The sequence below is a fragment of the Helianthus annuus genome, chromosome 16 (genome assembly GCF_002127325.2).
Source record: "Helianthus annuus cultivar XRQ/B chromosome 16, HanXRQr2.0-SUNRISE, whole genome shotgun sequence".
Classification (NCBI taxonomy): Eukaryota; Viridiplantae; Streptophyta; class Magnoliopsida; order Asterales; family Asteraceae; genus Helianthus; species Helianthus annuus.
Window position 1 is genome coordinate 180015929 of NC_035448.2, and position 72089 is coordinate 180088017.

The 72089-nt window shown below is 37.6% G+C and overlaps 5 protein-coding genes across 5 annotated transcripts; 2 read left to right on the plus strand and 3 right to left on the minus strand.

Moving 5' to 3' along the window:
* The first annotated feature begins 6775 nt into the window (after window positions 1-6775).
* LOC110920091 (glutathione S-transferase T3-like) lies at window positions 6776-7932 on the plus strand. The gene is made up of 3 exons (XM_022164327.1): window positions 6776-7025; window positions 7101-7834; window positions 7924-7932. The coding sequence occupies exons 1-3, from the start codon at window positions 6776-6778 to the stop codon at window positions 7930-7932; spliced, it is 993 nt and encodes a 330-aa protein (XP_022020019.1).
* A 727-nt stretch (window positions 7933-8659) lies between these two features.
* LOC110918208 lies at window positions 8660-9845 on the minus strand. The gene has a single exon (XM_022162555.2). It carries the CDS (start codon window positions 9754-9756, stop codon window positions 8839-8841), a length of 918 nt encoding a protein of 305 aa, XP_022018247.1. The 5' UTR covers window positions 9757-9845; the 3' UTR covers window positions 8660-8838.
* An 8584-nt stretch (window positions 9846-18429) lies between these two features.
* LOC110918211 (notchless protein homolog) lies at window positions 18430-21505 on the plus strand. The gene is made up of 13 exons (XM_022162557.2): window positions 18430-18683; window positions 18967-19048; window positions 19123-19212; window positions 19309-19434; window positions 19576-19703; window positions 19784-19983; window positions 20109-20172; window positions 20257-20367; window positions 20448-20585; window positions 20665-20807; window positions 20887-20941; window positions 21056-21112; window positions 21230-21505. Exons 1-13 carry the CDS (start codon window positions 18525-18527, stop codon window positions 21311-21313), a joined length of 1437 nt encoding a protein of 478 aa, XP_022018249.1. The 5' UTR covers window positions 18430-18524; the 3' UTR covers window positions 21314-21505.
* LOC118487984 (tetraketide alpha-pyrone reductase 1-like) lies at window positions 21350-23884 on the minus strand. Its single transcript, XM_035984931.1, has 6 exons — window positions 23618-23884; window positions 23357-23526; window positions 23083-23274; window positions 22169-22334; window positions 21901-22087; window positions 21350-21715 (listed from the first exon to the last, which is right to left on the minus strand). Exons 1-6 carry the CDS (start codon window positions 23733-23735, stop codon window positions 21568-21570), a joined length of 981 nt encoding a protein of 326 aa, XP_035840824.1. The 5' UTR covers window positions 23736-23884; the 3' UTR covers window positions 21350-21567.
* A 7142-nt stretch (window positions 23885-31026) lies between these two features.
* LOC110920092 (cinnamoyl-CoA reductase 1) lies at window positions 31027-38183 on the minus strand. The gene is made up of 6 exons (XM_022164328.2): window positions 38018-38183; window positions 37770-37942; window positions 37485-37670; window positions 31656-31821; window positions 31393-31579; window positions 31027-31286 (listed from the first exon to the last, which is right to left on the minus strand). The coding sequence occupies exons 1-6, from the start codon at window positions 38133-38135 to the stop codon at window positions 31142-31144; spliced, it is 975 nt and encodes a 324-aa protein (XP_022020020.2). The 5' UTR covers window positions 38136-38183; the 3' UTR covers window positions 31027-31141.
* Between the last annotated feature and the right edge of the window lie 33906 nt (window positions 38184-72089).

The following is a 72089-nucleotide window of genomic DNA, read 5'->3' on the forward strand; positions in this document are numbered from 1 at the left end:
CAAGGAGCTTCAAAGGTGGAAGAATACTGAAGAAATCGCCTAAATTCGCCCTCTTATACGTCTGGAACGGCCGGGAAAAGATTGGTGACCTAATAACCTAATTTTGGCCGTTTCATAGGTTTTCCCGTAGTTGCTCATTCCTGCGTGTCATGGGGGAGTACCAGTTGACCGCCTTTGACTTAGCTCTCCACGCGTGTCGCGGAACCATGAGGGGAAGCCATTGCGTGTCGACTGAGTTGCCAAGGTTGACTTTTTCTGTTACACGTCCAACGTTGACCTGTCAGACCCATTTCTCAGCTCGTTTTCTTTGTTTTACTCTTTTTGATACCTTTTAAGCCTAAACACCAACATGAAATAAATATATAAGAAAATATGACTTAACATGTTTAACGCGCTAAAAACCAACACAAACTACTATAAAATACAAACTACGTCAAGTCCCTTTTTACCGCTTTATTTTTTTGGGAGGAAACACGCAATCATTCTAATCATTTTTAATACAATTCAAATTGTTACACAAGTATTTCATAATGATACAAATTATTTTGAGCAAGCATTCATGATAATCATTAACCTATGTATAATTATTAACTTATTTAAGTCAACGGCAGTACATATAGTGCTATAGGATTGAGAACCCATCCATCGTTATTGAGATGATTGAAACCGTAATCATTCATTATGTCATGAGGTTTGTTTGTTTGTGTGTGTCATGTGTTTGTTATATAATGTGTACTTGTGATGTATATACTTATTGAATTGTATAAACATATTTTAACATGCTTTACTATTATAAACCTATATTTCTCACTAACTTTTTTTAGTAACAGATTGTCTGCATGTTTCAAGTAATCATGCCTAGAGATCAAGATCAAGACTTGCTTATATAGGATTGCTGAGCTATCAAAATAAACGAGATTTAGTTATTTCTTTTATTTTTATAAACAAGTTGCTTACTTGTTTGGTTAGTTTGATTCAAAAATGATGTAATTCAAATTTCAATTAATAGTAATTTTTCTTTATGCCATGGTCTCTCCCCCAATATGAAGTCACCACTGTGGTTTCCGCACACGATGAGAGTGTGACACGATACAACGCTGAACCACAAAAGTGTGTGCTATGCCCAAGGGAATCGGTAGTGTACACACGATGTGTTAGAGCTGCGTTAATTGACACGTTCGAAGAACAAATTAAGAGGATTTGACATGCAAGATCTCAGCTTACTAACATATAACATGGGTTTGGAAGTTGGTCAATAGAAATGGTATATAATAGTGAACGAAGAGGTTTATGCAAATAGAGTGTTAAAGATTGTCAGCATGCATGATTGTAACCCGACTCGTTATGCGATGGAACCACAACTCAAAGTGACAAAAGATAAAGAGGGTCAACCTTTGAACCCAATTGAATATCAAAAACATTTTTGGTAGTTTGAAATATTTAACACACACCATACCCAATCTAAGCTACCCGACCGGGGCTGCTAGTAGGTTCATGCAAGAAACCAAGAATTCACATATGCGAATAGTCAAGCAAATTTTACGATATATAATATGAGCCATAAATTATGGATTGTGCTATATATCAACGAAGATGAAGCATTATTTGATTATTGTGATAACAATCATGAGATGGACCATGAAACATGAGAAGCACAACATGTATGACATTCTATCTTGGTAATTTTATCGATCTCATGGAACTCACAGAAAACAACAAAGAGTTGTGTTGTCACCACAAGGGTTGGAGTTTATGGTTGCAACAACCACAACTTGTTAAGCATTGTGGCTAAGAGGTTTGTTGAAATTGGTCAAGAAGAAGAGATGGTAAACTACGAGTTAATAATAAACCGACAATTGCGTTAATGAAGAATTAACCATGTATTTTATGAACGCAACAAACATATAAATACAAGGTATCATTTTATTTGGGAATGTATTGAATGAGGGGAAATACAAAGGTATCGTTTTATTTGGGAATGTATTGAATGAGGGGAAATACAAGTTGAACATATGTAAGTGGAGATGAGCAAAGAGTAGATATTTTGACAAAGGCACTGCCGAGAATAAAGTTTGTTGAAATGCGAGAGTTAATCAAGATGGTGGATAGGTGGCACACATCAAGATTAAGGTGGAGTGTAAACAAACTGTTTTTGACAAGAAGTTTGTTTATTTAATAAATGAATGGACATGAATACTTGTTTTGTTCGTTTATTTTCATATATACAAAAGTAGATATATTTATATATATAAACATAAAAGGGGCTTTATTACTATTTATATAAATATAACTAATTAGTAATTAGGTTATACAAAAGTAGATATATTTATATAAAATATAAAAATAAAAGAGGTTTTATAACTACTTATATAAATATAATTAATTAATATTAGGTTTTATAGTAATCAAAAAATGGGGTTTTCCAATAGAATATATTGTAAATGATCACTAACGCTAACTTATATAAAAAATACTTATTTAGATGCGTTTTTTGAATGAATTGTGATGTAATAGACTTGTCCATTTGTGTTTATTAACGTTAATTTATGTTCGTTATCAGAAAATGATATGCTAGTTCGGTGATGCGTTATAAGGATTAACATTTTTATTTAATAGTCTAGTGAAAGTTACGTTGTTCTATTTGTTTGAAGTTGAGCTATGCTTTGACAAATCATAAAACCTGTTATTTGATCCTTCACTTTCAACCTGAAATTACGTCAATGGCAGGCCTGCACATGTCAAATTAAATTACGCATTGATTAATATATACTAGAGAGCAAACAACAGGTTGGTGGAGATAATGAAGATTGATAGCGTTTATGCATGTGATTTGACGAATTAGTGACTATTGAGTTTTCATTTAAAATCACCTACTAAAATTAGATATTTAGTTTATCATAGCCAACATGTTTGGCTAGAAATTGCAAGACTTTAAATAATGAGATCATACATGTTTAAAAACAGCTTGTACCACATCACCACATGCACATGTAATGTACAAGTTTCTAAAATATAACACATGGAGTTTAATTGTGGTACACAGTCGCATAATGCAACGTAATTGTAGGAGTCTTTAAGAACAACAGCTGCAAGCTTAATGCATTTGTAATTGTAGACCATAAAAAATATGACTGCAAATTGAGGAAAATAATAGAAAATTAAAAGTATTTTAATAAGGTGTTGTTTGTTTTTTAAGAGGTAAAATGTCTGCAGTTTGCGGACCACATCTGCAGATAACTGTAAAAGAAGAGGTGTACCAAACCTCTGTAGTCTTAAAGAAAAAAGGTTGTTTGTTTTTTAACGTATGCAGACTTCTAAAATAAACTGGTGGTGGTGTACGGGTGGTGTTGGATGGTGATGGTGGTAGACGGTGGTGGTGGGTGGTGGACGGTGGTGGTGGTGATGCACGGTAGTGGGTGGTGGACGGTGGTGGTGATGGACAGTGGTGGGTGGTGGACGGTGGTGGTGGATGGTAGTGGGTGGTGGACGGAGGTGGTGAACTGTGGTGGTGGTGGTGGTGTTGGACGGTGGTGGTGGATGGTGGTGTTTAACCCTCTGCAGACCTTAGAAGATCTCAGAAGTGGTTGGGCCAAGTCTGCATCAAGAAGAGCTCGCGCAAATATTTTTTAATGAAACGTCTTCAGAAAAACAACCAATCTGCGCGTGGCAATATCTACGCGTGGTCTGCACGACGCAGACAGAAGAGTCTGCGCAGAACTTTTCAGAAAAAACAAACAGCACCTAAAAACAAATAAACAATCTTAAAGAAATTAATTCCTGGTTACATATCTTTTTCAATTTGTTAATCCATTTAATTTAAGAAATTATAAAGCAAGCTTATCTGGGAATCTTGGTAAGAGTGGACAACAAACATGAGAGGCCTTTATGCAAGAATTAGAGCATTCTCATCCAATTCATCAAATTATACATACATTTCATTAAAAAATAACTCCTATATCAATATATTTTCACTAAAAACAAATACTTTTTCTCTTTCCTTTTCAATTAAATAATATTATCATTACATTTTTCTCTCTCATTCACTCACAACCACTTTCAATATATAATAAAAAAATTATACTGGGTGAACAGTGTCCCACCAAATATACAGATGAACAGTAACATTTTCTCTCTACTCCACTCAGAACCATTTTTTATACCCTTTATAATATAAAAACTACCCCTCACATATTTTGATGGTTTGGATGAGAATGCTCTTAGAGCATTTACATTAATATCAGGTTTTCTATTTAGTCTTTTTCTTAAAATCATAGAAAAAAATATATAAGATTTTATTTCATTTCATTTCATTTGTACTCTCTATCAACGTCTCTAAAATCAAGATAATATTAGAGCATTCACATCCAATTCATCATATTATATATACATTCCACTAAAAAACAACTCCTATATTAATATATTTTCACTAAAAACAAATACTTTTTTTCTCTCCTTTTCAATTAAATAATATTATCATTACATTTTTCTCTCTCCTTCACTCACAACCACTTTCAATATATATTAAAAAAATTATAGTGGGTGAACAGTGTCCCCTCAAATATACAGATGAATAGTAACATTTTCTCTCTCCTCCACTCACAACCACTTTTTATACTCTTTAAAATATAAAAACCCCCCTCACATATTTTGATGGATAGAATGTGAATGCTCTTAGAGAACCTATACTTCTTTAAGTATTGAGATTCATTATTTATCTCTAAATATAATTTTCTGAGTGTATAAAATCAAGAAAATTCGGTAAACTAAACATTTGTGAGTAAGATATAGATAGAGAATCTAATGTGAGAAGTTTAAAAAAATAAACAAAGTTAAAAGAAAAACTGTGTAATTTTGTTTAATTATAGTAATAGAGATACAAAACATACTATAAAATATGAATGCTCTTTCCCCTTTTAAGTAAATTTACCTTATATGTATTATAAAAGGGGCTATTTGGCAACTTCTAATTGGTTAAGTGCTGAATCAATAAGTGCTTAATCAGTAAGAGGTCTGAACCATTAAGAGCCAATACAATGTTTAACCATTTAGAGGCAAATGTCTGACCAATTCAACTTAGATGTCTTAAACATTCAGACTCGGTATAATCCTTAACCATCCAGAGACAAATGTCTGAACCATTCAGATATCTGCTCACGAAACAAATAATCTGAACCATTAAGGGGCTGTTTGGCAACATATGAATGGTTAAGTGTTGAACCAGTAAGAGGTCTGAACCATCAAGTGCTGAACCACTAAGCGGTCTGAACCATTAAGAGCCTGTATAATGTTTAACCGTTCATAGGTAAATGTCTGACCAATTCAGATTAGAGGTCTTAACCATTCGGACTTTGTATAAATCTTAACTATTCAGAGGCAAATGTCTAAACCATTCAGACATTTGCTCGCGAAACAAATAGCCTGAACCATTAAGTGCTGAACCAGTAAAGGTTAAAAGGTCTGAACCATTAAGAGCCTCATTAAGAGGTAAACAAACAGCTTCTAAGTGTTGAACCAGTAAGAGGTGGAGGTCTGAACAATTAAAGAGCCTTGTTAAGAGCTAAATAAACAACACCTAAAGCATGTGTGAATGTTTTTTTAACGGCAAATTTCTTTACTTCTGTCGTCTATGGGAGTTGAACCCAAGACCTATCCCCTCAAGGTGTTTAAAGGCATTGCCTTTGCCAATATACCACCACCGGGGATGGTTCAAATGAAAACCTCTTTTAACGCGAAAACTCGAAAACTAACTAAAAGAGCCTAAAAACACACCATTTTTTTACAATTTTTTTTATTAAAAGTCGCTAGTTTTTGTATATTAAAACAAAATTTCAAAAAAAAAGAATTTTTTTTAGTGCACATATGTAATAATACACATGTGTAGTAAGTACACATACACATGTGTACATATACACATGTGCACTACAAATTTTTTTTAATAGCGAAAATTGGTAAAAAAAATTAGTATGGTCTTCAGACTTTTTAGTTATTTTTCACGTTAAATAGTGGTTTTTATTTGAAAATTGCCCTACCACCACCCCATTAGCAGCATGTGTGAGTGTTTAGTTGACTAATTTTATATCAATTATAAAATATGAATGCTCGCACCCCTTTTAAGTACATTTACCTTACATATACTATTAAAGCATCTGTGACTGTTTAGTTTAATTGGCTAATTTTACATGAATAAGAAAAAAGATAAAGCATGTGTGACTGTTTAATTGGCTAAGGGTGAAGGGGCACCCCTAATTAGGCTAGAGGGTATGGGGGCCGGCTGAGGTCCGACTAGGACCGGCGCCGGTCCCCCACACCGCCCCCCGAGGCTCGGCTCGTCACACCTGGCACCTCACAGCCGGGATCGCCGCTCCTCTTTTGAATTTTATAGCCGTTGTTTAACGGCATATTTAATAAAAAAAAATTATTTTCATTTTAAATAAATACCACAATCTCATCCTTTTTTATACCATTCTCTCCCATTCTACTCCCATTCTTCTCCAATTCTCTTCCTTTTTTATAAAAACACTCCATATTTTTTATACAATTTGCTCTAATCATGAATCCATTCAACCCAAACAACCTCAACCCAAACAACCTAAACCCGAATAATCCCAATCCGAACCAACCTAATTTTTTTTCGAGTCCCGCTTACACTCCGACTATGGATCCTTCGTGGGGGGCTTCGCAATTTCCGTTTTCGGGTTTCCAACAAACACCCAACGCCTTCTCACAAATGTCTCAACTTCAACACATTCAACAATAACAAGCGCTCCAACAAATCATGCAACGCAACACGTTTGAACAACTCCAATCGCAATCGCAACCCCCGGTTCAACTTGACGATGATGATGAAGAAGTCGTCCCCGAATCACCACCGCAAGAGCTCACGTGCAAAAAAAACAAGGGGAAGGGAAAGAAGGTTGAACCCGAAACCGCAACAAAATCGAGAGCAAATGGGAGACCTTGGACGAAAGTAGAAGAGGAGGCACTAGCAATGGCGTTTGTTAAGTCCTCTACTTGCCCGATAGTCGGTATGAACCAAACTTTTAATTTAAATTTTAAAACATTTATTTTTTTTTACTAATGCAATATTTTTTAAAATTTAGGAAACAACCAAACGGGTAGTAGTTTTTGGAAGAAGACAACGGATAGATTTAACACGATTATGGAGCATGGTCCGGCTCGTGACATCGAATCCGTCTCGGGCAAGTGGCGTAAAATGATCAAGGTCGTCAACGCCTTTAACCAGATTTATAACCAAATTTACCTTTCTCCTCCTAGCGGGAGTAACGACGAGGACATCCTTAACCTTGCTATCGCCAAGTGGGACTCTCAAAATTCAACGCCTTTCCCGCACTTCCGAGCATGGAACGTTGTAAGGAAAGAACAAAAATGGAAGTCGGTTCCAAATGAGGTTGCAACGGCCAAACGCACTAAAACTTCCGAGTCCGGAAGTTATAGTGCGGGAGGCTCCACCGCTCGTTGTCAAATCGACATAAACGACAACCCGGAAGATGACGAGGATGCGTTGCCCGTTCACGAGTCGGAACGTCCCACTGGGAGGGACAAACCAAAAAAAGAAGCGGCCGGAAAGCGAAAAGGGGCCGGCTCGAGTGGAGGTGGCGGCTCGAGTGGAGGTGGGGGCGAGAAGGCATCGTTAAAAATGGACGACTTGATAAACGAATCCCGTACGTTCAAAGAGTTCGAGGCAGAAAAATATACTCACAAGAAAACCGTGTCGGCCGACTATGCTCGAGCGGAAGATTTTAGGATTATGAGGTTGGATCTCGACTCGGTTCCGGAGGATGAACGCGAGGTTTATCGGAGGATGAAGGAAGAGGTGAAAAAAAATGGACGTCGTAGGTTGTTTAGTTTTTTTATCGTATCGTATCGTAATTTTTTTTCGTTTTTTATGTTTTTCGTTTTTAGGATTACTAATTTTTATTTTTAGGAAATGTAATTTTTTTAATGTTATGAAATGAATTTATTTAGGTTGTTTTATGTTGTAATTTTTAATGTTTTTATTAAATTAACAAAAAAAAACATAGGAAATAATAAAATATTAAGGTGGGGCCTCATCCTCCACCCCCCTCAAAAGTGAAGGAGACCCATCCCCCACGAGCCGGTGATGTGGCGCCTAGGTGGCGGCCCATCCTCGTGGGGATGGACCTCACCATACCCTTTAGTCTTAGGTGTGTGAAAACTTTTTTTAACCCAATCATACGTTGTCATGTCATTTCCCCTCTATAACTTCCCTCTTGTCCAAAAACGTACGGGGTGCACCCCTCTTAGGGGAATTGTTTTTTTATTAAAAAAAAAAGAAAAGAAAAATTTTCATTGGTCCATCAGTTCCCTCTCTCCTTCCTTTCTTCGGTGACTCCCCACCGATTTGGCCCCCCAAAATCTGTCACCGCCTGGATGGCGGCACCACCACCGAGCGGCAACAACGGTCCTCGCAAGGGGTTACCGATTGTGCCCCGCTCCCCCTAATTTTATATGAATAAAAAAAGAAACAACAAACCTTAACCTGGTAGTCAAAAAGTAAGTCCAATAACCTATAACTTCCACATTTTATTTTGTTTAACAACGTGTTTAGAACGATGAAAATGTGCCAAATTAAAAAAATAATACACATATACACCTCAGCATTCAATAATACCATGTCGTTAATAATAGAAAGCAGTAGATTCGTCTAACAATACAAATTATAGTTACCAGTTTAAAGTTTTATATAATTTAACGTGTTTAGTTTTATATACGTTTCAATATAAAATTGTATTCGGAATAAATACGGGATTACAATCTCCATCACAAATGCGTGACTTATTTCCACTAGTTCAGGACTTAGATCGAGTTAAGTACCCAATGTTGGCCATCGGCCTTGACCCGAAACCCATTAACCCGGGCAAACATATTGACCGCTCTTCTAACACCTCTATTATCCGCGACAGTAAAATAATCATGCCCGAAAAGAATCCCACCTGGCCTCAGTAACTTATAAGCCCGATTGATATCCGACCAAGCCGAATGAAAATCATGACCTGCGTCAATTTCAATCAAGTCCCCAAACACGCCCCACTCGCACAACTTCTCAAGAGCCCACCCAGTCGAAAAAGGTAAAAATACAACACTCTCACTTGCATTCACAGAAACCACATTTTGCATAAACTGGTACAACAACATTGTGTCACCATTTATCATTTTAATGTCTTGAAACCGGTTTGGTAAGCCCGGCCAGCCTCGAAAGTCATCTATGCAAAGAATCTGAGTCTGGAGGCCGAGTTGGTGAGTCAACTCGGCCATGTGGATAGCCGAGGCACCAAGGAAGGTGCCGATTTCGATTATGGTTTTGGGTTGGACTTTGTTGATCAAGTTCTTGAACACGAGCCCGGTTGAGCCCCAACCTTTGATCCATTTGTGGCGCAAGAGTGGTTTGATGTGGGCTTGTGGGAAATCTTGATAAGGAGATGACCCGTTGAAGATTCGGTTTAGGATTGTTTGGCGAATGAGTTCGGGTGGAACCGGGTCAGCACAGTGAGTTTGGAAGTTGTAGTGGTCGATATCAGTGGTTATGTTTGTGGTGGTGTAGTGGTGGTGTGGGTTATATGATGGGTTCTTTGAGAGAGCTGATAAGTAGCCGAGGTAATATGATAAGAGGATGATGAGGAAGTAAGCTGCCGGTTTGGTGAAACCATGGTGGTAGAAAGTGGTAGTGATTCTATTTCTACCGGCGGTGGTGATGGCGGATGAGGTGGTGATCATGTTATTGTTTCATGTGGTTGTTGTATGACAAGGATATAAGTTTGGTGGTGGCTGTGAATATGGGATGATTGGGTGATGAACTGATGATTAAGCATCAGTCGCTATTTGTACACCTAGGAATCTTTGTACGGATTAGTGCTTTTATTCTTTATATATATATGTGTATATAAAAATAATTTTATGATTGATTTATATGTTTTGGTACTGAACCACTGAAGTATTAACCACAAGTCAATCACTTCATACGGCTGTATGATCGTATGCTCAGTAACACCATCCGCAACAACGAACTTAAAAAACTAGTCACTACCACAAAGTAAAAACACCCATCTTTTAAAAAACACCAAAATCCAACCGATAAATAAATATAGAACATCTTAAACGATTGTCACATACTCACATTATCACCACGGTTTAAAATTTTAACCACTCGTCTCGTTCACACCACTTATTTTCTCTATCTATATTATATAATAAAAGTGCACAGGTCCCACGCTAAAATGTTTTTTTTGGTGTTTTTGTATAAAAACAGCCCCAAGATACAACTGCTAAAAACCATCACCACAATAGTAAAAACGGATGACGTGACAAAAACTTGAAAAATATCCTCGAAAATGACTTAATGGGGATGCTCTAAGGGATTATACGGTGTCATACGAGTGTTAAAGTGGCTAAAAGTACAAACAATAATGTCTTATATGCGGCGTGCAAGTAGGTGTGCTTATAAATCATACAGGTTGTATGATGTGTTATCATATTAACAAAATGACATACGACCCTCATCCCTCTAATTTAGTTAAAAAAACATCTTTATACCTAATTTTCTTTTATCTTTTATTCACCATATACATCTCTATTTAATTAAATAATACTTATTTATTTATTTTTATAAAATTTTGTATTTCTTTCACCCACAAAAAATGTATAGAACATATACAAGGAGTAAATTAGGCATGACATCAGCGTAAGATTCCCGTAATCTTATGCCAAATGTAATTTACCCACAAAAAAATGTATAGAACATATACAAAGAATAAATTAGGTATGACGTTAGCGCAAGATTCCCGTAATCTTATGCCAAATGTGTGACAACCAAGGGCGGTTCTTAGAAGAGCCATGGCAGGGCCATGGCCCGGGCAAGTTTTTCAGGCGTAGTGCTAATTTTTCGCATTTCGATCGAAATTTTTTTATATATACTATGTTTGGTCCGGGCTTGTCTGGACTTTTTTTAGTGCCCGTGTCTTTCGGCCCTGTCATGTTCAACGGGCAAGATCCGCCACTGGTGACAACTGTCAATTTTCCGTATCCGTACAATAATTAAACAGTAACTTGTATCTTAATGACTGTGCCTAATTCGGATCAATGACATGAATGATTTTCTGCTTACTGTTATATACATACAAGTGCATTTCATGTTGCATGATTTCTTGTCATATTTACATTTACATGCAACACAATATGATTCAATTAGTGCACGAAAACGAAGTTAGCACAGTTATCAGACAAACTAGAAGTACGGACGGGAGTTCAGTACTGAGACAGACATGATGTTAAGACACAGAATGAGCCCGAAACCAAGAGTTGCACTAGTATAGTGTGTAGGAAAGTAAGGATCATAAAACTGTCTTCCTAGTGATAGTTTAAGTGCCGGAAAGTGCCTAAAACTCACAAAAACTGCAGAATTCTGCATATTTCAGCAAAAATCAGCTTTTTAACAACAAAATATAATGCAGAATTATGGTTTAATGGTCCAGAATGCTTTCCTAAGTGTCGGGAATCAAAACTGTCATAAAAGGGAACATAAAGCACACTAAACTGCGTAGTTTAGCACTTTAACGAACCGGTAACCAACCGAACAACCGGACACTACCCGAAACACCAAATTTTCACTAGAAGCATTGTTTTAACATTTCCGAGGTAGTTATGGTCGCCGAACATCATAACATATCCTACAAACACTAAACACATATAATACTAACCGATATACTTAGAATCTAACTAATATGCTTAACTTATCATCACATCCCAACCATATACCCCCCCCCCCCCCATTCAATGGTCATCAAGGTGGTCCCACCACCTTGATTTTCTTGCATTATTTATTTGATTTGGTGGACGCTTTGTGAACATAAGACCCATTAGACATTTTCTTGTTGGAAGTTCTTTTTAAATAACCACAAGTCTACATTACAAACTCATTTCACCATTTCAACAACACCCTCACTTCCCTTCTTCTCTTCTTGTTCTCGGCCTAACCTCACACGCACAACACATCCATTTTCATCCAACATTCAAGCATTCTAAGGAGATCCTAAGGTGCAAGGAACATAGTTAAGAAGCTAGGAGGCATTGGAACTTGAAGGACCATCACCAAGAGCTTTTATCAACCTTGTTCACTATCATCTTCATCTTGATTTCTTCCATAGCCATAGAGCTAGTAGTAAGCTCCTTACAACTTGATTTTGCTTCTCATTTTAGTGGTTAAAAGATTATGTAATGTGCTAATCTAATGAATCTCAAAGAAACATGAAGATGATCATTCACATAAAGCTTAATAACATAAGAATCTAAGATGTTTTAGTGTATGTATGATACTTGATTGTTGATTTTTTTGTGATTATGATGTTGATCATCATAAGAAGCTTGCTAGATTGTGATTAAACACATGATCTAGCAAGTATGAGGATGAATCTCTTGAAATTAGTAAAGATCATCCTTTATGTGGAACATGAACTTGAATATAAGCTTGTTTTTGTGTATGATGATTATAGATACATGTTATAAGTCTTGAAAATGGATGATTTCAAAAATAATCTTTTCAAGGGAACAAAGTTTATTACAATATTTACATGATCATGGTTTTTAAAGAAGTTAAACATGTTTTTAGTGCTAAATCAAGGCTAGAAAAATGTTTGTAGCAAGAAGAATACAAAAAGAATCATTTTTAGAAAATCTTTATAAAAGTTGTAAAGAACTAAAAATCACAAGAATGAGTTTTATAAAATATAAACCATGTTTTTAAGGGTAACTAAACCTACTAAACAACATATGAAGTTACTAAAATTTTTTACAAACTTTCAAGTTCATGTCATAGTGTAGTTTGCATATTTTTGGCTCATGGTAAGTCTTGATTGAATTGATGATGATTGGCGGTGAATTTTTAAAAGAAAATGATATGCTTTTAAAGCATGGAAACCTCCATTTTTAAGGGGAAACTATGACAAAATTTTTGTAGAAATTAAACACTTAGAAAAATATTTTTAAACAAGTGTTTACAAATAAATTTTTACCATGGTTTTCATATAAAAACTTGCCATAATTTTTATTACAAAATTACAAATATTGGAGGTTGATTTTTTATTAATTAAAGTGACTAAGTATATATTTAGGAAAATATATTTAGATGTCACCATTTGTGTGTTACTTGTGTATTATGTGTATTAGTTATATTATTTTAGAAACTTGAAAATAATATAACACACCAAAATACCAAAATTGTAATACAAAATATTACCAAAATTCCAAGAAAGTGAATATATAATTTATACCCGAATATTGGACAAACTGGACAAAGGACTATGGACTGTATATATATATATATATATATATATATATATATATATATATATATATATATATATATATATATATATATATATATATATATATATATATATATATTCCGGAATTAAATTCATATATTTCGACAAATGAGTTGAATTGTATTTTGGAAACCAAAGAATCGGAAAATATGATTTTTACAAGTATTACAAAAATATATCATTTTTGTCAAATAGAAAATATATTATTTTTGAGTGAAGAAAAATATATATTTTCTTAAACAAATCAAGAGCGTGTTATTTTGGGTGGAAATTTGAAATATAAATATTCTCTATGTTAATCTTGAAAATATATTATTTTTGAGGGTTATATGAAAGTATATTATTTTTGCCAAGTAAAGTTATAGTTATTTTTCTATAAAAATTCTCTTAAAATATATATATTTTTAGAATATAAGTTTGGTGATTTAGTTGTCTAAAAGTAATATTCCGGAAAATTTAATACAAAATTAAGTATGAAATACTTAATAAATACAATAAAATAAGTATAGTCATACGTACAAATACGCACCGGAATACGCCACCAATACTTGGCAAAATACACAAGTATAAAAGTATACAAGTATAAAATACACAAGTATATATTACCCATACTTGAGTAATATTCATCAAGGATTACAAAATGATATAAGTCAAAAATATATTATTTTAACAAATATTCCAAATAATTAATAAATATAATTTAAGTTAAAATATTATTATTTTAACCAATAATCATATACTTTGGAATAATATAATATACATCCAACATGTAACTCAAAGGGTACTAAGTCTTAACAAAACAACTAAGTCGTTACACGACCTAGCCGTCTAATAGAGCATAGCACGTGTGTAGGTAATTGAACGACCCGTGGAAAAGAGCTTGAGTTACTAGATCGAAGAACGCAAAACAGTGAGTTCTTGTCCCCCTTTTCTTTTAACTGTTTTCAGTTTTATAACTTCGGGGGTGAAATACATGTTACAAATATTTCGATGATTACAAATGGTATGGTTAGCTAAGGAATGAACTGTTAGATCATGTGAATGGGTAGGCGTTAACTTAAGACCATTAATCCTTGTATAAGGACCGATGGGCATGAGTGATGGATCTATTTGGGTGTTGCGAGCCCCACATATCGGTCCGCGAGTTGGCCGCATGTAGTGACTATGTCGTTCCAGCCGGGTGGCCCGGTACGAAATACGCAAAGGTTTGAGCCTTCCTGCACCATTGCACACATATTAATGACCTTGCAAATCATTAATTAATCTGTTTATATACGCTTTCATACCGGTTTGCAAAGACATACATACAAATGTTTACAAGGTTATTCGTGCACACATACAAAACACATGAACTTGCTCAACTTTTGTTGATGTTTTCGAACTACATATATTTCAGGAAACTAATGTGGATCTGGCAGGCGTTTCAAAGTTTCAAGATGTATTTACAAGATATGATGTCATCCTTTTTGGAAGGGTTTGAATCGTGTATCTTATCCTTGATAAGATACATGAATCAAAGCCTTAATTTATCTATGTCTTTTGTTTAAAGTCCTTTATGGAACTTGTTTCTATTTCAATGGGTTGTAAGTTAAACTTGGAGTCGTTGGTTGGAATTAAACAATGTGGTTTGTATTATTTTGAATCGTATTAATGGAGGAACATCATGGTCTTAATCATATAGTTATTTGTTATAATTGAATGCAATGATATTAAGCAAGTCACACATAATACGCTTTCGCAAAAGTTAGAGTGTGACAAAATGTGATTCACCCACAAAAAAATATATAGAACATAAACAAGGAGTAAATTAGGAATGACTTCAGCGCAAGATTCCCGTGATCTTATGCCAAATGTGAGACTAAAAATATTTTGTTTTAATTCTTATCAATTATGCCAAATGTGATATTAAAAATGTTTTTGTTCTAATTATTATCAATACTTCAAAAAAGCCAAAAATATAAAAAAACTTATTTAGTAAAAAAAACTAAAAAATAAAAATTATTAAAAGATTATTTCGAAAAAGGTTTTTTTTTTAAATTAAAAGTTAGTAAACTAATTTTATAAATATATTTAAAAATTTAAAATCATTAAAGTGTAACTTTTAAAAAAGAGTAAACTGCCATTTTGGTCTCTGAGGTTTGGTTACTTTTGCCACTTTAGTCCAAAACTCAAACCTTTTGCATCTAGGTCCTTGTGGTTTTAGTTTTATTGCCATTTTGGTCCAAAAAATGAAATAAGCTCATATTTCTCAAATTAAATCCTGCTATTTGTCCTTTTCCTCATGGGCAAAATGGGCATTATTATTAATTAAAAGTGGATCTGTTTCACCCTGCAGCCCCGCCACACCACCGTTGGGTACTAAACCCACCACCACCACAAAGTCGCTGCCACGAATAACCTGTCAGCTGCCATTCTTTCAGATTTGTTCAACCACCGCCACCACGACCTCTAATCTCCGGTTAATTTTTTAAATCTTTCCGATCTATTCAACCACCATCACCACCACAAACAACCGATCAACATACCTATTCGGAGTTGAAAAAAGGGAAAAAGATGGGAGTTGAAGGAAGGTCATAGCTAATCTCAGATCTGAACAACTGGCCAGAAAAAATGTGGGTCACCGTCAACCCTCCACTACACTACCCTCCACTGTACTACAACACATTTTCACCATCGCCAAAACTTTGAAGTGAGAAGGGGCATAGCTAATCTCGTCGGAGCTTCTGATCTTCGTCACCGTCAACCCTCCACTGCACTGTTTCCCAAGTTTAATATGTCCAACCATTACCAGCGAATCAGCATCCCCAGTCCCCGAAACCGGAAACAAACAGGAAGAGACGAAGATGAAGAAACATAAACAGAAGCAAACAATTTGTCTGCAAATCAACCTACGGACATTAGAATCTAAATGAGGGGAAAGATGAACGGGATAAGATAAAGAATTCAAGAAACATAAACATGGACAAACCTTGAGGTGAGAAGAGGCATAGCTAATCTCAGATCCAAATTTCACACAAAAAACAGATCCAAGTTCCACATCAATGTCGCCCCTTTTATTATCCACCACCGCTTCTACCATTATCATCCACCACCGTCTCCACCATTAACATCCACCACCGACATCGTCTTTACCATTAACATCCACCGTCGTCTCCACCATTGAGCTTGTGATAGAGAGAGAGGAGCGAGAGACAGAGGGGTGTTCTTGTGATAGAGAGAGAGAGAAGAGAGAGAGAGAGAGAGAGAGACGGATGGGTGTTTAGAGAGAGAGAGTGCAGAGTTTATATATTATATAAATTTTCTATATAATGGCCATTTTGCCACTGAGGAAACTAACAAAATAGCAGAATTTAATTTGAGAAATATGAGCTGATTTATTTTTGGACCAAAATGACAATAAACTGAATCCACTGGAATCCAGATGCAAAAAGTTTGAATTTTAGACTAAATTGCCAAAAATGATCAAACCTCAGGGACTAAAATAACAGTTTACTCAATGTTAGCTAAGAAGTGTGACGGGACGTTCCACTTTTGGTAAAGTCGGCTAAACCACTTTTACACATCCATATATCCAAAACCAATCTCTTTTTATGTTTTTCTTATCCCTTTAACGCTATCTTCTTTTTTCCTGAATTCTGAATCTAACATAATTCAAGAACTTGAACTCTAGTTTCGAGTATTTGAATGAAGTCGTTATCCAAACTGAATTCTGAATTTCACTCTCAGCTTGAATTCACAAGCTTGAGAGTTTTGAACCGCACCAAACTGATCCGGTCCAATTCGAATTATATCAATTTTATACACATATAACACGTGTGACTAGTGGTGCACAAATCGGGTTTTTTTTTAAACCGGTTCCGGTATGGAACCGGGTTCGGGTAGGATCGGGTTTTAAAAATCGGGTTTTTTTTAAAAACCGAGTCGGGTCCGGGTCCGGGTCCGGGTTTTCTACAAAAAAATGTATACCCTATATACCCGGGTCCGGGTAGGGTCCGGGTCGGGTTTTATAAACCCGGGTATTATAATACCCTATTTCCAGGTTCGGGTAGGGTTCGGGTATGCATCGGGTAGGGTTCGAGTATGCATCGGGTTGGCAAAAAACCCACACCGGGTATTAAAAAACCCGACTGGGTATTAAATGTTTCTTTATATGTTTTAGTGGATAGTTTAGCTTATTCAAATTTAATGACCTTTTTAAACAAGATTACATCAAATTGTATACATAATTCTTAGAAACCCAATAATTAAAGAAGATTACATTAAGTTGCATACATAATTTTCTTAAATCATAAGAACTAGAAGTCTTAATTCTTGAAAACATAGATAAAATAACAAAGACTAAAAAAACATAGATAAGACTAGATTCTAATCCATGTTTTTTTTTTGAAAATACATCCAATCCATATAACCGGGTATTTATAAAACCGGGTAAAAACCAAGTACAAAAAAACCCGGTTCCGCGTTTGGGTTTTTGATCAGATATGAATACCCGGTCTCTACCCTATGGGTATGGTCGGGTTCGGGTATAAAAAACCAGGGTTTTGTAATACCCAATTCCAGGTTTTTTTTTCCGAATCCGGTTCCAAGTTCGGGTTTCCTGTGCACCACTATATGTGACTATGTCTTGTTGAGCGTTTGTTTCATGGAATGGAATGAAATGGAATTAGAAAGTTTTTCTTTGTAAAATTGATCTTGGTTGGGGGAGGGAGGAATTTGAAATCCCATGAATTTCTCTAATCAATGAAATTTGTGACTATTTCAACTTTTCATTCCATTCCTTCATTAGAGTGAAAGATTTCTAAGGAATGTTGAAATAGTCACAAATTTCATTGATTAGAGAAATTCATGGGATTTCAAATTCCTCCCTCCCCCAACCAAGATCAATTTTACAAAGAAAAACTTCCTAATTCCATTCCATTCCATTCCATGAAACAAACGCTACCTTAGTATATTTCATTAGTAAACGCTACCTTAGTATATTTCATTAGTTTGGGCTTGAGTGGGCTGTTTGATCTTTTTTCTAACAAACATTTAACAAAATTCCAGTTTAAAAAAAAAAAATTTCCACTTCAACTATCGGAGTCAACTATTTCAGAAACAACTAAACCCTGCCCAAAACCCTAAAACCAAACACACCCTTCTTCTCTATCAAATTCAGCTCGAAAAATGGAGGTTGAACCAGGGGAAGCATCAAAGGAGCTAACTAACAACGTCATGTGTCAATTATCCGATCCTGAAGGAACCCCACTGGGTGCATCCATGTATCTTCCTCAAAGTGTTGGCCCTAAGGAGCTTCAACAGATGGTTAACAAGCTCCTCAATAATGTAAGAATTCTCTCAATTAACTCATTGTGAATTAGTTTTGAAGATATTTATGTTTAAATTTTGGTAGCTATTAATCTATTATATTGATTTGATGTACTTGAGTTAATGTCAAGCTGTGAATACTTTGTGTTTGTGTTTTTTAGGAATGTATTTGTCACTGAAATTGGCAGCAATCACTTTATTGTAGTAGTGAAATTTATTTTTTAATTATGGTTTCTTATAGATTATATGTTTTCAATTTCCATAAATATCAATCAAGACTGTGAATTTATGGTTCTTTCAGGAGGAAAAGCTACCGTATGCGTTTTATATATCGGACCATGAGCTTGTTTTACAACTCGGAGAATATTTACAGAAGAATAAAGGTAAACAGAACATTATGGGAATGTAAGTATGATACGGTTGCTAAATCGTTAAATGTTGTTTCGACTTTTTTCAGTTTCGGTGGAGAAGGTAGTTACAATAGTGTATCAGCCGCAGGCAGTGTTCCGGATCCGTCCTGTTAGTCGTTGTTCTTCTACAATTGCTGGTATATTTATTATATTTTGTGGATTTTTTTTAGTTTTTTTTTTTGTTTTTATGTGATGAAAAATACATATTTTTTTTGGAAAATTTGTTCTCGTAGGTCACACAGAGGCTGTACTTTCGGTTGCTTTTAGTCCCGATGGACAACACTTGGCTAGTGGTTCAGGTGACACAACTGTCCGGCTATGGGACTTGAATACCCAAACACCCATGTTCACTTGTACAGGTTAGATTTTGATTTATGTATCAAAAAATTCAATTTTTAACTTGGTCTGTAATTGCTGTTAACATAATCTGGAAACTTATTGCAACTCCGTACTAATAATTCAAGATGTTTAATTCTCATATTTTATATATACCTATTTAGGGCACAAGAATTGGGTTCTTTGTATCGCATGGTCACCGGACGGTAAGCATCTTGTTAGTGGAAGCAAGTCTGGAGAACTTCAATGCTGGAACCCATTGACCGGGAAACCGTCTGGCAATCTGCTCACTGTAAGATCTTTGTAACTATCTTTAACTAATTCAAAAAGAATTCTGATTAGTTATTTAATATATATTTTTACAAATTTTAGGGTCACAAAAAATGGATAACCGGTATATCATGGGAACCGGTACACCTCAGCTCGCCTTGTCGTCGCTTTGTCACCTCTAGCAAAGACGGCGATGCACGGATATGGGATGTTACATTAAGGAGAAGTGTTATATGTCTTAGTGGTCACACTCTTGCAGTAACTTGCGTAAAATGGGGTGGAGATGGATTCATATATACAGGGTATATATTATTTCAAACTGTAATTGTTTGGTCCCATAATTAAAATAATACCAACACTTTTATATAAACAATAAACCGAAACGACAACCAAGAATATTTAGTTATAATATATCTTCATGGCACAGATCTCAAGACTGTACGATTAAAGTATGGGAGACTACTCAAGGAAAGTTGATTCGTGAATTAAAGGTATAATTTTTATGAGTAATGATGTATAATAATGAATACAATAATCATATTATTTCAATAATGCTATCGTATTTTGAAATACAGGGTCATGGGCATTGGGTGAATTCTCTAGCATTAAGCACGGAGTACGTTCTTCGGACCGGTGCTTTTGATCACACACGTAAACAGTATTCATCTCCAGAAGAAATGAAGACGGTAATTTTTCATTTTGTAAATATCAATTCTCTTTAAAAAGCAAAACGTAGATATAAAGTTTTATTTCGTTATCGCATCAGGCGGCTTTAGAAAGATACAACAAAATGAAGGGTAATGCTCCCGAAAGGTTAGTTTCCGGTAGTGATGATTTCACCATGTTTCTGTGGGAACCGTCTGTCAGCAAGCACCCAAAAACCCGAATGACAGGTCATCAACAGGTAAACTTCAATAGTTCAATTCACGTTAAAATCTATTTTGAAGTTTACATGGCCTTTTGAATCTTTCTGCTTTTTGCAGCTTGTAAATCATGTTTACTTTTCGCCTGATGGGCAATGGATTGCAAGTGCTTCGTTTGACAAATCTGTCAAGTTATGGAATGGAATTACCGGGAAGTTTGTTGCTGCCTTTCGTGGTCACGTGGGGCCTGTTTATCAGATATGGTATGATTTTTCGTGGCGTTTATATAGAAATAATATTAATATTGCTTTCGTTTTTCAAGTGTTGTATGGTTTTGTGCAGTTGGTCTGCTGACAGCAGGCTTCTCTTGAGTGGTAGCAAGGACTCTACCTTGAAGGTAACATTAATTTTGTTCATAATTGATTATAAATAATGAATAATCCAGATCAATTCTATAAATTTACGAGCACCGTTTTAATTTGTTACGATCTTAAACATGTTATTTATTTAGGTTTGGGATGTGAGGACACAGAAATTGAAGCAAGACCTTCCTGGTCATGAAGATGAGGTCATTATTATTATTTTTTTTTGTTTTTTTTAAAAAAGAAGGTTAACAAGAATAAAGGTCATTTCAACAAGATGATAATAATTATCATTTGTTTTTTTTTTCTTTCGATTTTTAAAGGTTTTTGCTGTGGATTGGAGTCCAGATGGTGAGAAAGTAGCATCGGGTGGTCGGGATAGAGTTCTGAAGCTATGGATGGGTTAAAAAGTAAAGAAAGCTTTTTGTATGTATATCAAGGTGTACATGAACCGTCTATTGCTCTCCTATGGGTTGTTTTTCATTATTAAGCATCAAACACTTTACGTTCTTAGTTACATGTTTCCATTGTTTTCAAACAAACTCATGAACATTATATAGTGTTTTGAAGTAGCTCACAAAGAACTTTATTTATTTGCCCATCCTCGAATCGAACCTATTACAGTCTTTTAACAACCCATGTATGCATTTCATCTGGTGTTCTAGAAGCTTAGTAAGTTCTTCTCCTTGAGGCTTTCGACAGTATCCTTTATGCTTACCTCCTCTGGAGTAAATTTAACGCCTAGAGTTTCCGCCTTTGCCCTTGATACAGTGTAAGGTACGGGTTCCACACACTCGCCATCTTTATACCTATCAACATTAAAGTAATCTGGATTTTGAGTTGCATATTGCCACCTGGAACAAGTCTGGTCAACCTAGCGCGGGCCCGGTTAAGACAACGTAAGTCTTGGCAGACTTGGCTAGGGCCGCCGATTAGGCGGTCTGACATTGGGTCACTCAAAAAGAAAGTCACCGTTCAAAAAAAATGTGTTTACCTTTCAGAATGGACAAGGCCCGGGTATAGTTTATCTACAATCTTCATGATCTCTAAAGATCGGACCACTTTACCAACCATGCAGTATCTACCATTAGCTTCCGGGTTCTCAAAAGCTAAAATATGTGCCGTCGCAACATCTCTCACATCAACAAGTCTATAAATTCCGTCTGAAAACACTTCTTTTCCTGGATATATATAAATCAAACCACTTACACAACATAAACTATAATTAATACATATGAATACCACTTGTAAGCAACGATTACTGCTCTTTATCAACTCCATAATGCCCTCAGAGGTAAGGTTGAGAGTTGGCTGTAAGATGGGACCGATCACAAATCCAGGATTAATAGCCACCAAATCAAAACCATTATCTTTTGCAAACTTAACCGCAGCATCCTCAGCCAGGGTCTTCGAAAGATGATACCACAACTGAAATTACAAAAACGTTGATTAGTTACTACCTTGTTTTAAAAAAGCGTGCCTAGGCGCAAGGCGACCTAAGGCGCAAACCAAATCGCTTTGTGTGACATAAGGCGCAAGGTGTACAAAAGGCAGAGGCACACTTTTTAGCCTAAAATTTGACCTGAGGCGCAGGTGAGGCGCGCGCCTTTTGTACATGGGGTGTTTATGTGCAGCTGAGTGTTGTACAATAGGCTTTTTATGCGGTACATTTCAGTTTTTTTCATTTTAAAACATATTTAAAGCTTAATTTTAGCTAAATCAAAGGTAGGGGATGCTAAAAACCTATGGATATATAAAATAATTTATATAACCACTTTGCGCCTTGCGTACGAAAAGCTCACCGCTTTTGCGCTTTGCGCCTCAGTTTTAGACATCGTCGTATTTGTGCGCTTCCCGCTTTTCTAAACCAAGGTTACTACATATTTAAGCCAATGAGCTTTAGTTCAACTGGCATTTGGGGGAGAAGTGAAGATTTGGGCTGAAGACCACATGTCTCAAGTTCAAATCCGATCCCAACCGGGTTTTACCGCAGTGGCCCTTCGGGCGACAGGTTTTCCCCGTAATGGATATGGTGGGCTACCCAGCTGTCAGCTATATCGCGGGCGTATGGGGTTCCTTTTGCCATTGGGTTACCTGGGTAGCCGGGCTTTTATTCGTTTTGTCCGTTAAAAAAAAAAAGTTTACATATTTATGCCAAGTTGAGATGAAAGTTTACCTCTTTTTGCTCACAAAGTGATGGATCTGAAAACCAGGTTTCATCCATCACAAAACCATGCTCCGGATGTCCGGAGCGAACCATTACCGCAGCCATTGAAGAAGTCAACACCACTCTCTTGAGAGATGGAACCTTTGCAGCTGATTTAAGAACATTAAGTGTCCCCTTAACTGCAGGATCTATAAGTTGTGCCTGATGGAAAATGATTTTTTTTTGAGGAATATTTATACCAATCTCTTTATAATTAATACAAAAAGAATGATGAAAGGTTGACCTGTGGGTCGTCAACTGAAAGTAGAACCGGAGATGCTGTGTGAAAGACACAAACACAGCCATCAACTGCAGAGTCAAAAGATCCTTCTGCAGTCAAGTTAGCTTCAAACAAAGATAGTCTTTCTTTAGCTCCATCAAGAGCAAGCAGATGTTGTGTCTTTTTCGGATCATCTGCAACGTATTTTACTAGAATTATTAGGATTGATCCAAACTGATACTAAAACAGATTGAAATCCAAAATAAGATGGTGGAAGAGAGTGACCGAGAGATCGGACAGTAGCATGAACGGTGTAGCCACGATCAAGCAAGAGCTTAACGAGCCACGAAGCGATGTAGCCAGATGCCCCTGTAACACAAACCACCTTCCCTTCTCCATCCATCTGTCTCAAACTTTGGAGTTAGTGGATAAGTTGGTGGTGGTGGACTCTCCAGTAGCAGTAGCACGGGAATCAATACATTTGTTCTAAAATACAAAACAATACAATAAGTTATATTATAAATTTATAATATTATGTTATTTTGACTCTTAGTGTATTTTTCATGGTCTTTATAATAACATGTGATTTATAACCCAGAAATGATATAACATAATGTTTATATTTTATTTAACAATAGTAAATTAAGTTTAAAGTATAATTATTACATAATTAGAAAAGAAAAACTGCTTTTTACTAAACCTTATTTAGAGCTTATAGCGAGTAGAAACGAAAAACTGCCTTTTACTTTTTTTTGAACGGCAATTTTCTTTTATTCCCTACTGTCTGTGAGAGTTCAACCCAAGACCTCCCCTCCCAAAGTGTTTTAAAGGCTTTGCCTTTGGCAATTGACCACCACCCCATTGGTAAAAAAAAACTGCCTTTTACTAAACCTTATTTTTAGAGCTTAAAGCGAGTTTTGAAAGAAATCATTTATCGCAAAGAAAATTAATAATTATTATTTTAATTTCGATCTTAATTTAGGTCAAAAGTTCTGAAAACTAGTTACAATATGTCTTCAATAATTAAAAGTCTGTCTCTTTTAGAGATAGAGATGTAATATGAATTGATAAATAATTTGATTAAAATAGCTAAATTTAGCAAAAGTAGTATTTATATTTCTAACCGAATAAGGAGGGATATTCTCAAAATAGCATTAGAATATGATGAGAGTATGAGAGAGTATAAAGTAGCCAAATTTAGCAAAAACAAATTGGTAAATAAACGGTTTAAAATAGCCAAATTTAGCAAAAATAGTACTGCTAACAGAATTAACAACTTTTTCATACATTCCCACCAAAAACTATCAATAAAAAAATATATAAAAGAAAGCTAAAAGCACTAATTTTTTTAACAACTTATAAATGTCAATCAACATAATTGAAATAAAGGGAACTATGTAAGAATGACGTGTAAATGGAAAACAAGCCGCGCACAATCCCCTTTTATATATAGCAAATTTAATTCTACCGAAAACAAAACACTGGTTCCTCGACATTGATAAATGCTGTGCGCGACCAACACTCCGTGCACGACTTTCCCCTTAGAAACCAATCTCCTCAGAAAAACGACCACGACAACAGGCCTAATACCATTGTCCGGCTAGAGCAGCGGCGTAAGGGGGCATATGCAACAAACTCCGCCAAGGCCCTGGGACATTGCCCCCCAACCACCCATTGAACACCTTGGTAATAGATCTAAGTAAGCCAGAAGCGATCACAGACCTCTCTCCACAAAGGATGCCAAGAATGTGTTGGGCCCTCAGCCCGTCCCTCCCATAAGAAGTCCCTTTGGGGAAGGATTTAAGGCACCCCAGGACACAATCGACTTCCACAAATAAGGGGGGATCTGTAAGTATTAAGACAGGTAAATCTGGCGAGGGCAGGATAGGGTGCTTATCCACTAACGGCCTTATAGTAGCAGTACCGAGAGGTGCCCCTGAAGAGCATAAAACTTTAACCGCAACAGTGTAGTGCCCATCAACAACTTTTCGTAAACATTTATTGACGTTGACACTTCCTTCAGAATTACCCAGCTCCGAGAGCTCTCACCAGGTCTGACCACCTCATACATGGTTTGGTTCAAAAGCGATATAATGAGTTCAGCGAACCTGGTTCCATCTCCCAAAGCTACCAATGTCCGTTGAATACTATAATAATTAACTTGGTTAGTTATTTTTAGTCAATAGACCTAATGCCAAAATTTTAAATGGACGTAAAAGTTAAAATATGAACTTCGGGGCGTTACACAAACGAACTGGGGGGGGGGGGGGGGGGTTAGCAAACTTAGGGAAATGTAAACAAACTTCTGTTGGGGCGAACTTAGGGGTGGTGAGGTGTAAGCAGGAAAATGAATTTTGAAATTCGCGGGGGGATAAGGAATTCTAGGTAGAGTGCTGGGGGGATCAGGAGTTGCCGCCGGAGTGGAGGTGAAAGGCAGAGGTGGTGGAGTGAAGGTGAAGGGCGGTGTTGGTGGAGTGAAGGTGAATGATAGAAATCTGCCAAGGCAACCCATCATTTTCTTGAATTTTTCTTCTTTTAACAACTGGTAAATCATGTTTCGCATGACGGGCAATGGATTGCAAGTGCTTCGTTTGACAAATCTGTCAAGTTATGGAATGGAATTACTGGGAAATTTGTTGCCGCTTTTCGCAGTCACGTGGGGTCTGTTTATTTGATAACGTTTGATATTTTTGGGCATTTATACAGAAATAATATTGATATTGCTCCCATTTCTCAAGTGTTTTCAAACTAACTCATCAACATCATTTAGGGGGTGTTTGGGATTGCTTTTTCAACCTGATTTTTTGGTTATTGTGTTTTGAAATCGCAAAAAATCTACTTTGAGTGTTTGGTAAAAAATAAAAAAAAACTGTGTTTTTACGTTTTGTAGAGATCAAAACGTGATAATCCAAAAGTAGGTCACCCCTTACTGCAGAAAAACGTGATAATCCAAAAACTGATTTTTACGTTTTGTAGAGATCAATATATATATATATATATATATATATATATAGGATGGGGTTATTGTAAAAAAGACCAAAAGTGTGAGAAAGGTAAGAAAGAATCTCAACCATTAGATCTAAATTAATTGAAAAGGGTATAATTGTTAATGCATTAACAAATTCAAATATGGTAATCCTTGATTTAAGGATTTGGAGAGAGAAAATCTTTGATTTAAGGACTTATAACCGTCCATAACATCATTCATTTTAATTTTTTTTTGCATCATTTACAGAATCAGAGCATGTTCATGACATGGTGTTTTAAATAAATTCATAATTCAATTCATGGTGTTTTTACAAAAAAATATAACACCATTCAGTAAAAAAAAATATAACACCATTCAGTACACAAAATAACACCATTCAGTACAAGATATAACACCATTCGGTAAACAAAAAATAACACCATTCAGAAACAAAATAACACCATTCAGAAACAAAATAACACCATTCAGAAATAAAATAACACCATTCAGAAACAAAAAACACCATCCAGTAAACAAAAAATAACATCATTTAGTAAACAAAATAACACCATTCAGTAAATAATAGAACACCATTCAGTACAAGAATATAACACCATTCAGTATATAAATATAACACCATTCAGAAAAATAAAATAACACCATTCAGAAACAAAATAACACCATTCAGTAAATAATATAACATCATTCAGTACAAGAATATAACACCATTCAGTAAATAAATATAACACAATTCAGAAAAAGAAAATAACACCATTCAGATCAGACCGGCAAAGAGATTTCCGCCAGTCCGTCACTGTCTCCGGCGACTAACCGGCGAACAATCAGAAACACAGAGGCAAAGGCGATAGCTTTAACAGGAGCGACAATCGTGACTCCGGTGTAGCAATACGAACAGGAACGGTGGTGGTGAGGGTTCGTGTTCCGCACCAGATCGATAATGGCAGAAGACTACGATTTCAGCGGTGTTTCTGATGCCGGCAACCAGATCGATGGTTTTTTTATTGAGGATTGAATATGGAAGAAGAGAGAGAGAGAGAGAGAGAGAGAGAGAAAAATTGGGAATGTATGAGAGATTCTCACGAAATTGCAGGAATTTTGATTTACAAAATGAAGATAAAAAGACACAATTGCCCCTAGATATTTCAATTCAGTCCAAATTAACAAAAATATTTTAAAATTTGGTCCATATTGATCTCAACCATTAGATTAAAAGATCTAATGGCTGAGATTCTTTCTTACCCTTCTCACACTTTAGGCCTTTTTTACAAGATCGTAACTCTCTCTCTCTATATATATATATATATATATTTGCCAAACACTCAAATAGTTGATTATCTGATTATTGTGATATCAAACAACATAATCAAATCCAAACACTATCTTTCTGCAGCACGTTTTGTTACAGCTAATTATCTGATTCTGATTATTCAAAACGCATAATCTATTTTCAAAACTCAACCCCAAACACCCTCTTAAAGTTTTAGAATCTCATAAAGAACTTGGGAAATTCACAAATAGTACAACAAACCTTATCTATGTTACCATAACTGAATCAAACCCATCATTGTCTTCCAACCAACCTATGCATGCATTTACATCTGGTTTTCTAGAAGCTTAGTAAGTTCTTCTCCTTGAGGCTTTCTGTAGTATCCTTGATGGTTACCTCCATCGGAGTAAAGTGAATGCCTAGGCTTTCCGCCTTTGCCCTTGATACATAGTAAGGTAGGGGATCCGCAGACTTGCTATCTTTATACCTATCAACATTAAAGTAATTCAGTTTTTGAGTTGCATATTTACACCTAGAATGATAATATTTAATTTCCAAAGAAGGTGAAGTGGATAAAATAGTCAAAACAGCCTGAATATCAATATAATATATTTATATTTCTTTAATCATATTGTCTATGTAGATTATGTTGTTTATGTGGATCTTGTCATCATGTTGTCTTTGTGGATCATGCTGCCCATGTGTTTACCTTTCAGAATGGCCAAGACCCGGGCATAGTTTATCTACAATCTTCATTATCTCCAAAGATCGAACCACTTTACCAACAATGCAGTATCTGCCATTAGCTTTCGGGTTCTCAAAAGCTAAAATATTGCAGTAGCAACATCCCTCACATCAACAAGTCTATAAATTCCGTTTGAAATTACTTCTTTTTCTGGATATAATAAAATCCAGTCACTTACTACATAAACCATATGTGATTCGTACGTATGAACAAGTCAGTTATAATCGACAATTACCGTTCTTTATCAAGCTCATAATGCCCTCAGAAGTAATGTTGAGAGTTGGCTGGAAGAAAGGACCGATCACATATCCAGGATTTATAAACACCAACTCCAAACCATTCTATTTGGCAACACAGTACATGTCGAATGGAAGATGTTATGCTTTAGCCAATCATCATCATTGGCCTTTGGTGCATAGCATGAGCGCCTAACCACCAGACTCAACCCCACATCTCCAGCCACCTCCTCATCTTCATACTCAGGCTCCTCATCATAAACCGGGCCATCTTCATAAGTCTCACCAACCTCATCATCGTCTTCCCATCCATCAGGTTCGTTAAACAAGTGTCTCTTCCCATCCCTCTTGCACTCTGCCTGGCGATGACCCGTCTCTCCACAATTAAAACATTTCATGTTACTAGTACCGGTCCTTTTAGAACTAGATCCAGAAGCGCCACCACCCGGTTTTGCTTGGTTGGGCACAAAACGAGACGCCACATTGCTTGAACCCGAACTACCTCCTGCCAAGGCAGATGAGGCTGAACCACCACTACGTTGGTTTTGTTTTTCAAAAACCAGGGCACGCTGATGTGCATCAGAAATAGTCATCGGATCAAACAAATTCACTGACTCCATAATCGAAAGCCTTAGACCACCAAGGTAACGAGAGACAAGTTGATCTTCAGTCTCTTGAATATCGTTTCGAGCCACCAATTGATAGAACTCTGTTGTGTAATCTTCAACAGTTTTGGATCCCTGCATTAACCTTTGTAACCGTTGGTACATTAAACGCTGATAATTATGAGGAATAAAGTTGGCCCTCATGCACTTCTTCATTTTCCTCCAGGTTGTGACCTTTGACTTTCCCATCCTTTCACGAGACAGTTTCAGTTGTTGCCACCAAGCAGATGCCCTACCACGTAACCTGGTAGCGATCAAAGGAACCCTTTTGTCTTCGGGAACCTCTTTGAACTCGAACACCTCTTCAACCACAACAAGCCAATCAATGAAATTTTCTGGATTCAAAGTGTCACCATCAAATTCTGGAAGGCTAGTTCGCATTCCCGACTCCCAACGCCGATTACCCTCTCCACGTTCTCTCCTTGGTCCCCCTTCCTGTTCGTCATCGAAATCCAAACCATCACCAAATGGGTTACTAAGATCAGTACCATGCCCATCATTGGGTCCTTGCCTCCTACGATTGATCAAGTCAGCCATTCGATCAGTCAACTGATTGACCACTTGATCCAAACGTTGATCCATTCTTGCCATAAGTCGCTGTTCTAATTCCCGTTCATACACTTCATCGAGAGGCCTGGTGTTGTTTCTCCTCGGAGGCATTTTGAGCCAGGAATTCGGCTCTGATACCAACTGATGTAGACCAGGAAATGGGATACGTAATCGGACCTGTTGATTCACACATAATAACAAGAACGACTCTTCCAAAATTCGTTGATTCTCGTAGAATACCGAAAATTGGGGTTTCACACTCAAAACACACACAAGTGAATTGGGAGAGAAAAATGACTTTTCATAAACTTCAAAACTGATTATCTTCCTCCCTTTACATCCATATAAATAATAACGTAAATTGAAAATGGGCCTCAAAACACATTTAGGCCAAAAGCTAGAATGAAATAAAAGTCCACGAAAAGCACTAAAAACATAAAAATATAAATAACTCGTAGAAATAAGTGTTTTTGGGCCCGAACGATGACCCAAACCACCTACGGTGTTTGTAGAAAGATGGGCTTCGTTCCCACGGTCGTTTCGCCTGGTCGCACGCCCAAAACGGACACTTGTAGCCCAAGTTAGAGCCATTTTAGTGAAGCCCCTTTTGTCACGCGATCTTGGGCCTCCAAATACAAGATGACCCGCTCCTCCACACTTGGGCCCGCATCAAGCTGAGAGACAAAACACTTTGAAAACTACGTTTTTGTAACTATGTCTCACCTTTATTGATTGTTAATGAGTGCCTATATATGCATTACAAAGTAAAAAAGAAAACCAAATAAAACAGAAAAAATACAACTAACATAAAGTAAATAAGACTCCTCTAAACTCGGTCTATAACACCCGGCCTTTTGTACCACCAATATTGTCCACTTTGCCCCTGACAGTTTGCCCATCTAAGAACTCAGATTTGTTTTTGGTTGCCCTCTTGGAGAGGGACACCATTTATACACCATGATACCATTCTTACCGTGAAACTCGAGACCTCATGGAGAGGGACACCATTTTATACACTATGATACCTTTAGGACAAAGATTTCCATTACTCACTAGGTTAATTAGAAACCCGTGTATTACAGTGTATTACAGGGGTTGTACAAAGAAGTACTAAATAGTTAAGATTAAGATATTGTAAAACGATAATTTAAGATAAGATATGATTGAAATTAGGTAAAAAGAGAAGACGAATGGGTGAAATAAAAGAAGCGGGGAAAAGAGTATTGGGCTTATAGAATTGTTATAAGTGACAACCAATTACTTATTTATTAGGTATAGATTATTGCTTGTTGAACACTACACAATTCAGGATCTAAGATTCCATTCTCCGATTGTATACAAGCAAACATATGAAGAACTTATAGGTTCATAAATTTCTTCTCTTTCAGGCTTTCAACGGTATCCTTGAGGCTTACCTCTAATGGAGTAAACTCAACACCTAGACTTTTTGCCTTTGCCTTCGATACACAATATAGTTTCGTCTCCACACATTTGTCTTTATACCTATCCAAATTTGAACATAAAAAGTAATTAACCCCAACTTCCTCTTAGATAATACTATGAACAAGAAAAATGAGTATATAAGTAGGCCAACTGTATTAGTAATTACCCTGGACAATAGCCAAGATCAGGATAGAGTTTGTCTAAGATCATCTTGATTTCAGATGACCGAACCACATCCCCGACGATACAATATCTACCATTAGCTTCTGCTTTCTCAAATGCTAATATATGCGCAGTAGCGGCATCTCTCACATCAACAAGCATGTAGATTCCATCCGCAAATACTTCCTTTCCTGCATATTTAAATTCAAGAACTTCAATGCAGGATCTCATTGTTTGAAATGAACTTTAGCTATAATGGACTATTACCAGTTTCTATAAACCTCATAAATGCCTCTGAAGTGAAGTTGAGAGTAGGTTGTAAGAGAGGACCAATCACATAAGCAGGATTTATGACCACCAAATCCAAATCATTATCCTTTGAAAAATTTACAGCGGCCTTCTCAGCCAGAGTCTTTGAGAGTTGATACCACAACTAAAATGAATACAAATTCATTCATTAGTTACAAGGAAAATCATCAATCAATCATTTGACCAATGCATTTTATGAAAATAGCAGTGACCTTTAAATTTATTAAGACTTACCCTCACTAAAACGATGACATGTGTGCGGTTTGCGTCAAATGAACACAAGAATATGGGTATCTCGCATCACGCCAGCACAAAAATATGCCTATCTTGCGCCCAAAAATTTCAAGTAAAAAACTGTAAGGATTTCTAGGGTTTTTCTTGGATGAATAAATTGTTCATACAGAATATGAATTGATAATTGAAGTTCGTACATGATGATGAATACATATACAAGCGGCCGATAGTTAACTGTAAGGATTTCTAGGGTTTTTCTTGGATGGATAAATTGTTCATACAAAATATGAATTGATAATTGAAGTTCGTACATGATGATGAATACATATACAAGCGGCCGATAGTTTAACCGCTACAAACTTTAGGTTATAAATAAAATAAATATAATACATGTCACACTATCTAGATTATAATATAAATGTTATTATCTAATACTCTCCCGTAAGCTAGATAGTCTCCATATTTAGACGAATCTTTAGTCTTGAGAAGTCCTTATTTTGTAGTGCCTTGGTCATGATATCTGCTATTTGATCCTTAGTTGCACAGAACAATACTTCTACTTCTCCCTTCTTGATTAGGTCTCGGATAAAATGATACTTTACACGAATGTGTTTGCTCTTGCCATGATAGACGGGATCTTTTGCTAGGCAGATGGTTGACTTGTTATCACAATAAATTGGTATTGGATATTCTATCTTACCTTGAAGTTCGTCTAGTATGCCTTTGATCCAAATCGCTTGACATCCGGCTAAAGATAAGACCATATACTCTGCTTCTGTAGATGATAATGCCACAACCTTCTGTTTCTTGGATTGCCAGGAAATAGGACTTAACCCTAGAAGAAATACATGACCTGATGTGCTTTTGCTGTCATCTATATTTCCTGCATAATCACTATCACTGAACCCCATCAGTTTTCCTTGTCCACCTTTCGAGAATATGACACCTTGATTTATTGTTCCTTTAATGTATCTGAGTATTCGCTTGCCCGCTTCCCAGTGATTTTTCTTTGGATGTTCCATATACATGCTGATCTTAGTTACTGCATATGTGATATCTGGCCTGGTGTTAGTAAGATACATGAGACTTCCAACTAGACTTCGATATATTCCTTCATCAGCAAATGTATCCGAATCCTCTTTTGACATTTTTACTCCATATTCCATAGGAGTAGAGACTGAGTTACACTGCGTCATCCTATATTTTTCTAATAGACTTTGCATGTATTTTCTTTGAGAAAGAGTTATGTTTCCATTTTCATATGAGACTTCCATTCCAAGAAAATAGTGCAGTTTCCCCATGTCAGTCATCTCAAATTCTTCCTTCATCATGCTTTTAAAAGCATTAATCAAATTCCTAGAGTTGCTTGCTATGATTAAATCATCAACATATAAACATATCACCAACTTTCCTTCGTTGGTGTCCTTGATAAATAACGTGTGTTCATATGTGCACTTCTTAAACCCGTGAGACTTGAAATAGTTGTCTATTCGACTGTACCAGGCTCTAGGAGCTTGTTTTAATCCATATAGAGCACGTTTAAGAAGACATACCTTTTCTTCATGTCCTTCCTTGATGTATCCTTCAGGTTGCTCCACATATACTTGTTCATTTAAGTTTCCATTTAGAAAGGTCGTCTTTATATCCATTTGATGTAGATACTAGTCGTTCCTTGCTGCTAGTGCTAGAACTAGCCTAACCGTTTCAAATCGAATTACAGGAGCAAAAACTTCTTGATAATCTATCCCATACTTTTGTTTATATCCTTTTACTACTAACCTTGCTTTATACTTGTCTACATTCCCATGTTCATCGAACTTAGTCTTGTAAATCCATTTTATTCCAATCGGTTTCTGATTCATTGGAGGATTTACAAACTCTCATGTTTGATTTCTGTATATGGACTCTATTTCTTTGTCCATAGCCTCTCGCCATTTCATATCTTTGCATGCTTCTTCATAGGATGAAGGATCTGTGTTGGCATAGAAAGCAAAGTTAACGGATTGACTGTCACCATATTTTTGAGATATCTCTTCTTCAGTGAGTTCCCGTGTGTTCCTGTAAACGCTTCCTATACTTCGAGTTTTGATGACCTCATTTTCTGAATCAGTAGATGAATTATCACTGTGTTGAACTGTGGAGTTTGAATTTTCTGTAGGCACATGATGATTGGTTGAATCTGTGTTTTCGGTAGTTCCTGTTACTTCAACTCTGTCCGAACTGCTTCTGTTACTGATATCTGAACTTTCGGCAGTATCTCTAAATTCATTAGAGACATCATGTGCTGGTTCTTGATTCAACTGAGATCTTGTGACTGAACTACCTCCATCATCCATCATAAACGGTATCGATGTGGAGTTGGATTCAGGTATCCATGTCTTACTTTCATCGAATATGACATCTCTACTGATTATGATTTTATTTGTGAGAGGACTGTATAACTTATACCCTTTTGTAGTTGTATTGTACCCTACAAACACCGCTTTCTCCATTTTGACATCAAGCTTACTACGAAGCTGTTTTGGAACGTGTACATATGCCAAACATCCGAATACTCTGAAATGCTCTACACTTGGTTTTCGTCCATTCCAAGCTTCATATGGCGTCATACCGGGCCTCGTCTTTGTAACTGTTCGGTTCAATATGTAAGTAGTGCAGGCCACTGCTTTGGCCCAATAACTGTATTGTAAATTCTTCATATTCATCATGCTTCGACTGAGTTCCATCAAAGTTCTATTTTTTCGTTCTGCCACCCCATTTTGTTGTGGGGTGTGGCTATTCGTTAATTGGTGGTGTATTCCATTTAGCATTAAATAGTCTTGAAACGCTTTGCTACAGTATTCTCCTCCACGATCAGATCTTAGTGTCTTTATTTTGTGATCTGACTGTTTTTCTACAAGTGCTCTAAACTGTTTAAAATAATTTAGAGCTTCTGATTTGAGTTTGAGAAAATATACCCATGTTTTTCGTGTGAAATCGTCAATAAATGTGATAAAGTATCTGCATCCACAATAGACTCTGTCTTCAATGGGCCACAAATATCCGAATGAACTATCTGTAAAGGTTTATTAGTTTGCCACATCGACTTCTTCGGAAATGGCTTTCTAGCATGCTTACCCGAGATGCATCCTTCACAAATATTTGATTTTTTCGTGATTCTTGGCATTCCTCGGACTAAATCTTTATTTCCCATTTCAAGCAAAGTGTCATAATTCACATGCCCAAATCGTTCATGCCAAAGAGTGGAGATATCAGTTGTTGTCATGGATAATGCAAGTGATATGTCATTCCCGGGGTTAAAAGGAAACATCTTGTTATTTGTCATTTTAATGGTCCCTACGATCTTGTCGTTTGTATCTTTGATAATACACCGTTCCTTAATAAATTCTACTTTGTAACCCTTTTGTAGCAGTTGACCTACACTTAATAAGTTGTGCTTTAAACCTTTCACATAAAACACATTTTGAACCTTCTTTTTTTGACCTTTTATTGAGATCATTACTTCCCCGATCCCTTGAACTTCTAATCGTTTATCATCACCCGTTCTTACTTCCTTTTGAAGTGATTCATCTAACTTGACAAACAAACCCTTATTGCCTGTCATATGATTGCTGCACCCGCTATCCAAGTACCAGCAATCTTCCTTAATCATTTCTTCCATGTTAAAAATCAAAAACATGGTATCATCTTGGTGCTCATCTAATTCATCTTCCTTATGAATTAAAACATTGTCAGACTTATCATCTACGTCTTTCTTCGGACAAAACTTTGCCGTATGTCCGAGTTTCTGACAATTAAAACATCTAATAGAGCCCCAAGGTCTGCCTTTGTTCCTACCCCGTCCCCTTGCTTGTCCGGATTTATCCGTATTCGAATTCTGCATTTGAAATGCATGTTCCATAGGAACATCATCATATAATTTCATTCGCAGTTCATGAGATTGAAGTATACCCATGAGTTCTTCGGTGGACAGATTCTCCAAGTCTTTCGTTTCTTCTACAGTAATAACTACTGACTCGAAATTACGAGTCAAACTTCGTAGAATTTTTTCTACCACTCGTTGTTCACTGATTTTTTCTTCATTCATCCTTAATTGATTCACAATTAGGGTTGTTCTGTTGAAATAATCTTCAACAGTTTCCCCCTCTTTCATCTTTAAAGAATCAAAACTACATCTAAGAGTTTGTAACTTTACCATTTTTACGCGATTTTCTCCTCTGTAGGATTTGTGTAGTGTGACCCATGCATCCTTAGACGTTTTCGCCATTGCAATACGTTCGAAGACTGTTTCGTTTACTGACTGGAAGATAATATGCAGCGCTCTTCTGTCCTTTTTTGTTGATTCCCGGTTTGTGGCAGTGGCATCTTCCGAAGGATTTGTTCCTAGTTCTTGGAATCCGTCTTCTACTATGTTCCATAATTCCTGAGATTCCAATAAAACCCTCATCTGAATATTCCAGTGATAATAATTTTGCCCTGTTAGTTTTGGAATCTGTGTTTGATATCCGGTCGCTGGAATCCTTTTGAACGGAGAGTAATTTGGAAGAAAGAAACGAGATCTGGAGTTCGTTTTTGATAGTATTTGATCGATGCGTGTGGCTCTGATACCACTTTGTAAGGATTTCTAGGGTTTTTCTTGGATGAATAAATTGTTCATATAGAATATGAATTGATAATTGAAGTTCGTACATGATGATGAATACATATACAAGCGGCCGATAGTTTAACCGCTACAAACTTTAGGTTATAAATAAAATAAATATAATACATGTCACACTATCTAGATTATAATACAAATGTTATTATCTAATAAAAACTAGAAACCAAAAATAGGCACTTGCTTGTCCAGGGTTTCCGTTTATTTAAGTTTGTCTTGCAAACTTTTTTTGGCTCTCCGATATGCATGATTTCAAAACATAAACAACATCACGTGTCATCACGCATGAGGCATGTTTGTAAAGTTTTTGCACCGCATTGGCGCAATGGAAACTGGTGAAAGGCCATTTCTTATAAAAAGTTATCAAAGACTATTATTGTAAATGTGTTGATCAAAGGGCTAATCTGATGATTTCCCCTTAAGTATAACATCGAGCCAATTGACTATAATCATTAATATAAAGAAAACAAATTGAAGAAACATAACTATTATAAATCCGAGAATTTGTCGGTGAAGATTTGTGGGGAAACCGGGTGTGGGTAAATACTTCACCTGAAGGGTCACCAACATTTACTACCAACAGATTGCATACACATTCATCATCAACTGATGTATTACTAGACGATTAGTGACACCAACTTCACTGACAGATTGCTGAAAAATTCCCTATGTTTTTCTTTTGTCATATATTTCACTTATAGATTATTAAAACTTTCCTAGTTTTCTTTTTTGAATGGCAAAGAAAATTGTAGGGGATTTTTCAGCAATCTGTTACTCTATTTCTATTCCTAAATTACACCAAATTAATCCTAATCTACCCCATACCCGGAATTAAAACTCTGGTCTTCTCCCCAAAAGACAAAAACCTCTGCCACTCGACCAAAGCTAACGTATACCTTTCTCTGCTCACAAATGGCTGGATCTGAAAACCAGGTTTCATCCACTACACCACATCGAAGTTTGTCGCAAAACAAAACCGCAGCCAATGAAGACGTCAAGACCACCCTTTTCAAAGATTGAACTTTCGCAGCTGATTTAAGAACATTCAGTGTCCCCTTAACTGCAGGATCCAACAATTCCATCTGACACACCCAAAATATATCAAACTTGAATGCACCAACAGTTTATAACATACTGATTACAATTATAAAAACTTGAGAGCAAAAGAACTAATAACCTACCTGTGGGTCATCAACTGAAGCAAAAGTTACAGGAGATGCTGTGTGAAAGACACAAATGCAGCCACTAACTGCAGAATCAAATGATCCTTCTGTAGTCAAGTTAGCTTCAAACAAAGATAGTCTTTCTTTAGCTCCATCAAGAGCAAGTAGATGCTGTGTCTCTTTTGGGTCATCTGCAACATGTTTTACTATGTTTAGTAGGATTGATCCAAACTGAAAGATAAAATAACAAAGAGGGAGAGAGTGACCAAGGGACCGGACAGTAGCATGAACGGTGTAACCACGGTCAAGCAAGAGCTTAACGAGCCATGAAGCTATGTACCCAGAAGCTCCTGTAACGCAAACCACCTTTCCTTCTGCACTCATGTGTCTCAAACTTGTGAGTTTGTGGATAAGTTGTTGGCGGTGGACTTCAGTAGCAGGGAATATCAAACCATTTGATAGTAAAAATACAAGAAAATTTTGTAATGTTATGATATTTTGACTTTTAGTATAATTTTTATGGGTTTTTTCTAAAAGGATATGATTACAAAATTATACTAAAAGTCAAAATATCATAACATTACAAAATTTCTGGTGTATAAATCATATCCTTTTAGAATATAATAAAAATCTAAAATCATTGTTCTAAACCGATGTGTAGTGGGACATTATTCTAATACCTCTTATTTTGGCATAAAACGACATGTGGCATATGAGGCATTATAGGAGGTGAAGTTCAAAAATGGTGTAGTGGTATAATGCAAATATTATTTTTTTTTAGAAAAGTAAACAAAAATAATATTATGAGAGTTGAAATTTTCTTATTGGCCATTTAATTTTCATTCGTACCTGTTTGAAGAAACCCCAACAACAAATTTTGGACGAAAACACCCCGGGGACGATGTGTGGTACGTTATGGGGCCAAAACACACCCAAATCACTCACCAATACAGAGCTTTATATGGAATTTCATGACAAGGGTACCATATTAGATTATACATGATTTGATTACCCGAAATATACATGTTCATTACCTGAACCATACCATAAACATTTCCGTTTTTATTTTATTTTGTCTTTTGTAATAGAATAATCTGCTAGTTTTTATATGTTTAACTAAAGTAGAATCTAGTGTATTACACATGTTGGTTAGACGTAATGTTATATACTTGCTAATAAAATAGTTTTTTTTTTAAACTCGTGTATTGCACGGGTTGAATAAACCCTTGTATTACACGGATTGAATAAAATATAATATAATATGCTATCACACAAAGTCGTCAAGATATCTCTTTAAAAATGAACTTTGACGTGAAAGTTATAAATTATGTTAACTTATTTTTTATAGAACATTTTTCCCAATTGGGTAATAAATTATCTTAATTTAGTTAATGTGTACATAGTCATTTAAATATCTTTTTAACACTTTTAAGTTAATTTAAATTGCAATTACAAAAAGATAAATACATGTAAAAAACTAAGAACTAAATCTTGGATTTTTTATACCACTATCTTTTTTATTATTTGACATATTGTATAATTACCATTCATACCATCTAACCACGTTAAGTATTTTAAAAAATATATAAATCACTAATAAAAACAACTATTGTCGTTATCCTTCGGTTTTCAATACATTGACGAACACAATTTTGAACTTGGTGATATTTGAAACCTTTAATGGCAACTTTTCAGTTAAAAAGGTTTATTTAGTTATTTGGAAACTTAATATTTTTTAAAAGATAATTTTCTATATTCGTGTTGTTTATATGTATATGATAAATGTTAATTCAATTAAAGTGTACATAGTCATTTAAATATATTGTTAGCACAGTTAAGTTAATTTCAATTGCAATTACAAATAGGTATCATTTTCATACCCAGTAAATCCCATCAATACCAAAGCTAGGGTAGGGTCTGAGAAGGGTAAGATGTAGACAACCTTTGTGACACCTTCAAATTTCACCTGCGGAGTTTTACCGCAAGGCGCGTGACAAACCAGGATCCCAGACACTAATCATATAGAACGACCTCTATATGAGTAAAAATGAGTAATTCAAACCAAAGTAAGTTGCACAATGTGAACACCGATTAAGATTTTTTTGATCCATTGAATCAGCCCAATAGGTCCTTTTACTCCAGTGAACTTGCTTGGTTTCCCGTCCGGGAATACTTTGTAGGGATTTAATCCCATGCCTAGAGAATTGAATTCGAAAGGAGTTTTTAGGGAAATGTGTATACGATAGGATCGATTTCAGACCCGAACGAGTCGATCAGAAGAGTTTTGCTCAATTTAAACGGCGGAAACAGACAAACTGAGGTCAATTCAGCAATGAAATCACTTTAAACTGTCGATATTATTAATTAGAAGACGTTTTACAACGAGTCGACACTTCGGCAGCACTTCGTGGCTCAAACCGGAAATTGATACCTGATTCCACTCCAAATAACCTATTTATAGCTAGTGTGATTTCGCTTGAATATATCTCAAGCGGAATCACCACCATTGTTTCGAGCGAAATCAGACAAATTAACTCAAGCGGAATCACAAACTATTTAGTTTCGCTTGAAATTGACCTAAAGTCATTTCAAGCGGAATCACCACTAATTCTCACTTTCTTGATTTTCGTGCCCTGATCTAACTAGTTCTATACAAGACGAAGTTGACAAACGGATGTACCAATAAACTCCCCCTCGGATGTTGACGGAGTCTCCAGTGTCGAGTCCTCGCATCTTCAGTCTTTATCAGTCTTTGGGCTTCTCTTTGAAGTATCTGACGCTGTAAGTATCCTTAAATCTTCTCTCTTCTCTTTCTGTTATCACCAACAAACTCCTCTCTAACAAATACTCTCCCACTCTAATATTGAATCTTTAAATTCATCAGCATCAGCAATCTCAGGATCAGAACCTGACTCTTTGTCATACAGACTCCCTCTCTCAATCAGCTGGGATCGCAGTCTGGCTTTCACAGGTTCAAGATCGTTGCCTGGCTTATACTTTGCTCTGAATCAAATCCTGGCTCTCTTTGATCACAAACTTTTCATGATCGATTAACCCAGCTCTTTCTCAAATCTTTTATCCCAAGATCACCTAGCTCTTATCCTGCACAAATCTCTACCCCAAACATAAGTTTTCACTTTAATGAATTTCCACTCTGCTTACCACTTGTAGAGCAAATCTTAGAATGATTTAATCATTTAGAATCTCTGATGAATCACTTGTAAGATAGACTTTTAAAACCTTATACACACAAACTTCCCAAACCTGTTCGTCATGTTTAGCACTTGAGATTTTGAAAATCAGCTCTTCAACACCAGTTGTCGAAAATCCTTTTGAATTTTTCAAAATTTATGCTAAAACACACTAAAATCTTTTTGGATTTTTGATAAAGAAATGCAGTAAAGAAATATTACAGACAATATTTTTGTGAGTTTGTATAAGAGGATCATATCAGTTTCTGGGACAAATCACCAACACTGTTAAGCTTCATTTCATTTTAAGTTCAAAACAATTCACCTAGATTGTCAGTATACTGGTCAACTTAAATTTTCACACAAAGTTCAACTGTTTCGAGATACGAGATTAATATTTTAAGGACTTAAACTTATTCGCATATCCCACCACTTGAATATACTCCCGTATCCAGATCACAATATTCAGTCTTACAGGTGAGTATACCACAGATGATATCTGTAAAGGGGTTAGATGCGAAACCGTGAGAGCTCAGGTCAGAACTTCCGTTCAGCAGAGAGATGACAGTTCGACTTTAGGTGTGTCCCCTTTAGAGGATCTTTTCTTCAACAACAATGATTAGCATTTTTCAATGTTTCATCATTTTTTTATGCTGAGGGCGGCGCTATATTTCAAGCATTTACAGAAAGTATTATACGGGGACTAGGCCATTGCTTCCGCAAAATCAGAAGTCCCGGGATAATACCCCAAATATCACTGAGTATAAAAACCTAGTATTTCAGAAAGAGGGACCTTTCAAACAAGATTTCGGGGGTTACCCATATATCCAAGAAATGTTACCCACGATATAAGCAAGTTTGAATTTAGGTTTATATCTCGAAAACAATTCACTGAATGTGCAAAAACCTACTGGCACATCCACAGTGAGATTGTTTATCACATTTTTTACTTTCCATATCTTTAGCCTGTTGTGATAGTCTACTGATGTACTATCATTTCCTCTTTTTCACAACAAAAACTCATTTTTCATTTTATCATGTTTTTGGCTTTTTTCAAATTTTCTAATGTTTTTGGATTTTCTGAAATTTTTACTCCCCCTAAAATGCAAACATATAAGAAAATTTGAAAACAAACTGTACAGAAATATGACAACTGTTGTTTCAAGCCTCAATTCGCCATCCACTTGACATAAACAATCAGAACTCCCCCTTACAACAAACTATTTTCCCATTAAAATTTCAAAACACTTAAGTTAATTTGTTTTAATCAAAATGGTTTTTCCGGAAAATAAGTTTAGTTGATTTTACCATTTGTAGGTTCGGGGTAAACTCATCACATTGTTCATCTTTAACCACTTGTAGAAAATCAAGTACAAGTTAATGTCCCTGATTTACCACTTTCAAGTAAGCACAATCAAACCTATGTACCACTTGTAAGACGAAATCACTTTTCGTGATTTTCTCAAGAAAGATGCCGATTCCTGCTCCTCGCTTACCAACCTGGGAGCTCCGGCAAGTCAGGTTTTTCTATTCAAAGAATATATCCACCCAAGCCTGACCAGCCTTGGGTGTTACCGAGCTACTAACACTCGGTTTCTTACCTCCCATCTTTTTCTCATAGAACTCTTTAACCCCTTTGACTTTTCGGTCAATCATTTTTCCAAAGACGTGTTTTACTTTGGGGTTAAATGCCTTTTCAACATCGAAAACCTTTTTGTCAGAGTAAAATTGGTTTGAAATCTCAATTTTACCAATTTTCTTCTTAAAATTTTCAGCCCGAAGTGGTGGAAAATTCTCATCATCCACAGTCGGAACGGATTTTTCACCATTTTCCTCAACCTGTGGCTCTTCTGATTTTGTGGAATCAGATTCATAGCCAGAAGATAGCTCCTCTGATTTTGATCTACCAGAATCATCGCTAGAACTATCAACAAACTTCTTAACAACCCATTTCTGGTTGTCAGATTTAGCTCTTTTCTTGTAAAATCTGTTTGAACATTCACCAAAATTCAAATTTTGAATTTTTGAATAATTTTGTTCTATCAATTTGCGGTTCAAACTCAATCACTTTTTCTTTCAGTTTACGAGATACTCCCTGTTTTGATTGTATTGCCTTAGAACAGTCTCTGGCAATATGTCCAACAAAGTTGCATTGGAAACAGGTTTCGTATCTTTCTTCTGAACAGCAAACTTCATCTCTTCTTGCTTCTTAGCAAGGAAATCCCTATTTGATTGCTTCCAGAAAGGACTTTTCATCTCTTCTTCTGAGCTTGTTCCTAAAACAAAATTCATTTTTGATTTAAAATCTCGAACAAATTTTTCATTTTTCTGATTTTCTGGAGGAATAAATCCTAAACCTTTCTTTTTGAAATTACAGTTATGGTTTGGTTTCTTTTGAAAAACAGAAACAGAACCGTAACCTTTTTTCTTGTTTTCTCTTTGTTTAGTTCTTGAGGTGTATTTTTTAGGTTTATTAGTAAGATTAAAATTTTTTATTTCAGAAATATTGAATTCTGTTAGTTTGAAAACCTTTTTGATCATTTCTGTTTTGACACCTCTTATTGGAAATTCCTCATCAGAATATAATTTGTCCGAATCATTCAAAGTATATGCCACTTTAAATGTTTCATCATTCAAATTAGATTTTGATAACAGGAATTCTTTATCATAAACTCTTTTGCCCTGTTTTTCATTTTGACCCGGAGTGCTTGACTCAGACTTTGACTCTGACTTTGACTCCTCAGTTTCATCATTATCTAACACATGATCCACTACTTTCTTCATCAATTGAGATTGTTGATCAGTGTCAGACGGGTCAGACGATGTAAATGTGACATCAATACTTTCTGGCAAATTGACTGAGGACTCCGACTCCCACTGTAAGTTTGTTGCCTTTTGGACTCTTTCAGAATTTGGATTTCTGGGCAAATATCCATTTTCCAGCGGGGGTTGATGTTCGCTAATTTACACATATTTTAGTCCCCCGTTTTACCCCTATTTTATGTGTTTTTGGCCGTAAAACCGTCATTCGGATACTTAATTATCTACACTTTTGTTTACAGGCCTAAAAACAACATACCGGATAAGATGACAGCAAAAACGAGGACTTTCCGGACAAAATGACGAAGCTGCGAAACTTCTGTTAGAAAACTGACCTGGGCGTGTGGAACGGTCGTGCGACCTGATGCACGACCGTGCGTCACCGATGATTCATGAAGACCCCGGCAGTGAACGAGGGTGCAACTCCGCATCGAAGGCCAACCCGGGAATGCACGGTCGTTCCATATCATGCACCCCGTGCATCTCCGATGATCAAGCCAACCTCGGAACTGAACGACCAGTGTGACCAGGCGTGCAACAACAACCCGGTGATGAACGACCGTGCCACATGGAGAACGGTCGTGCGATATCGAATCTGGTCAACGATCTGCTGATGTGACGCAGTATGGTGGACCACCACCAATAATTGCTTAAAGTGCACGGTCGTGCGATCGGAGAACGACCGTAAAAAAGCGAAAAAGCATAAAAACAGAACAGAGCCATTCTGTTAGTAACTCTGGAATTTTGGAGAGCTTTGCAGGCGATTTTGAGGCTCCGAAGGCTTCTGCTTTCACTCGGATTCAAGCCACATTGCCCGGTTTTGCTCGTTTACTATCCGGATTCTTAATCTTGTGCTTGTTTATGGTTTGGATTTCTAATCTTTCCAGAATTTTGTTAATGTTTCAAGCATTTAGATTAATATTTATGTATTATTGTAGCCTTAGGGCAAAAACACAACAATCCCTTGCTTGATTATAGCCATTAGTAAGTTAATCTTTGTTTGTAATGACATTTTGAAGTATTTTCTATGATTATCTTTGATGATTAGTTTGCAACCTTGTTATTGATATTGATTTCTTGATTATAAGTAATTGTGTTGGATGATTGGTGCTTGGTTAGTTAAGATAGTTGAAAAATGAAGCTTAATTAATCATGTATTAGTAAACTTTTAATGTGGTTAACTAGTTTAACTTGATTAAAATGTGGGCACCATGATACTAGAAATGGTTAGTGGTTTAATAAAATGTAATTATTGTTAATCAAGAAAGCTTGCCCTCACGGAAGGACTCTAACGGGTTAGATGGTGTTGTTATGAATTCTTGCCATGATTTGTTAGCTTAGTTAGTAGTTTCGGCCAAAATTGCTATCTTGGTGAATTTATGTGCAAGATTTGTAAAATGAAATCGGTTGTGATTTAATCTAGTTTATGCTTGTCTCGGTGGTTGCATTGTGTTTATCGGTGTCGCTTTCCTTGATTAAGTGAGGTTAGAAAACTCCTAACGGATGACTAACTTATTTTTAGGAGATTTTTGTAGACATTAATCAATTGCACGTTAAAGAACAATTTTAGGTGGTTAAAGTGTGTTTATCGTTTTAACTTTCCGAATGATTGTCATGTTAGGATTCCCGAAAGGGATACTAATTGTCTTAAATTGGAAAATTGACCGAATGCTTCTAGTGCCAAAACCGACTTAGTTGACATGCTTTGGTTGTGTATTAAGCAAGGCTATTTATATATGATCTACTATGTTTTATAAATATTTATTTATGCTTACTTTAGTTTAGTTAAAACCAAACAACTTATGTTTTTACCGGTAATTTAGTGGCAAATGTCTAGTATTATTTCTCCGCCCATTTCCGTGGATCGATACTTGGTTCTTACCGATACTTTACTACATATATGACGGGGTACACTTGCCCTTTCATGTGTGTTTTGATGTAAAAGTAATAATCACTTTTATAAATTTAAAACCAAATCGTGTGTAATTTCATTGTAAAAATATGTGTAGTCGCGCACGTACCAAGTTTTTGGCACCGTTGCCGGGGAATGGCGAGTTTTAGGAACGACTCGAGTCATTGTGTTATCGGTGTATATACTTGTTAATATTTGTGTATATTTTCGTGATTATTTATTTCTTGATTTATTTGTTAATATTTCTTGCTTTTAATTCAATTTATTCATTTTCGTGATTCTTTTGTACACTTGTGAATTTTTATTCTATTTATTTGTTCTAATCCGGATTTATTTATTCATTTATTCGTTGAATTTTCGGCTCTTAAATATCGTTTTTACACTAGCCGATTCGATTGTATTCATTGCTTTAATTTTTATAAAAATTTCGGCCCATTTTCGGATTTTTATAAATTTTTCGGCCCATTTTTATACATATTCTGTTTCTATTCAGCTAAAAAAAAAACAGCATTATTATATTAATAAACTATTCATTGTGTCAGTTTTTCGTTTGCAGGTTGATGTCCTCAACTCCCGCGCCCGCTATTGCTGAGCCGACTGACGAACCAGCGCATAATCTTAGAAGAAGTAAGAGGCTGCGCGAAAGGTCACTTGTCATTGCACAACGCATTGCAAATGCAATCGACGAGCCGGTGATTATCTCTGAAGACGAAAGCTCAGGGGACGAGGAGAGAGTCGTCATGGCGGACGACGACCGACCGTTGAATGAAACAAATCAGCCCGGAAGGGCAGGCCTGGAGCCGAGTATCCTTCAGCCTACTATAGATACTCCTACTTTTGAAATTAGACCTAGTATTATTAATATGGTGCAAAATTCTGTACAGTTTGACGGACGTGAGCATGAAGATCCTGGGAGGCATATCGCTGCTTTTCTCGCTGTCTGTTCGACATTTAGGATTACAGGTGTTTCAGAGGATGCGATTCGGTTGAGGTTGTTTCCATTTTCGTTACGTGACAAAGCTAGAGCTTGGCTTATGTCACTTCCTGCCGGGTCCATCAGGACTTGGAATCAGTTGGCGGAGCAGTTTATGGAGAAATATTTTCCACCTGAGAAAACGAACAAGCTACGGAACCGGATTGTTTCCTTTCGCCAGGACGAGGGCGAGTCGTTGCATGCGGCTTGGGAGAGATTCAAGGATTTGTTGATTGATGTGCCACATCATGGCTTCTCCAAGCGACAGCTGGTTTTGACGTTCTATCAGGGGCTCAGCTATAATACGCAGGAGCGATTAGACGTGAACGCGGGAGGCGATCTTGGAACTAAGATGCCGACTGAAGCGTATGATATTATAGAAAAAGCTACGTTGAAATCCAGCTCGCGTCGAGATGGAGATAGAGGTCGGGCATCATCATCATCATCTCGCTCAGGAGTTCATGCCGTAGACGACTACACGGCCATTACTTCACAAATCTCGGCTCTCGCATCGAGATTCGACAGGTCCCAGATGATTGCGCATGCTGGCTCGGGATGTGACCAGTGCGGAGTGTCACACGAGCCTGGGGCATGTTTTCAGGGAGTCGTATATGAGGGCCACGAGGAAGTAGATTTCGTGAGTAATCAAGTGAGGCCGCAGAACAACCCGTACAGTAACACCTATAATCCCGGTTGGAGAAATCACCCAAATTTTGGGTGGCGAGCGAACGCAGGAAATCAGAATCCTTTGGGATTTACTCAGCGTGCTCCAGCGCCTCAGCAGGGTCAGCAGTGCCAGCAGTACAACCAACCCTACCAGCAGCGTCCATATTCGTACCAGAATCAGTGCACTGGGAGTAGCTCCCAGCAGCAGGCCCCTCAGTCTAGTTCCAAGCTGGAGGATATGATGGCTCAGCTTCTCTCTAGCTCTGAAAAACGATACCAACAAAGCGAAGATCGTTTTCTAGCTAACGAGGGAGAAATGAGGAGTCAGAAAGCCTCGATTCAGAATATCGAGAATCAGGTTGGTCAGCTGGCGCAGATGATGTCCAAAAGGCCCCCAGGTGGTCTTCCGGGTAATACAGAACCAAACCCGGGCAGACACAGGGATGTGAATGCTGTCATGACCAGGAGTGGAAAAACTACCGGACCCGTCATATCGGACTCACCACCGATCACTGGAGCGGTCCCGACTGACACACCGGACGAGTTGCAAGCTAGGCTACGCCCAGCAAGTACAGCACAAGTCCAGGAGCCGGTCAAAGATTACACTCCACCAGTACCTTATCCAGGCAGGCTGAAGAAACAGAAGAACGAAGAGCAATACGGTAAGTTCCTTGAGTTGTTTAAGCAACTACACATTAATATACCGTTTGTTGAAGCCTTGGCCCAGATGCCAAAGTATGCGAAATTCCTAAAGGATATCCTCTCGAATAAACAGAAGCTCGAGGATATATCATGTGTGGTGATGAATGAAACTTGTTCCGCCATTCTGCAAAACCGTCTGCCCACGAAAATGGGAGATCCTGGTAGCTTTACGCTCCCGTGTTTGATTGGAAACATGTCTGTTAGCCATGCATTGGCTGACTTGGGAGCGAATATCAACCTTATGCCGTATAAGGTTTTTACAAAGCTGGATCTGGGTGAGCCGTCACCCACTAGGATGAGCATTCGGTTGGCAGATCGCTCAATAAAGTATCCGCGCGGATTTGTGGAAAACATGCTTGTAAAAATCGATAAATTTGTTTTCCCCATGGATTTTGTTATCCTTGACATGGACGAAGATTCAAGAGTACCTTTAATACTTGGACGCCCGTTCCTCAACACAGCGAGGACGATTGTTGATGTGGCAGCTGGCCAAATCACGCTCCGAGTAAATGATGAGCACGTGACATTTGATATTAAAAGATCAATGCAGCATCCGCAAAGTCACGATGACATGCTTTACTATGTCGACATTGTCGACGCATGTGTGTGCTCTCATTTTCAAGGCACTGTTGACGAGATTGATTCGGACACACGTCTGTCATGTGGGGACCTGATTGGCATTACGCAGGAGGGCCACGATTTCGAGCAGCCAGTCTATCAGATTGGTGACGATGGTTCCCAGAGTCCGGAGAGGTTTCTAGAAATTGACCATGTAAAGAAGGAGGAAGCAAAGCCTTTGGTTGAAGATCCGACGCCTTTGGAGTTGAAAGAACTCCCACCACATCTCGAGTATGCATTTCTTGACGAGGAGCGTCGCTTACCGGTCATAATTTCGACATCATTGGAAAAGGATGAGAAAAATCAGCTTCTTGAGGTTCTGAGACTTCATAAGAGAGCCATTGCATGGAAAATCATGGATATCAAGGGCATCAATCCTTCTTTTTGTACTCACAAGATTCTGATGGAAGACGAGTACAAACCATGTGCACAGCATCAGAGACGTCTAAATCCAAATATGCAGGACGTGGTGAAGAAGGAGGTGATTAAGTTGTTGGATGCCGACATGATTTATCCTATTTCGGACTCTGTGTGGGTGAGTCCAGTGCAGGTTGTACCTAAGAAAGGTGGTATGACTGTAGTCTCGAATGATAGGAATGAACTAATTCCTACCCGTACCGTCACTGGGTGGCGAGTTTGCATTGACTACCGCAAACTCAATGATGCTACCCGCAAGGATCACTTCCCGCTTCCATTCATCGACCAGATGTTGGAACGTCTGTCGGGGAAGTTGTATTACTGTTTCCTAGACGGGTTCTCTGGGTACTTTCAGATCCCTATCGTTCCTGAGGATCAGGAGAAGACTACCTTTACCTGCCCCTTCGGCACGTTCGCATACCGGCGGATGCCTTTTGGGTTGTGTAATGCACCAACGACCTTCTAGAGATGCATGGTTGCAATTTTCCATGACATGATCGAGGATTCCATGGAGGTTTTCATGGATGATTTTTCGGTATTTGGGGATTCCTTCGATCACTGCTTGGAAAATTTGAGAAAGATGTTGAAGAGGTGTGAGGAGACGAATCTGGTCCTGAACTGGGAAAAATGCCACTTCATGGTGAAGGAGGGCATAGTTCTAGGACACAAAATTTCTCACGCGGGCATGGAAGTCGATCCAGCCAAAGTGGATATCATTTCACGACTTCCTCCCCCCACCTCTGCTAGAGCTATACGGAGCTTTCTTGGTCATGCCGGGTTCTATCGGCGATTCATCAAAGATTTTTCAAAAATCGCCAGACCCATGACCCGTTTGTTGGAGGAAGACGCTCCGTTCATATTTGGAGATGATTGCTTGAGAGCCTTTGACCTTCTCAAGGGAAAAGTTGATTGAGGCCCCTATTTTAGTTGCACCCGACTGGAGTCTGCCATTTGAGATTATGTGCGACGCGAGTGATTACGCTGTAGGGGCCGTTCTTGGCCAAAAGAGAGAAAAGCACTTTCACCCGATCTACTATGCGAGCAAAACTCTTCACGACGCTCAGGAGCATTACACCACGACTGAAAAAGAGCTCTTGGCGGCCGTGTTCGCATTTGACAAATTTAGATCGTACTTGGTGCTTTCGAAAGCCGTTGTATATACTGATCACGCTGCCATCCGATATCTCTTCAGCAAACAGGACGCCAAACCGCGTCTGATCAAGTGGATCTTGTTGCTGCAGGAGTTCGATATTGAAATTCAAGATAAAAAGGGTGCGTTGAATGTAGCGGCTGACCATCTATCTCTGTTAGAGCATGGAGACATCGTGGACGCACGTTGGGATTCCATAAATGACAACTTCCCTCACGAGTCTTTGATGAGTGTTGAGATATGCGATGAGTCGCCATGGTTCGCTGACCTTGCGAACTACCTTGCTTGCGGGATTCTGATTAAAGGGTTGACTCACCAGCAAAAGAGGAAATTCTTTTCGGACGTCAAGCACTACATTTGGGATGACCCTTACTTATTTCGGGTAGGTGCTGATCAGGTGATTAGGAGATGTGTTTCAGGGAAGGAGGCGACCGATATTTTGCGCCACTGTCACGAGGGACCTACCGGAGGCCACCATGGAGCCAACTTTACCACCAAGAAGGTGTTGGATTCCGGGTTTTATTGGCCGACTATATTTCGTGATGCACAGAGTTGGGTTAGAGCGTGCGATGCTTGCCAGAGGGCAACAAATATATCGGCACGTGATGAAATGCCTCAGAACTGGATTCAGGTTTGTGAAGTCTTTGATATCTGGGGGATAGACTTCATGGGACCATTTCCCCCCTCACGAGGTAATAAGTACATCCTGGTCGCAGTGGACTATGTATCGAAGTGGGCGGAGGCACAGGCCTTACCCACCAATGATGCCAGGGTGGTCGTGAGATTTTTGAAAAGCTTATTTGCCCGGTTCGGCGCTCCGAAAGTGCTTATCAGTGACAGAGGGACGCATTTTTGCAATACTCCGCTCGAGAGAGCTTTGTCCCGTTACGGTGTGCATCACCGTCTATCCACGCCCTATCATCCGCAGACAAGCGGGCAGGTGGAAGTCATGAACCAGGGGCTGAAAAGAATCCTTGAGCGGTCGGTAGGTGCAAACCGCAAGGATTGGTCGGATAAGCTTGATGAAGCGTTATGGGCTTTCCGTACGGCTTACAAAACGCCTATTGGGACTACTCCCTTTAGACTTATGTATGGAAAGGCATGCCATTTACCGGTTGAGTTGGAGCATAAAGCGATGTGGGCTCTAAAAACCGCGAATCTGGACCTAAAAGCCGGAGGTGAAGCCCGGTTTCTCCAGATTCATGAATTGGAAGAGTTGCGACAACGCGCTTATGAAAGCTCCGTGTTGCACAAAGAGCGCATGAAGAGATTGCACGATAAACGCTTGAAGGACCACAAAGAATTCCAAGCGGGCGATCTTGTTCTTCTTTACAACTCGCGGTTGCGCTTATTTCCCGGAAAGCTTCATTCACGTTGGACAGGCCCATACACAGTTAAAGAGGTATTTACGTATGGGACTGTTGCAATAGAGAACGCGGACGGCGTTATTTTCAAAGTAAATGGGCATCGCTTGAAGTTATACGTTGCCGGGCCGACAGAGTCGGTGATGGAGGTCATTGAGCTCCAAACCCCGCACACATCATAAGTGTGGGGAGAAGAGAGTCTACGCTGCTGACTCGCGGACCAAAAATGCAGCAAGAGCGTATTTTGCGCTTTAGGGGTAGTATCGTAATTTTAGGATTTATATTTCCAGTTTTAGCTTGGAGTCTTGCTATCGACTCGTCGAAAAATTTTTTTAGCATGAGTCTACGCTACTGACTCGCCGACAAAAATGTAGCAGGTGCGTCTTTGGCGCTATAAGGGTAAAATTGTCCTTTTTTGTGTTTTTGTAGTTTTAGCGTAATTTAGGTTAGTTAGGTAGTTTCCGTTAGTTTGTTGTAGTTTCGTACGTGCCGAGCGGAGGTTCTGTGCTGCAATATTGTTATAACAGTAGGCGTGTTGAAGAAATGGCGAAAAACGGCCAAAATAGTTGCTGGAAATGGCTTCTGCAGAAAATTCTGATCTGCAGCTGATGCACGACCGTGCCAGGATTCGCACGACCGTGCGTTCCCGAGGGCCGGCAAGGTGGATCGCACCCTCGGTGCATCTCCGAGAACAGTGAATGGGCTTGAACGATGTCGGTGACGCACGACCGTGCCAAAGGTCGAACGACCGTGCGTCAGGCTGAGGGTAGTTTTGTCATTTGGCACTATAAATACCCTCATCTGCAGCCCCCATTCACAATTCGCGAAACCCTACCAGCACCAGGCCGTTCCAGAGCGATACTTCATCAAATCGTACGGTTTTTCGCACGATCTCACACCCTTCTTCGCACGGTACGTTCCTAATTGTAGATTTCTTGTTTCCTTGCTTTCTAAGTTAGATGTCCTCCGATTCTTCAAGGGATTTATTAGGGTTCTCTTCATAAACAAATCGAAACCCTAACCCTTGTTTGAATCATACTTATCGTGAACACCCGGTTAAGTTTCCGACCCCTGTTTGTACAAAAAAGTTGTTGATTTTGATAAAATCAGGCTATTCGATGTTCAGGGGTTCAAAATCTGCAGGTCACTTGTCGCACGGACGTTCCACGGATGGAACGGTCGTGCCAGTCCGAGTGATTCACGATTCCAGCTTGTTGTTCGGTGTTGCACGGTGGTGCCGTTGGTCGCACGCCGTGCGGTTCCGACATCTCTGGGCAGATGGTGCATGTCATCGGCGACGCATGACCTTGCATCTTGTCGCACGACCGTGCCATATGCCCAGATCAGAATTCACAGCTTCTTCATAAGTGGCTGCTCGGCTGTTTTTGATTCAAAATTTTTATGTTTCCATCTCTCTAATGATATTTCTCATACAGATGAACCATCCGTTCCTTCAATTCGATCCCAACGATGAGCGAGAGGCTTTGTGCATCCCGAAACGTGACGCATTATGGGCACGGCGGGGGCAGTTCAGAGTCCCCCGATGGTTGGATTGGGAAGTCATGCAGGAACTCAATCAGTATGACCGACTAGACAACATGATGAGTCGCCCACTTACAAATCTGGTCGGTTACAACCGACCCGTTTACCTGGAGCTGACCATAGAGTTCTTCGCATCTTATGCCTATGAAAAACCGGTTGCTGCTCGAAAACCCAAATTCCGCCACAAGGAGCGGGTAGCTTTCAGGTTATGTGGTCGATGGCATAGGTGGTCGGTTGGTCGTTTGGGTTGAAGGCTCGGGATTTATACTAGGGAAGATATGGATGATCCCAATGTCTTCACAGATCAGTTCACCTTCCCTTCTGATGCAGCACGGGATGCATTTTGGGCTGCAAATGCCGTTGGGGATCCCTACAACCCGAGGATGTCAAAGGCTTCGCGACTCAAAGACCCTTTGGTGCGAGTGATGCACCATGTTTTTAGCCATACGATATGCGGTCGCATGGACAGTCTTGGTAACTGTCCAACACCAGATTTGATTTTTCTATATGCGTTGGTGGAGAAAGCACCTATCAACCTGGCCGCATGAATGGCTGAATACTTTGTTAAGTGCTCGGGGCGGACTCCGAGCAGTCAGATACATGGCGGTCAGTATGTGACCGAAATAGCGTACAACGAACGCTATATGACTGAGGAGGTGCTTCAGGGTCTCACTCTAATAACCGAGGGGGTTCATGTCGACATTAGGTCACTAAAGGCCATGGGGGTGATTGTAGAGTTAGATAGGGGGGATAGGTTGAGGGGGCTGAATAACGAGGTCTGGGACCCGTTACCCCCACTTCCATCAGACGAAGAGGATGAAGAAATGCAGGAGCAGCACGCAGTTCAGCAGCGCGGACCGCACACACCACCACACCAGACACCGCCACATGAGCCACAACACCATGAGTACCACCAGCATCAGGATTGGCCAGAATTTTACCAGCAGTTCCAGCAGATGCGTGTTACGCAGGAGCAGCATGGTGCTTACATTGACCAGATTAGATCGAGCCAGGACGAGATTCGGGCCAGTCAGGATCAGCTCAGGGCCGCTCAGGACCAGCTTAGGCATAGCCAGGAGAGCTTATACCAGGGAGTGAGTGCCGGATTTTCATACTTGTTCGGGGAGATGCATCATGCATACCCCGACTACTTTCAGCACCCTCCACAGTTCCCACCGTGGAACCCCCTGGTTATGGCGATGCGGGTCCGTCCTTTACTAGAGACGATGATGGTGATGATGCTTAGGAGCGGTGGAGTGATAGTTGGTGGTTATTTTTAGTATTTCAGTACTTTGTTTTGGGTGTTTATTTTTTACTGTTATTTCAAAACACCCCGGTTATGTATGCTTTATTTTTCAGACTCTGTACTTTAGTTTTTATGTTATGTCTTTGTTGGGATTGTTAGTTTTTATATTTATGTATATTATGGTTAATTTGTGATTTTTCTGTTTCTGTTCTATTTTGGTGCACATGTGACATACGCAGGTTTTGGGCTATTGGATCTTGGACCGGAGCACGTGACAGATACAGCTTCGGAAGTCTCGTTGCATCAACATCATCTTGAGGGGAGTATTGTTATCCTTTTCTCTATATTTCGGGTCTCGCATTGGGGACAATGCGAAGTTCAAGTGTGGGGAGGGGGTTAACTTTGTTAACTTTGTTTGTCCTCATATATATATATATATAAAAAAATCAGAATATCAGAAAAATTATTCAAAAGTACCTGTATTTTGTATATTTTAGTAAATAAACCGGTTGGTTGTGTTTTAGAAAGCTTCGGACTTGATAAAAAAAACTCGACAAGCAAAATATTTTTGAAAAAGGAAACCGGAAAGCGTGACAAACAAAGAAAGACTTACATGATAGTTTTCACACTTTTACCCATTCCATCCGTTACGTGAGCATATTTAAGCCTATTGTTATATATTTGTTCATTTTGGATATAGGAGTGAGCCGGATGTTATGTGTAATTTAGAACTTGTCACTAGTATGCTTGCTAAGACCATGAACTTGTGGATTTGTGTAAAAGTGATAGAGGCATTTAGATTACCCCTTTGTTGTAAACCTTGTTCTTTGTGTTGTGCTTCCCGTTCACCTTATATTACCCTTTAAGATTAACCATGTCGAGCCTTCCCGTTTACCTTTGTTTACCCACATTATCGCCCACTTAGCCAAAATTTAGCCTTTTTATGTTTTAAACCTTTTTAGTGTTGAAACTCGGACAAAATAATCGTTTAACTAGCGTTTGTTTCAGTTTATTGTATAATTAAATATCTAAAAAAAAAACAGAAATTAAAACACCCTAAAATAGGGAGAAGTTGATAAAAATCGAGCAATTTTGAATGCTTAAATGTTAAAATTCCGTTGTGAAGCTCGATCGCGCAATAGTCGCCTTTTTAAGACATTTGTATGTATAGTTGTTTATTTTATTGCTAGTTAAACGCTAATACCGGGTTTTAACCATTTTCGCCACTTTATATGTCCACTTCTGTCACGGCCCCCGACCCGGTTTGACCCGTTTCAGGAGCCGCGGGACAGAAATCCCGTGGTATTTTAATTTAGGCGACAGCGGAAGTCTTTTTAAAACAGGATCTTTCAATATTAAAACTGCACGTTACATAATTTAGGGATAAAACCCTGTAATTTATAATAAGGTGATTTCACTGGGAAATCTCTATTTTTCAAAACATGTTTCTTTATTTATTTACATTGAACCACTTCTCTAAGCTGGTAGTGCTCCACGACACTTTTCTTAGCTCACAACAGATCACCTGAAACATGTTTGAAAAAGGTTTTGTCAGCGGGGAAATACTGAGTGAGTTCATTCAGGTTTTATAAAATGATATATATATAGTTATTAATTACAGCATAAGAGCGATTACAATGGCTTCTATCTTATTTTTATCTGGCGCTCTGTCACAATGGTGACAAGTCACAATGGTGACGATGGTCATACCACTATTAGGTCAATGAACCCAAAATAGTGATGATTATCCCTAGTAGGTCAATGAACCTAACTGGGAGAAAATTAGTAATGTGCACAATACCCCAATAGCCAGTGATTCAAGATATCCACGACTTAGTCCCTGTAATTATAACTTTTGAAAATAATTTGGAGTATTGTAAAACAGTTGATAAAAAGAGAATGACTCACATTGCAGATTTAACGAGCAGTGTATAAGCCTACTGATTAGCCTTGATTAACCTAATTTAATTCACAATACACGCAATTGGGGGTTAGTAACTAATACAGCAGTTACGTCAATTCACGAGATCAAACCCTCACAACGATTAACAAAGTGCAATACTTAATAATTCAACAGATTCACAACGAATAACAGAGCATAGTCCGAATTCGAACAGTACTCAAATATTCAAGTTGAAATCACGACGAATAACAAAGTATAAGCTCAATTTGAGCAGCACTCAAACAGTCGTTGGATAGTTTCAATCGATCGGACGTTGAATCGTAATAGCGATCGAGTTATTACCCTGATTGCGGCAGCGATTCGTGCGGTGTGTGATTTGTAGTAAACGATGTATAACTTCGTCTACGAAGTGAATTTTCTCGTCGAATTAACGCCAAATTTCAAGTCCTAAACCCCCCTATTTATACTGGATTTTTGCACCTCCCGCGTGTCGCGGAAGAATACATGGCCTGTGCCGCGTATCGCCTGGGGTGACAAAGTAGGGTAGGGTAGGTTAGTCACCTGCCTAGCCTTGCTAAGTCGACAGTTTCGATAAATTCTACCTAGACAACGAATTCGAAGGATAATCGTCAACTAGGTTTTATCCCCCCCCCCTGAGTTTTATGGGCCCTGATCCTGATTCCGATTGTTCTGAAAATTTTAGGGTTTATGTAGAATTACTTGGGTTTCTCAATTAGGGTTTCCTTAATAGAAAGTTACCATACTAAGTATTGATTTTAGCGAGAGTTGTTACATCCTCCCCACCTTAAGAAAAATCTCGTCCTCGAGATTTACTGGAATAGATGAGGGTATTTCTGCTTCATTTATGATTCCAACTCCCAAAGTGTATTCTGGTCCTCTCTTTGAATTCTACTTGACTTTGACCAATACTAGTCATTTGTGTTTGAGAAACTTGACTTTCTTGTCTTCTATTTGCAGTGGTTTCTCTACGATTTCAGCTTTTTATTTACCTCTACATCTTGAAGAGGTACTACCAGGGATTCGTCTGATAAACATTTCTTAAGATTGGATACATGAAATACATTATGTACTCCAACTAGCTCTTCTGGTAGTTGTAAATGATAAGCAACTGGTCCTATACGTTGGATCACTGGAAATGGTCCTACGTACCTTGGACTTAACTTTTCTTTCTTACCGAATCTAACAACTCCTTTCCAAGGAGATATTTTCGATAGCATTTTGTCTCTAACTTGAAACTCCAATGGCTTTCGTCTATTATCTGTATAACTCTTCTGGCGATCTCTAGCCGTCTTCAGCCTTTCCTTCGTGATACTGAATATCACAGTCATAGTCACTTAGGATTTTCATCCATCTCCTTTGCCTCATGTTTAATTCTTTTTGCTCAAATATATCTTAAATTCTTATGACCCGTATAGACGGTAAACTTACTTCCATACAGATAATGTCTCCAAATCTTTAGGGCAAAATTATGGTTCCTAATTCTAAGTCCTGAGTGGTATAGTTTTCTTCGTGCATTTTCAATTGCCTTGATGCATACGCAATTACCTTTTTGCGTTGCATTAACATGCATTCAAATCCTAGCTTTAAAGAATCACTATATACTTTAAAATCTTTTGTTCCTTCTGTTAAGGCTAGGATTGGGGTATTTGTTAATTTATGCTTTAAGATCCTAAAGGCTTCTTCTTGTTTAGGTCCTCATTCAAACTTAACTGTTTTACAGGTTAGCTTAGTTAATGATATAACTATCTTGGAAAAATCCTTAATAAACCGTCTATAGTATCCGGCTAAACCTACAAAACTCCTAATTTCCATTGCGGAACCTTTCATTTGGTAATTGCTGCTATCTTATCAGGATCTACGTGAATACCCTCATGATTCACCATATGACCTAGAAATTGTACTTCTGCAGGTCAAAATTCACACTTCGAGAATTTGGCGAAAAGTTTCTCTTTTCTTAACAAAGTTAAGAGTGCATGCAAGTGCTGATAATGTTTTTCCTGACTTTTGGCATAAATAAGTATATTGTCGATGAATATAATTACAAATTTATCCAAATATGGTTTACAGATCCTATTTATCTTGTCCATGAATGCTGCAAGTGCATTCGTTAATCCGAAGGGCATGACTGTAAACTTGTAATGACCATACCTAGTTCTGAAAGCAGTTTTAGGTAAGTCTTCCTCTTGTACTTTCAATTGATGATATCCGGAACGTAGATATATTTTAGAAAAAATATCTAGCTCCTTGAAGTTGATCGAAAAGATCATCAATCCTAGGTAATGGGTATTGATTCTTAATTGTAACCTTATTCAATTCGCTATAATCAATACACATTCTTATCAGACCATCCTTTTTCTTAATAAACAACACTGGTGCCCCCTCCCACGGGGATAAACTAGGTTGTATGAAACCTTTACTTAATAATTCATCTAATTGATTCTTCAGTTTTAATATTTCTGTGGGTGCTAACCGATAAGGTGCCTTGGCTATCGGTATAGTTTCTGGAATTAGATGAATCCTAAATTCTACCTTCCTATTTGGTGGTAATCCTGGTAATTCTTCTGGGAATACATCTGAGTATTCTGAAACTACAGAAATTTCCTTAAGTTCTTTATCTTTAATATCAATGATTACTGAAACTATTCCTTGCTTTTGTTCATAATTAGCAACTTTCATTACTGATATGAACTTTATGGGTTTACATGGCTTATCTCCTGTAATCATTATTATTTCTCCAGTGGGTGCACAAATTTTTATGGAATTCTTATCACGGATATTTTAAGCATGGTTGTTTACTAACCAATCCATTCCTAACATAGCATCAAATTCAACTAATTTCATAGATAATGGGGTTGCAGAAAATTTATGACTTAAAAGTTCTATTTCTACGTTTTGCAAAACCTTATTTATTTTAACTGAATTCCCATCTGCCGTTTCTACTGTAGAAATTTGCCTAGTGCTGATTAAAGGTAAGTTAAGAGTTTGGCAGAATGAAATATTTATAAAACTTTGGTTTGCACCAGAGTCAAATAATACTTATGTGTAAACGTTGTGAACTAAGAACGTACCAGCTATCACATCTGGAATGAGCTCTGCTTCCTGAGCAGTCAGTTGGAAGGCTTTCCCATTCCTTTTTGCTTCTTCTGCAGGTTTAGCTTTATTGTTAGATAGTTTGTTCAGTTTTGGACAATCTGGCCTAAGATGTCCAGCTTCTCCACAGTTATAGCAGACTGAAAATCTCTTCCTCCTGCAATCTTCTTCGTGATGCCCTGGAATTTTGCAAAAATTGCAATATCCTTTGCATCTTCCAAAATGCTTTCTTTTGCAAGAATCGCAAAATGGGCTAATGGAAGATTGCCCATCCCCTCCTTTCTTGAAATTGTTATGGTTACCCGGACGGAATCCTTGGGTAATCTTTTGGGCTACTTCCTTCCTTCTATTTTCTTCTCTTGTTTGTACTAGTTCGTCAGTCAGAGTATTGGCTAAATCTACCGCATCATCAATCGTGCGAGGTTTTGCAGCCTTGACGATATTACGGATTTCAGCAATCAATCCCCAAATATAACGAGAAATAAGTACCGGCTTTGGCGAAGCCAGGGTTGGTACTACTCGAGCATACTCGAAAAATGTCGAAGTATACTTTCGACAATCTACATCCACCATCCGGTGGGTTAAAAACTTATTTGTCATTTGTTCCTTTTCATATTCGGGACAGAATTTTCTTTCTACAAAGCTCTTAAGTTCTTCCTAGTTCATAGCATACGCCATCCTTCTTCCTTTTGCTTGTAACACCGTATTCCACCATTCTAGCGCCCCTTCTTTGAAAAGGTTTGACGCGTACATGACCTGATCATCCTGAGCACATTTACTTATGGCAATTACTGCCTCGGTTTTTTCTAACCAACGCAGTGCCGCAGTTGCTCCTTCATTGCCTACAAACTCAATGGGTTTACAAGCAAGAAATTCTTTGTAAGTGCAACCAGGCATTGCAACTTTCATTTTCTTAGGGAGCGGAGCATGTAGTGGTTCATTATCATGATTAACATGATCATTGCCTCCGTTTACGCTATTACTGAAGTTATCTTCAGAAATACGTTTGCTAGGAACAATTTGTTGAGGTTCTATTGGATTTTTAACAGCAGCAACAATTACTAGAATAACATTGGCTATCCCTTGAGCAATTATTGTTGGAATAGTGTTGGCTATCCCTTGAGCAACGATATTTTCTATATCCTGCCTAGTCATATATTGATCCCCCGGTTGTTGCTCAGATTGAGTAACCTCATTAACTGGTTCATTATTCGCGTTCTCCATCTGATAATTAATGTATATATATATATATATATATATATATAATTTTATTAGTATCAAATAAATAACAATTATACACAAAATCATCATACGAATTTCACAATATACATATAGCCAAAACTATCGATTTCTCGATTCCTATTTTTATATTTTATAATAGGCATTAATACATATTTTTATCTTACAAAGTTTTATTTGTAGTTATTTTGACAATTATTATTACACAACCACAGTTCCATAAATCCCCTATCCTTTGTTAGATGATATTCTAGTAATGGCGTTCCCTCTCATCATATTTCCAGGAGATCTGTCCCCCAATCTCTTGGATTCTATCCCCAGTATCCATTAGGTCTTTGCCAAGGTGGCGGAGTTCAGCCATATTCTCGTTACTCATTGGTGGATTTGGTAAAGGTTCTAGATTGAACTGAGGAAAAAGCCTATAGGGATTGTTTTGTAACTTTAATTCATTAGTCAACCATTCGTCTATTCCGAAAGGTTGCGAGTGGATTGAAGGATTTGGAATAGCTGGTTCTAAGTTCATTGGTAGTTGTGTTTCAAGAGAGTGAATAAAAACATTTTCATTAATAGGCTTAATAGTATTATGGCTTGCCAATATAGAATTTAGCTCTTCCTGAGATGGTAAACTTTCAATTTGCCTAGAACTTTCCCCAATTTCCATTTTCTTAGGCTTGGGTTTCTCGAGAGGTAAAGCGTTGAATTCTATAGGTTCTTCTATGTCTGGTATATACCTATTGAAATCTCTGGAAACCTCAATTCTTACTGGATAGAGATTTAAATTCTGAAGGGCGTCAGACAAGTCACTCATGTTGTTTAGCAAAATACACACAATTACTAAGTTTAAATTTATAACAAAATTTTATAGAAAACTTTTAAATATTATTTCATACTGGGTAACTACCCAAAACAACTGAAATTTAAAACACACTTGGTTTTATTTGTAAATTTATTTATTTACTAAATAAGGCTTCTAGACTGTAGATAATAAAGGTACTAAAACTTGGGTCAAATTATTTAAGAATTTGCATTAATTGCTATATTAGCTAGTAGATAAAGATCTGCCCATACTGTTCATAATTAGTCAGATAATAATAAAACACATAATCACAGAATAGCAATTAATAAAACTTAAGTATTTCCTAAATACTTAATTGGCTTAAATCATTGGCTCGATCAGTGGCTCTGATACCACCTTTTTCTGTCACGGCCCCCGACCCGGTTTAACCCGTTTCAGGAGCCGCGGGAGAGAAATCCCGTGGTATTTTAATTTAGGCGACAGCGGAAGTCTTTTTAAAACAGGATCTTTCAATATTAAAACTGCACGTTACATAATTTAGGGATAAAACCCTGTAATTTATAATAAGGTGATTTCACTGGGAAATCTTTATTTTTCAAAACATGTTTCTTTATTTATTTACATTGAGCCACTTCTCTAAGCTGGTAGTGCTGCACGACACTTTTCTTAGCTCACAACAGATCACCTGAAACATGTTTGAAAAAGGTTTTGTTAGCGGGGAAATACTGAGTGAGTTCATTCTGGTTTTATAAAATGATATATATATAGTTATTAATTACAGCATAAGAGCAATTACAATGGCTTCTATCTTATTTTTATCTGGCGCTCTGTCACAATGGTGACAAGTCACAATGGTGACGATGGTCATACCACTATTAGGTCAATGAACCCAAAATAGTGATGATTATCCCTAGTAGGTCAATGAACCTAACTGGGAGAAAATTAGTAATGTGCACAATACCCCAATAGCCAGTGATTTAAGATATCCACGACTTAGTCCCTGTAATTATAACTTTTGAAAATAATTTGGAGTATTGTAAAACAGTTGATAAAAAGAGAATGACTCACATTGCAGATTTAACGAGCAGTGTATAAGCCTACTGTTTAGCCTTGATTAACCTAATTTAATTCACAATACACGCAATGGGGGGTTAGTAACTAATACAGCAGTTACGTCAATTCACGAGAACAAACCCTCACAACGATTAACAAAGTGCAATACTTAATAATTCAACGGATTCACAACGAATAACAGAGCATAGTCCAAATTCGAACAGCACTCAAATATTCAAGTTGAAATCACGACGAATAACAAAGTATAAGTTCAATTTGAGCATCACTCAAACAATCGTTGGATAGTTTCAATCGATCGGACGTTGAATTGTAATAGCGATCGAGTTATTACCCTGATTGCGGCAGCGATTCGTGCGGTGTGTGATTTGTAGTAAACGATGTATAACTTCGTCTACGAAGTGAATTTTCTCGTCGAATTAACGCCAAATTTCAAGTCCCAAACCCCCTATTTATACTGGATTTTTGCACCTCCCGCGTGTCGCGGAAGAATACGTGGCCTGTGCCGCGTATCGCCTGGGGTGACAAAGTAGGGTAGGGTAGGTTAGTCACCTGCCTAGCCTTGCTGAGTCGACAGTTTCGATAAATTCTACTTAGACAACGAATTCGAAGGATAATCGTCAACTAGGTTTTACCCCCCCCCCCCGAGTTTTAGGGGCCCTGATCTTGATTCTGATTGTTCTGAAAATTTTAGGGTTTATGTTAGAATTACTTGGGTTTCTCAATTAGGGTTTCCTTAATAGAAGTTACCATACTAAGTATTGATTTTAGCGAGAGTTGTTACCACTTCCATACCCTTCGCCCAAGCCTAACGTTACAACCCGTAAAGACCTCTTGATTTACACTTGTTTGCATGTTAGTTGGTGGAGACGAGATCTTATGACAAGCTTATGATATTGCATATTTCATGGACGAGGCATTGAGTGTTTGCACATACACATTTTATGTATGTTTCATAAATAAAACTGAGTGTGTGTGAACATTGTGAGTCGTGTGAAGATTAACATGTTGAGTCAATTAAATGTGAAGTCACGGCTTTTTGGTTGTCACTCTATAATTGCATATGCTTGTTGGGTTTGAGTCTTTTGATGTTGTCTTTCGACAAACCGGCTAACCATTTATAGTAGTTTTTCAATAAAATAGTGTGTAAATTATCGTTCTTGTTTGTTTCTGTCTTTTATTGCTTTTTAGTTCAGCTTGCTTGAGGACAAGCAAGGTTCAAGTGTGGGGAGATTTGATGTTCGCTAATTTACACATATTTTAGTCCCCCGTTTTACCCCTATTTTATGCGTTTTCGGCCGTAAAATCGTCATTCGGATACTTAATTATCTACACTTTTGTTTACAGGCCTATAAACAGCATACCGGACAAGATGACAGCAAAAACGAGGACCTTCCGGACAAAATGACGAAGTTGCGAAACTTCTGTTAGAAAACTGACCTGGGCGTGTGGAACGGTCGTTCGACTTGATGCACGACCGTGCATCACCGATGATTCATGAAGACCCCGGCAGTGAACGAGGGTGCAACTCCGCATCGAAGGCCAACCCGGGAATGCACGGTCGTTCCATATCATGCACCCCGTGCATCTCCGATGATCAAGCCAACCTCGGAACTGAATGACCAGTGCGACCATGCGTGCAACAACAACCCGGTGATGAACGACCGTGCCACATGGAGAACGGTCGTGCGATATCGAATCTGGTCAACGATCTGCTGATGTCACGCAGTATGGTGGACCACCACCAATAATTGCTTAAAGTGCACGGTCGTGCGATCGGAGAACGACCGTTGGACAGCGAAAAAGCATAAAAACAGAACAGAGCCATTCTGTTAGTAACTCTGGAATTTTGGAGAGCTTTGCAGGCGATTTTGAGGCTCCGAAGGCTTCTGCTTTCACTCGGATTCAAGCCACATTGCCCGGTTTTGCTCGTTTACTATCCGGATTCTTAATCTTGTGCTTGTTTATGGTTTGGATTTCTAATCTTTCCAGAATTTTGTTAATGTTTCAAGCATTTAGATTAATATTTATGTATTATTGTAGCCTTAGGGCAAAAACACAACAATCCCTTGCTTGATTATAGCCATTAGTAAGTTAATCTTTGTTTGTAATGTCATTTTGAAGTATTTTCTATGATTATCTTTGATGATTAGTTTGCAACCTTGTTATTGATATTGATTTCTTGATTATAAGTAATTGTGTTGGATGATTGGTGCTTGGTTAGTTAAGATAGTTGAAAAATGAAGCTTAATTAATCATGTATTAGTAAACTTTTAATGTGGTTAACTAGTTTAACTTGATTAAAATGTGGGCACCATGATACTAGAAATGGTTAGTGGTTTAATAAAATGTAATTATTGTTAATCAAGAAAGCTTGCCCTCACGGAATGACTCTAACGGGTTAGATGGCGTTGTTATGAATTCTTGCCATGATTTGTTATCTTAGTTAGTAGTTTCGGCCAAAATTGCTATCTTGGTGAATTTATGTGCAAGATTTGTAAAATGAACTCGGTTGTGATTTAATCTACTTTTATGCTTGTCTCGGTGGTTGCATTGTGTTTATCGGTGTCGCTTTCCTTGATTAAGTGAGGTTAGAAAACTCCTAACGGATGACTAACTTATTTTTAGGAGATTTTTGTAGACATTAATCAATTGCACGTTAAAGAACAATTTTAGGTGGTTAAAGTGTGTTTATCGTTTTAACTTTCCGAATGATTGTCATGTTAGGATTCCCGAAAAGGATACTAATTGTCTTAAATTGGAAAATTGACCGAATGCTTCTAGTGCCAAAACCGACTTAGTTGACATGCTTTGGTTGTGTATTAAGCAAGGCTATTTATATATGATCTACTATGTTTTATAAATATTTATTTATGCTTACTTTAGTTTAGTTAAAACCAAACAACTTATGTTTTTACCGGTAATTTAGTGGCAAAGGTCTAGTATTATTTCTCCGCCCATTTCCGTGGATCGATACTTGGTTCTTACCGATACTTTACTACATATATGACGGGGTACACTTGCGCTTTCGTGTGTGTTTTGATGTAAAAGTAATAATCACTTTTATAAATTTAAAACCAAATCGTGTGTAATTTCATTGTAAAAATATGTGTAGTCGCGCACGTACCAGGGGTGGACACTTGTTGTAATTGACACCTTGTTTCTTACCAGAATTCTTCTTGTCAGTCTTTTTCTTTGTGTCATTCTTCTTTTCAGTCTTCTTCTCAGGAGCCTTTACTTCAGAAACTTTTTGTTCTTCAGTTACTTCATCATCTTCAAATGCCTTCATGTCACGGCCCCCGACCCGGTTTGACCCGTTTCAGGAGCCGCGGGACAGAAATCCCGTGGTATTTTAATTTAGGCGACAGCGGAAGTCTTTTTAAAACAGGATCTTTCAATATTAAAACTGCACGTTACATAATTTAGGGATAAAACCCTGTAATTTATAATAAGGTGATTTCAGTGGGAAATCTTTATTTTTCAAAACATGTTTCTTTATTTATTTACATTGAGCCACTTCTCTAAGCTGGTAGTGCTCCACGGCACTTTTTTTAGCTCACAACAGATCACCTGAAACATGTTTGAAAAAGGTTTTGTCAGCGGGGAAATACTGAGTGAGTTCATTCAGGTTTTATAAAATGATATATATATATAGTTATTAATTACAGCATAAGAGCGATTACAATGGCTTCTATCTTATTTTTATCTTGCGCTCTGTCACAATGGTGACAAGTCACAATGGTGACGATGGTCATACCACTATTAGGTCAATGAACCAAACTGGGAGAAAATTAGTAATATGCACAATACCCCAATAGCCAGTGATTCAAGATATCCACGACTTAGTCCCTGTAATTATAACTTTTGAAAATAATTTGGAGTATTGTAAAACAGTTGATAAAAAGAGAATGACTCACATTGCAGATTTAACGAGCAGTGTATAAGCCTAATGATTAGCCTTGATTAACCTAATTTAATTCACAATACACGCAAGGGGGTTAGTAACTAATACAGCAGTTACGTCAATTCACGAGATCAAACCCTCACAACGATTAACAAAGTGCAATACTTAATAATTCAACGGATTCACAACGAATAACAGAGCATAGTCCGAATTCGAACAGCACTTAAATATTCAAGTTGAAATCACGACGAATAACAAAGTATAAGCTCAATTTGAGCAGCACTCAAATAATCATTGGATAGTTTCAATTGATCGGACGTTGAATCGTAATAGCGATCGAGTTATTACCCTGATTGCGGCAGCGATTCGTGTGGTGTGTGATTTGTAGTAAACGATGTATAACTTCTTCTACGAAGTGAATTTTCTCGTCGAATTAACGCCAAATTTCAAGTCCCAAACCCCCTATTTATACTGGATTTTTGCACCTCCCGCGTGTCGCGGAAGAATACGTGGCCTGTGCCGCGTATCGCCTGGGGTGACAAAGTAGGGTAGGGTAGGTTAGTCACCTGCCTAGCCTTGCTGAGTCGACAGTTTCGATAAATTCTACATAGACAACGAATTCGAAGGATAATCGTCAGCTAGGTTTTACCCCCCCCCCCCCCCCCCCCCGAGTTTTAGGGGCCCTGATCCTGATTCCGATTGTTCTGAAAATTTTAGGGTTTATGTAGAATTACTTGGGTTTCTCAATTAGGGTTTCCTTAATAGAAAGTTACCATACTAAGTATTGATTTTAGCTAGAGTTGTTACATCCTCCCCACCTTAAGAAAAATCGCGTCCTCGAGATTTACTGGAATAGATGAGGGTATTTTTGCTTCATTTATGATTCCAACTCCCAAAGTGTATTCTGGTCCTCTCTTTGAATTCTACTTGACTTTGACCAATACTAGTCGTTTGTGTTTGAGAAACTTGACTTTCTTGTCTTCTATTTGCAGTGGTTTCTCTACGATTTCAGCTTTTCATTTACCTCTACATCCAGAAGAGGTACTACCAGGGATTCGTCTAATAAACATTTCTTAAGATTGGATACATGAAATACATTATGTACTCCAACTAGTTCTTCTGGTAGTTGTAAATGATAAGCAACTGGTCCTATACGTTGGATCACTGGAAATGGTCCTACGTATCTTGGACTTAACTTTTCTTTCTTACCGAATCTAACAACTCCTTTCCAAGGAGATATTTTCAATAGCATTTTGTCTCTAACTTGAAACTCCAAGGGCTTTCGTCTATTATCTGTATAACTCTTCTGGCGATCTCTAGCCGTCTTCAGCCTTTCCTTCGTGATACTGAATATCACAGTCGTAGTCACTTAGGATTTTCATCCATCTCCTTTGCCTCATGTTTAATTCTTTTTGCTCAAATATATCTTAAATTCTTATGACCCGTATAGACGGTAAACTTACTTCCATACAGATAATGTCTCCAAATCTTTAGGGCAAAATTATGATTCCTAATTCTAAGTCCTGAGTGGTATAGTTTTCTTCGTGCTTTTTCAATTGCCTTGATGCATACGCAATTACCTTTTTGCGTTGCATTAACATGCATTCAAATCCTAGCTTTAAAGCATCACTATATACTTTAAAATCTTCTGTTCCTTCTGGTAAGGCTAGGATTGGGGTATTTGTTAATTTATGCTTTAAGATCCTAAAGGCTTCTTCTTGTTTAGGTCCTCATTCAAACTAAACTGTTTTACAGGTTAGCTTAGTTAATGATATAACTATCTTGGAAAAATCCTTAATAAACCGTCTATAGTATCTGGCTAAACCTACAAAACTCCTAATTTCCATTGCGGATTGCGGAACCTTTCATTTGGTAATTGCTGCTATCTTATCAAGATCTACGTGAATACCCTCATGATTCACCATATGACCTAGAAATTGTACTTCTGCAGGTCAAAATTCACACTTCGAGAATTTGGCGAAAAGCTTCTCTTTTCTTAACAAAGTTAAGAGTGCATGCAAGTGCTGATAATGTTTTTCCTGACTTTTGGCATAAATAAGTATATTGTCGATGAATATAATTACAAATTTATCCAAATATGGTTTACAGATCCTATTCATCTTGTCCATGAATGCTGCAAGTGCATTCGTTAATCCGAAGGGCATGACTGTAAACTTGTAATGACCATACCTAGTTCTGAAAGTAGTTTTAGGTAAGTCTTCCTCTTGTACTTTCAATTGATGATATCCGGAACGTAGATATATTTTAGAAAAATATCTAGCTCCTTGAAGTTGATCGAAGAGATCATCAATCCTAGGTAATGGATATTGATTCTTAATTGTAACCTTATTCAATTCGCTATAATCACTACACATTCTTATCGGACCATCCTTTTTCTTAATAAACAACACTGGTGCCCCCTCCCACGGGGATAAACTAGGTTGTATGAAACCTTTACTTAATAATTCATCTAATTGATTCTTCAGTTTTAATATTTCTGTGGGTGCTAACCGATAAGGTGCCTTGGCTATCGGTATAGTTTCTGGAATTAGATGAATCCTAAATTCTACCTTCCTATTTGGTGGTAATCCTGGTAATTCTTCTGGGAATACATCTGAGTATTCTGAAACTACAGAAATTTCCTTAAGTTCTTTATCTTTAATATCAATGATTACTGAAACTATTCCTTGCTTTTGTTCATAATTAGCAACTTTCATTACTGATATGAACTTTATGGGTTTACATGGCTTATCTCCTGTAATCATTATTATTTCTCCAGTGGGTGCACAAATTTTTACGGAATTCTTATCACAGATATTTTAAGCATGGTTGTTTACTAACCAATCCATTCCTAACATAGCATCAAATTCAACTAATTTCATAGATAATGGGGTTGCAGAAAATTTATGACTTAAAAGTTCTATTTCTACGTTTTGCAAAACCTTATTTATTTTAACTGAATTCCCATCTGCCGTTTCTACTGTAGAAATTTGCCTAATGTTGATTAAAGGTAAGTTAAGAGTTTGGCAGAATGAAATATTTATAAAACTTTGGTTTGCACCAGGGTCAAATAATACTTATGTGTAAACGTTGTGAACTAAGAACGTACCAGCTATCACATCTGGAACGAGCTCTGCTTCCTGAGTAGTCAGTTGGAAGGCTCTCCCATTCGTTTTTGCTTCTTCTGCAGGTTTAGCTTTATTGTTGTAGGACCGTTCTAAGACCCGAAAAGTCAGTCGAAGTAGTTCATCTTTACATACGAAGGCGGAATCAACGTAAGTAAAGTAACAACAGCTAATCCTTTCAATTCCTTGTTTTTATATTGCTTTCTGGTAAAATTTCAGCAGAGTTTCGGCACCGTAGCACACACATACGTCGTTACAAATGAAGAACCGCCCAAGCCTATATATAGAGATCTTGGGTCGCTCATGTGACATGTCATAAAAGCGATCCAGCACCTTTGTCACATAAGCGATCCAGGCTAGTGTCCTAAAAGTGGTCCAGGCTACATGACAAATAAGCGGTCCACAATATTACATTCAATATTTACACTTTGACCCCCTATAGTCCAATCTTGACTTCAGACTTTTTGTAGACGCAGTCAACAGACATTCCGTGTATCAACAGACTCCCCCTTGGATGTTGACGTAGTCTTTTTATCATCTTCAGATCCATAGTCTTTAGTCTTTGTCTTTTCACCAACTCTGTCTATCGTCTCAAACTTTCTTCACAGGTTCCTGGACTAACTTCTAGCTTTATCTACAAGCTTCCCATTAGCTGTTGATCCAGACTCCCCCTCTCACTGACTCCCCCTCTCATTATGCTGGAATCTTGAGATGTCTGGTTCAAGCTTTTGCAATTAGCCTCCGTTAGGAAACATCGTCCAAACCTGTTACTCAACCAATAACATTACATTCTATCTTGTCAAACAATAAACACAACTTCAATCAGTTTTAAAAATCCACTCAAGTTTACAAGTTCAATTTAATGACCCTGTATACTTGATTAATCTACCAAGTTCAATTTAATGACCCTGGTTGATCTTTTAACGAAACAAACTGATTTAGTGAAACAATTTTCCAATTTTCTGAAAAAAATAACAAGTATCAACTTAATGAACTTGTTTATAACTTTGAAAACAAATATTTTCCAACAATGTAAGCTCTCCTCGATCTTCAGCTCAGAATCTCCTGCATCTGCTTCATCTTTCCAGAATCCGACAATCAACTTTCCACTCTGGTTTGTCTAAAATAAAGCAGAAATAAAATCTTTTTGGATTTTAAGATGATCTAAACTAAGAAATGAAATAACAGAAAACTTAAATTGCTGAAAATAACCTATTTACAAATTTGTTTTTGGCGAGCGTGTCAGGGAATCATATCAGCTTTTCAGACAGATTACAAGTACCGTTAAGCTACATTACATAATCAGATTTAAACAATTCACCTCGATTGTCGATATACTGATCCATCTTAAATTTTCATACAGACTTCAATCTATTCAGGATACTGTTTAAGTGTTTTAAGAACAAAGATCAATTCATGTGTCCCACCTCTTGAATATACTCCCGTATCCAGAATCCCAATATTCAGTCTTACAGACAAAAATACTACAATGATGTCTGTACATAAATTAGGGTATGCGAGAACTGAGGGATCTCAGGTCAGAACTTCCGTTCAGCAGAGAGATATCAGCTTCGACTTTGCAATGTGTTCCCTTTAGAGAATCTTTTAGCTACAACAACTGATTATCAATTTTATCGTCTAATCAGCTGAGGGCTATAATGCTATGTTTCAAGCATTTTGGTGAAAGTATTAGCCAGGGACTAGGTCAGAACCACCGTTCAGCAGAAGTCCCGGAATAATACCCCAGACATCATAGAGTATAACCGCCTAGTATATCAGAATACGAGACCTTTCAAACGAGATTTCAGGGGTTACCTATATATTCAAGTAGTGTTCCCCACGAATTTCACCAGTTTGAATTTTTTAGGTTTATATCCCGAATAAATCTACTAAATGTACGAAAACCTATCAACATATCATTAGTGAGACTGTTTAACTCATTTTGTCTTTCCAAATCTTTAGCATACTGTAATTGTCTAGCTGATGTACTATCATTTTCCCTATATACACAAACTCTTTTTCAATTTTATCATGTTTTTGGATTTTAGCATTTTTACTGTTTTTGTATTTTTCTAAAAAAATATGTACAACTATCTATCTCCCCCTAAATACTAAAACACGTAAAAAATCGACAAACCATCGCAGATTGTTTCTCATCTTCATCCGCAACAGTATTCTCATCAACGCTCACAACCCCATCCGACACCGAAAGCAATTTCATACCATTAAGTTTTAACAAATATAGAAACCTATTTTTATCAAAAGCTTTGGTATGCAAATCAGCTTTTTGTTCGTCAGTGTGGATTTTCTCAATTCGTATCAACTTTTTCTCGAAGCAATCGCGAATAAAGTGATGACGAATCTCAATATGTTTAGTTTTAGCGTGATGTACTGGATTTTTAGTTATATTAATCGCAGCCTCATTATCAACAAACAGAGGTGTGTTAAGAAACTGCAAACCGTAGTCGCGCATCTGTTGCTGTATCCACAGGATCTGAGAGCAGCAACTGCTAGCAGAAACATACTCCGCTTCACATGTAGATAGCGTCACAGATGTTTGTTTCTTACACTGCCAAGTAACCAATCTC

Excerpts from the sequence above, each read along its gene's own strand:
- LOC118487984 (XM_035984931.1), bottom strand. The coding sequence starts at position 23,735 with ATGGATGGAGAAGGGAAGGTGGTTTGTGTTACAGGGGCATCTGGCTAC. Across the intron at positions 23,527-23,617 it reads TGCTACTGTCCGATCTCTCG|ATGATCCGAAAAAGACACAA; the intron begins GTCACTCTCTTC and ends AATACGTTGCAG. Across the intron at positions 22,335-23,082 it reads CACTTTGTGAGCAAAAAGAG|TTGTGGTATCATCTTTCGAA; the intron begins GTAAACTTTCAT and ends TTGTAATTTCAG.
- LOC110920091 (XM_022164327.1), top strand. The coding sequence starts at position 6,776 with ATGCAACGCAACACGTTTGAACAACTCCAATCGCAATCGCAACCCCCG. Across the intron at positions 7,026-7,100 it reads CTCTACTTGCCCGATAGTCG|GAAACAACCAAACGGGTAGT; the intron begins GTATGAACCAAA and ends TTTAAAATTTAG.
- LOC110920092 (XM_022164328.2), bottom strand. The coding sequence starts at position 38,135 with ATGAGTGCAGAAGGAAAGGTGGTTTGCGTTACAGGAGCTTCTGGGTAC. Across the intron at positions 37,943-38,017 it reads TGCTACTGTCCGGTCCCTTG|ATGACCCAAAAGAGACACAG; the intron begins GTCACTCTCTCC and ends AACATGTTGCAG. Across the intron at positions 31,580-31,655 it reads TATGAGGTTTATAGAAACTG|GAAAGGAAGTATTTGCGGAT; the intron begins GTAATAGTCCAT and ends TTAAATATGCAG.
- LOC110918211 (XM_022162557.2), top strand. The coding sequence starts at position 18,525 with ATGGAGGTTGAACCAGGGGAAGCATCAAAGGAGCTAACTAACAACGTC. Across the intron at positions 19,704-19,783 it reads CGTCTGGCAATCTGCTCACT|GGTCACAAAAAATGGATAAC; the intron begins GTAAGATCTTTG and ends TACAAATTTTAG. Across the intron at positions 20,173-20,256 it reads AGTTGATTCGTGAATTAAAG|GGTCATGGGCATTGGGTGAA; the intron begins GTATAATTTTTA and ends TTTGAAATACAG.
- LOC110918208 (XM_022162555.2), bottom strand. The coding sequence starts at position 9,756 with ATGATCACCACCTCATCCGCCATCACCACCGCCGGTAGAAATAGAATC.